Source organism: Ptychodera flava, chromosome 16 (genome assembly GCF_041260155.1).
Source record: "Ptychodera flava strain L36383 chromosome 16, AS_Pfla_20210202, whole genome shotgun sequence".
Taxonomy (NCBI): Eukaryota; Metazoa; Hemichordata; class Enteropneusta; family Ptychoderidae; genus Ptychodera; species Ptychodera flava.
The window spans coordinates 3,530,738-3,602,826 of record NC_091943.1 but is presented as its reverse complement, the minus strand read 5'-3'; the positions used below and the strand labels follow the sequence as shown (position 1 = coordinate 3,602,826).

Genomic DNA, 72,089 nt, shown 5'->3' with positions numbered 1-72,089 from the left:
GCAGCGATACAAATTCTACCGTTGGGGAACAGTTGTGTGGCCACTCTGTCAACACATTTTCAAAATCGCGTACCATTTTTAGTCTGCGTTTGACAACTACAAAACAGGTATCGTTTTAAAGCTCTGACATTGCTCTTCTTTCTTGCAAAATGTTATACGCGTACCTACACAAATACCCTTATAACAGTATTTCTAATAGAGATGACGAACATCCACAAAATGATTCTCGGTACTTGAGCGAAATCGATAAACTTGGGGTAGAAATGAATCGTCAATATTTCGAATATTTGTTCACTAATCGGACTCCTTGTTGGACATGACCTTCTGCGGAGAACATAGATTATGTTGACTGTCGAAATTCGTCGAAATTCACAAGACAGGGGCTTAATAAGCGGCCCAAAACTGCCGATCACACTTGGTGGGTAATTTGTGACCCAGCGTGACCTGTACTTTATTAATGATGTAATCTGGTCGATGATTGGCTGAATGTCGGAATACATTATCATAATGAGTCTCCAATTTTGGAGCTGACCCGGACTGTACAACGCGGGGTCGACAAAACACAGCTGGGCACATACATCGCTGAGTCAGACCATGGAGGTACCATGGTCAGATATGACGTCGGCAAGCGGTCACAGCTTCGTCACATACCATTGTGATACGCATGCGCGCAGTCAACGTTAGTTCATTGACCCAGCACACAGTACGTGAGCCACAATTCCCCTTGATTTGCGCACTCAAACATTGTTTACTAAAGGCTTCTTCAATTTTATCAGTTTCTAAACGATTTGAAACTTAGAATTCAATTTCAGGATTATTTTTTAAAACTATGTTCCAATGATTATTTGTAGAATAAGCGCGGGTTCCCAACCATCTTAGTATAGTGACCACCAGGACCGTGATTATAGGTGCCGTAGGCTGTGAGTTCGAGTCCTATCGAGAATTAAATGATTATCTAAATCACCGTCTTGAAACCGGTTTACGATAGGGTCAATATACCGTCATCATTACACGGGACTAGCCATATTAGCCGTAATACTATATTTATCTCAGTATGAGAGATATAATATGCTATCATTCCTCTAGTTAAGGTCTGATTCGTACTTGGATTCCGTTGCGCATTATGCCTGGGTACAGTACTGCAGTCTTAGATGAAGAGGACAGAGCTGAGAAATTCCTTTGCACCTCCTGCTCGATGGTCATGAAAGATCCACAACAAAGCTTTTGCGGCCATCGGTTTTGTCTTAGCTGTGTACATAGACTTTCCAGGTTGGTGTTCATTTCTCCTTGTAATTACTTCAACTTCCAAGTGTTTTGTTAAGAACTAAACACAAAGGATGGTCTGAACTTTTCTGTCTTGCGTTTCCAATCCGAACAATCACCATGCGATTGTTGAAAATAAGGTAAGTTTTGTACAATATGTCGTATGACATTATTACACCTTGCGCATCATTCTATTAACGTGATTGGCCTCAACTTAGTCACGTGGCATGTTGACAAAATAACAAAACGTGGTTTAGGAGACTCATAACAGCCTGGTGAGAACTTACGACACGTAATTCCAGTTTAATATTAGACGACAATACAGTAGAGTTATGGTATGAGCACATACGACGGGCACGAAAAATGCTGTGCCCGTTCTTAGAAATTGTTTGAAAAATTTTCGCCATTGCGATCGGAAAATGGGACCGTTCATGCCGGCGACTCTGCCTGTGACTACTTTCTGCGCTTTGTCAGAGCACTACTGCTGCGAAAAAGTTAGGAGACAAGAGTTTTGTTTTTGTGAAATAAAATTAATAACACGTGATAGAAAGGGCAAGATGACGATTTGTTATCTGCTACGAGCACCATCCCTCGTGCAGGTAACAAATTGTGACTGCCAGCATTGGTTACTATTTAAATCGCATGTGGCATGTGCAGAATCATTCTGTTACCGTTTACTCGTCCAAAGGCATAGAACAAACGTGCATTAAGGTCGTGTTTCACTTACGGTAGTATGTACCTCAAAGTGAAAGACTGAAACATTTGCTCAAACTTTCCTGAATGAAACTTTAAACCATTCTCTTACCATATCATCAGTACAAATTGGAAGTCACCATGCAAAGTTTGGAACTAGCGAAAAAAATTACCCAAAATCTTGCGATATTTGAAATTCAAAATGGTTGCTATCCCTGTGTTAACTCTATTGGGGGAAAAATACAACTTTTGAGTTTTGAAAATCTGAGCTGATGAAAGTTTTTCTTTCTCCAAGAGCTTTAAAATAAGCCCCCAAGTGGTAGATCAGAACAGAATTGTAGAAATTTGAGGATCCGACTATCTGTCCCCGAGGCGCGTTCTACCTTAAACATATCCTACTCATTTTTTTCAAAGCAATATTTCTTATTAAAGAATTGAAAATCCCCTCGTACCATATATTTTCAAAAACCAGAGAATGTAAATTTTGGTATGGTAGGCAATAGTCTTCTCTAAGGATGAAGAGAACATATATTGGGAGGTAGAAAACGTCATGTTGCTATTTATGATAACAATTACTTTGAGCCAATCTGACACAACCTCACGAACTTAAATATCTCAGTTGCAACTAAAGTTTGAGTAGAAAAGAAAGACAATTGTGTTTGGCATTTTATATTCTCATTCTTAAATGACAGGGGTTGAAAGACTGACATTCAAAAAGTGATTAAAATTATGATAAGAAATAATGAAATGATTCTTTTTCAAAATGTAAGAACTTTATTACTATAATAAATTGCCGGTTTTTGTATAGTTTTTCAAAAACACGTGAAAATTTCCCACTGATCCAGCGAGAGTGGACCTGTTATGAAATTATGAAATTGGAGAAAAAAGAAGGCAGAAAATCGGGTGATTTGCATTCATTTGCATAAATTAGGACTGCTTTCTCTTCCAACTTAAGACTGCTTGTCATACATTTACATTCTAATTCTAATTCTAAGAAAATGATGAAAATTGAATGAATCTTTGCAAAAAAAACGTGATTTTGAGCAAATACCCTTCTGAGCTTCTTTCGAAGCCGGCATAAAACGCTTAGGCTATGACATATTCGTTTCTCGGGTGATAGAATATGTATCAGTGTCGCTAGTACAACCCATTTGGTTGATGATCGTGTTTGAATTTTAAATATGTTGGTATTGTTGATAATATGGTAACCAACTAACCAACTAACCAACTAACTAACTAACTAAGTAACTCTCTCTCTCTCTCTCTCTCTCTCTCTCTCTCTCTCTCTCTCTCTCTCTCTCTCTCTCTCTCTGTTGAAAGGATAAACGATCAATATCAGTGTCCTGCGTGTTCTAGAGAAGACTCTTCTGAAGGCAGCATGTTTAACATCGATACGGTACGGTAACACTTTCTACAATTAATGCAATACGGAGTGATTTCTTTCACTACATTCAATCATCACATCGTGACCAATTTCACACAAAATATTCCCATTACAAACAATACTTACAAAGCATACACCTGTATCATAAAGACATTGCAAAGCCTGAATACCATTCACATCAAATATACCAAATGGTCTGACAGTCAATTATTAAATATGCCATTATCATGTAATTCATAAGTTTCTAATCAATGACCTTTCCCTGTTCATTTTAGCTTTTTCCTGACAGAGGAATTTATCGAGAGATGAAAGACTTAAGGACAAGATGCACGAACGTAGGATGCTGGTGGCAGGGAGTATTTCGGCAATATGAGGTGACTATGCCCTTTGCACTCATCGCTTATATTACTGCATGGTTTGACAGGTGAAATTGGTTTTAAACTCTTCGTCTACACATGCGTTCCATTCGTCAGGTCACCTTTCCTGATAGCACGAATAGAATTAATTTTGTTGACATCAAATTCCACTAACATTTGGTGTAAAGTAGACCGAAGTATCCGTCATGCGATTGATCTTCAATTCTCACTTCAAGAATATTAACCATAACATCGTTATGGTTAACTGAACTAACGGTGAAGTTCGCGGGGAAGGGGGAGGGGTAGAAACGAATGTAAAACAACTTCAACTACACCTTTCGGTGTGTACATGCAGGGGCTTCCTAGTATGAGCATATACTAAAACAATTCATTAGCCATACGAATATTGTCAAACGACCTTTACCATTGCCAAATGTTATTATACTGTGAATGTCTTCCGAGCCACCAAAGTCTAAAGCAGCTACCTTGCCATTGCCACGGTTTTTAAAAAGATATTTTCGTCAAAATATTATAGGAACTGCTGTTCCATTTGGCTCCACACTTGATTCTATGTGATATACTCTAATTAAAGTAGTCAGCATCATGTGTGCTCTGTACAATCTATTGAATAATGAAGGGCATTTGTCATTTTCATCAGTGTATTCAATATCGTTGTGAAGATAATCTGGCTATAGGTTGCCCTGTCATAGGATTTAAACTGAATAGGCCCCTCACGCCTTACATTCTGAACTACCAGGGAAATTCCCTTCTCATTTATTTGATGTTCTGCGCACTGATGAAATTTATTGTTCTATATGTATCTTGTTTTCGCAAAGTTCAAAAACAAAGATTGTGATTCACGCAACCTTTTTATCGATCCGCGCGGATAAACTCGGGGGACCTATGGTTTTGGTTATGTCCTTGACCCTATGCGTCAGATCATAAAATTTTCTTGAAATTCATGGACCAATTTCTTTCGAAGTCAGAACAAGGTCTTTGTCATACATACGAAAGTCACTTTTTACTCTCTTGTTTAATGAAGCCACCAGGCCAGACCAAGGACATAGACCTTTATAATGAATGTGTACATTATTTTATTTCGTTCTATAATCTAATATAGCTGCCAGGCGGCCGTTTTGTTACAAGATGCGTCTCTTCTCTTGCAATCTTTGTTTTCTTTGGCCATTTTATTAACGTTAATATCGCTAATTCGTAGTGGTTTGGTTGCAGATGTTGTATAACCACGATCATTTATATGCTCTTTTATTTTGGTCAAGATGTGACCTTAAACGATCAGCCATTTTGTTTTCATTGTTTCGTATCTTGATCACCGAGCTATTTGAGAACTAATTAATTTGTTTTATACTCAGTACAAGCACATAGCCCGATGCCATACCCAGGCATCTTGATTTCATTTTGCTTTCTTGCAATTATCTATGTCCAGTGCATAACACAGGATTGCCTGAACTGATACACTTTTATTTAAAATTGATGCAAGGACATTACAGTCTGGTATGACATACATAATGACCATTGATGACTTTTTCGTGATGATGAACTGAGTTTGTCATGCCAAGATTCCCCGGCACAAAACGCTGTAGGTTCGAAATCATTTCAATATGAAAAGATACCTTACTTGAGGTGTGAACTGACAGTCAATCGGTGATTGCTCTACAAATATCACGGGTGATGTCATATTCATAAACATTGTGATCTTTTGTTCTCTTGATCGGTAGTTTATTTACTCTCAGGGGAGTCATAAGCCGTTGATTCGGCAATGTGGAATTTTTCCGCACTCAGGGGATTAGTCTACCTACATGGTTTGTGCCGGCCAATTCCCTCATGGTTAGGAATAATGCACTGTACTGTAACTGCACATATTATATCCTAATCAGTAAATAATGTTGACTTTCATTCAGTTACATTTAGGCCAGTTGCACCATGATATGCCACGACTGGTCTTTGAAAATGATTTTTTATATCTTTTTGTTCGCGGGAATGAGCCTTTATGACCGAAGAGCTCAGCAATTCGAATTTGAGTCATTCAGTTCAGAAAGTAGGACGCTATTGTTTAATTGTTATACATTTTACTAACTACCGACCACAAGGAAAGGCAAATTGAAGGTTAAGAATCTACCAACGAGGTACGGATAGAAAGAGCTTAAGTTTGAGGTCCGAGGAGTAATGAATTCTTTATACTAAGGCATTACGAAATATTGTTTACAGTGTGGAACACGATACTTGAAGTCACCACAGGTCGGGTTAGGTCTCCATGGGTCACAAATTCCGGCATGTGAAACACGTAGTCACCAGTGTAAACTTATACTCTTGGGGTGCTATCTCTATGGTGATGCCTTTTAACCTTCATCCACATCCGACAACTTAAAAACGTGATATGTCAAAAGCTTATTTACTAAGGAGCAAGAGGTGAACAAAAGTCTGCTGCCTTGACTCACTTTCTTCTTCCCGGCGCACTTCACTGAGTGGTAGATGCAGATTTTGAGGTATTTCAAACGCTAGTCGAAGGTCGCGTTGATTTGCTCCTTTCGTTCCCCGACTTCCATCTTTGTTGGTTACAGTGTGGTGAATTGTTGTCTCCCCGTGCCTTTACACAATTATATTAAGTGAATATTGACACGAAAATCTACGGTGCCAGGCATTTTGCAGGATGAGTGGGCAGAATGTATAGTCACAACCAACAGGGCATCTATAGCTCAAGGGCTAACTAAAAACAACCAGTCAGATCTAGCAAAAAAAATTGGTCTCTTTAAAAATGCTCGACCTACGGTATAGTCCCACTACTGTGTCCGTTTACGAACAGCTGACATGCTATCATTTTCGTTTCCTTAAGGCTCACCATGAACGCTGCAAGCAGGAAGAAATTGAATGCACTTACTGTGGAAGTAAAGTCATCCGTGAAAAGGTGAGGGGCCATTTCAATCTTTTAGTGCAATCACAGTGATTTTTCGGTCAGTGAACACCTGGCACTTAGTTTGTTGTTTTTTGGTGGTTGGATTGAATTCGCAGGGGTAACCTGTGACAAGCTGAAAGTTTTGATAGAAGTCATAGGATGGTATTGTTAGCATCTTCTTATTAATTATAATTAGGAGTTCATCGTGGTGCAACTATGTAGATCCCGGGAATATTGTAAATTTAGAAGTTTTCTACTGATAATTAGCGTGCAAACATATGTTTAAACTTCAATGTATTGAATTTCTGCGATTGTGTGTATTAAATTACTATTTGCTATTAATGGGGCGAAAAATTTGATCAGGACCACGTATCGTATTCCAGAACTCGGCAACTTCAATATGGCAGTAAGTAGTAATACTGTAAACACTTCAGTTTAGAGAGCAGTTGATCGTTATTATGTTTTATTACTTTTCATTGCTCCTTCAGATGCAAGAACATACTGATTTGCTGAATGGTTACTGCCCAAAAAAAATGCAGCCATGTAAATTCTACGACATTGGTTGTAAGACTCCGGTAAGTGAAACTGCACAGTGAGACATAATACCACGGTTAGATAGAACTGCGTATCCCTTTTCTTGACTATTGTGTATAAAGAAATAATATTTACGCATACTTTTTGTTGTGAAATGACGTACTCAGAATTTGTGTGGTTTAAATATTGGTACACAGCTTAGCAGGGATTGAACGGTTTTCGTTTCTTTTTAGAGTGTGCCTTACCAGACAAAACATCGGAATACAGATGTCCCCGGTTATGCCTTGAGACAAAATAATGCCTCTTTAACTTCACTTCGGCTGTAGTTTGTAGACACATTAAAATAGAAACAGCTCACATTTATGGTATTTTAAGTTGCAATCAAACAAATCACAGGACCGATTGACCCAATACGCTTTACCAAAATATATTTCCATTTGAAAGGTTGTTATAAAACGCTGTACAAAGTTTGATTTATGTTACAAATTTCTTCCTCTCTGACTACGTCGCAACACTCTTGAAATATCTTCTCATCTTTACAGGATTTCATAAGAGGAGATAGCGTACGATGTTTGTAGAAATATGACACTTGGCATTAGAGAAGAGTCGTAAATATTAGCGGAATTGCAACATTGCCGTTATTATTGATCAATTAGTCTTACACGCAGCTCTACATCTCCGAAATTTATCATCAGTTTTCCACTTTTCAAATACATCATTATTTTCTTGAAATCTCCCTTCCCTCCCCCAGATCGAGATAGGAAAGGAAACCGAGCACAGCGCCCTCGCCGTCCATGATCACATGCGATTGCTGCTTCAGGAAGTGATTAAATTGAAGCAATTCAGAGAAACCCTGGAGGAAAGCGAAGAGGAACGTCGTCAACTTACTGTCACGGTTGAAGAACACGGTGGGAAATTAAACACCCTACAACTACATTTAGCCCGCATGGAGGATGACCTGAAAGATCTTCCTGATCGTGCAAGGTTACAGGTCACAGGAGGAGACATACAATCCCTGACACAGATGATGGATAGGCTCGGCAAAACGACCAGAGAGATTGAAAGTAAGAACGGTGTTCTTGAAACAAAAGTGTCAACTTACGAAGCGATTATCGCAGTCCTCAACGGGGAAGTCGAACGAAATGCAGACATGGTTCAGAAAGTGAAAAGTGATGAGAAGAAACTGAGGGACACTCTTGGCGCCATCGAGAAAAAGACAAAAGCCCAAGATCGCATCATCGCCCTGAAGGATGTCACATTAGCAGAGCAGGATTTACGTATTCAGTCATTGGAGATGGCAAGCTATGATGGGATCCTGACTTGGAAGATTTCAGAATTTTGGAGAAAGAGGCGCGACGCGGTTTCCGGTCGAACTCTGTCCTTATACTCACCATACTTCTTCTCAAGTCAATTTGGATACAAGATGTGCGCACGCATCTACCTTAATGGTGATGGCATGGGGAAAGGAAATCACGTGTCACTGTTCTTCGTCGTCATGAAAGGAGAGAATGACGCCATTTTAAGATGGCCGTTCCAGCAGAAAGTCACCTTCATGTGGATCGATCAGAACAACAGGGAGCACATGATCGACGCGTTCCGACCAGATCCAAACTCCTCATCTTTCAAGCGACCGACAGGTGACATGAACATTGCCAGTGGATGTCCTTTATTTATGCCATTGTCAATGTTGGACGATGGAAAGCACGCTTATGTCAAAGATGACACTGCATTTTTACGTATAACCATAGACACCAGTGATATATGACCTCTCTGCATCCTGGCTCCCCGTGCCGAGGTCGGACAATGTCTATATGGGCAGCGGAAAGGGTGCATTATTCGATCAAATGTAGTAAGTGAGAATGTTCGCGCATATATATATATATATATATATATATATATATATATATATATATATATATATATATATATATATATATATATATATATATATATATATATATATCAAAGTATACAGATGTCCTCGTGTCCTCGTGGGAAATTACAGTGCTCGATGCTAAAGCAGAGTGTTATCAATAATAACACAAATTGCTTCAAGTACAAAGTAATGATATCTGTTACTTAGGTTTCATGCATCCTGCAATCTTCAGACAGAAGAAGTGGAAGGAATCTTAGCTCAACTCTCTCATATATATGATCGGGAGGTACCATTCTATTTGTAGGTGGTGTTGAAGTTTGATAAATAATATTTGTTTGGGTGGCGACAAAGTAGAATTAGTAATTATTCGAATGATGCAATCATACACCTGATTCTTGCGTAAATGCCTGACAGGAGGTCAAGACACTAAAATTTGATCTTGAAGTAAATGTTTTATGAAGTCAATCAAACAAATACCTAACAAAAGAACAAACTTGTAGGCCTGCAAACTTTGAACATTGTCGCCTTCACACCCAATACGATTTTTAAGCTGAGATCGGATTTGTCATCTGTACATGAACATTAACTCAATATCGACACAAGCTCCGACCTATAGTTCGTATATCACCGATGAGACCGATTGACGACCTTTTCGGCTCTCAATATAATCATACATATCAGGTTCTATAAATAATCTGGGAACATTATACTCTTTCGGTTATATTTGAATGCATTACCTTACTTACAGTCGACGACATTCTGACCAAATGCAGAACTTGGATATTTTTTCTCCGTGAACCAAGCAATTATCATTACCATTGCGAGTTCACTTCACTAATAAAAAATAATAGAGAACTATGATATATAAGTTTATCCGCATCATTATTGATGGTCAATTTAAGGTAAACTGCGCCTCGAGGACAGATATTTAGACTCTCAAACCGTCTTTATTTGTGAAAATTGGAAAGTTATTTTTTTCCAAATTGAGTTACTATAGGGATGGTGGCCATTTTGAATTTCAAGTGAACGGAAATTTTATATTGTATTACTTATTTGTCTAATACCAAATTTTGCATAGAAACCCCTAATTTTCGTTTTTTATTTCAAAAGGGAATTTTAAAAGTTTCCCCACGGAAAGTTTGAGCAAAAGTTTAAGTCCTTCAATTTCGAGGCACATAATACTTTATTTTGTATTTTTTTCTAGTACAGTTGACGAAACAATATTTTAATAAAGTAGGACTTGTATAAGAATAAAGTCGGTTGCATTCGTCATTAGCTGTCAGTGCATTACTCATCAGCAGTGTTTTTGTCCTGCAAAACAAGGAAAAGTTTGAATGTACATAAAGCTAAATAGCAATATTAAGGCTTCACATGAACATTAGTCTTTTGTGACGTTGTAATCACATTTATAAGCCATGCTACAAGCAAATTACGCTGACCACGTTTCTTTGTAGGAAACAGGTACAAACAAACAAACTAGCTCTTTAAGACGGCTAGCACAAAATTATCCATGCTGCAATACTGTCCCTCACATCTGCTTTCTATTTGGTAGTAGGTATCACTAAATATTATGAATCATTAAAATTTTAAGAGACTGTTGCAGTTTTACACATATTGTTTCTTGAAGAGACGATCATTAGTATTTGTGGGAAATTTTCACGTTTTGTTTAACTAAACTCAGTCTTAGCAAACATTGACTCTGTAAAACATTGACTCTGTAGTAGTCTTAAAATTTGACTAGTGTCCTTGATTACCACTACAACTACTTTGAGTTATGTGCCAAAAGGGTTGCCTATATATATATATATATATATATATATATATATATATATATATATATATATATATATATATATATATATATATATATATATATATATATATATATATATATATATGTATATATATATATATATATATATATATAAGGAAATGTAACCAGTGGTGCTTTCACGTGGAAAATAAAATTAAAAAAGTTTTTTCGAACAAAACGATTGCATGGGTAAATAAAAGTCCTGGGCAAGTGCCGTTACGCGTGCAGCTAAGATTTAAAACTTCCCCGATAAAATTTTCCACCTGTAAACTCCTATTAGTTTTTTCTCATCCTCATGAAGACACCGCACTGTCCTCTCAACACCAAATAGTTTGTCCTATCCGTGCTCTTTGACCATCACCTCTTTTTCGGTCGTGCTTTTCTGGGTTTCAGTGTCGCTGGTGATATATTTTGCACTGTTAATTATTTTTTAGTATTTTAATGTGTTTTGAATTTCTGACCGTGTCTGTCTTTTTATGTTTAGCTACTGTCTTTGTGTATCATTCATTCATTGTTCAACTTTATGTACGATTTTATGAATCAGTCTTACATAAAGTAATTAATAAATAACAAAGAAATATTTCACGCCCCTGATAATCACAATGGTCAATCCCTTACCCGTACACTAGTGCAAAAAAGAAAGTGCATGCTAACCAAGAATTGTCTTGCACACCCCTTTCAACGAAGGGGGTGTCGAAAGAAACGGGGATCTGACTAAAATACCTCGTCTTGTTCTTTCAGTGAAGATTTCTATGACGTTCCTAAATAAAGACTTTCAGATATTAAAGAATCAAGCCAGTTGTTTACCAAGTATGACGATCCATGAGGCCAAATAAAAAGTACATGTTTCCGGTAACCCAACAGATCTTAGAAAACCCCGCCGACTCTAGACTTTGTTTTTCGATTTTATGAACAAGTCTCGAGTAGGTTCTCTAGATTTTATCGTACTTTATGGGTGTCAGCCAACAAAAAGAAAAACAAAAAAACTCCGACCTACCTAGCCTAATTTTCAGAGGCATGATATATAGGAAATGCATTTTTTATTTTGCCTAAAAATATGACCTGGAGCAACGTTATAGGGAAGGCTGAGTGTGAGTCAGCGATTATCTTCAGGTACTTACATTTAACAAAATATATCTTGTCAGTTCGGTTTATTCCGTTTCTCGAAATTTTGCAACCTGAAAGACGACAAGTGCAATCGCATTTTGATATAGGAATGGCCTATCAGTCATCTAATAGAAGAAAATAGCATTTTCTTCTATTTTCTTCTGGGAATGGTAGAAAAACCTTTGCATTTTGAATTAAGTCACTATGTATAGCAGAATAAGTTTATTGGTACTAGTTGAAGTCAAAGCAAGGGATAACAAATGGGTTTGATATCATGTGTTTTGAAAGGCAAATTAATAATGTCTTCACTACACAATGTTTGACTGTAAGATTTCTTTATTTTTCTTTCCTTTTTATCATTAAAATGGAGCCAGTGCTGTTGTTTTTCCGTTTTGTGATATTCATCAAGACTATATTAAAATAGGGGGAGTAAATTTTGTTTCCTGGATTGATAATTACGTATCCAAAACAGTGTTCTTACCCAGATCAGACACAGGACAGACTCTAAACAGACACAGTCCCTTTACACACTGTGGAGGGACTGTGGAACATATACAGCCCCTCTATGATCAGACAATTGCAACGCTCGCAAATGCGAGGCAAACAAAACAAACATTGAAAGATATGTGAAAAACCAGCCAATTACAGTGAGAGAACGATACTGAGTAGGAAAGGCGATGAAGACTTACTAGGCTAGTACTGAGTAAGCTTAGTAGACATTCTGTTGGCGATGCTTGACAAGCAATAATCATAGAAACGCAAAATGCTGTATGAAGCGTAATTATTTAGCTGATATATTGTTATGCAGAAACGAATAAAGTTACAAAGTCGATGCAAAACCCTGCTTCACAGGTGGCTTGCATTTACAACGTATTCGTGACTGATGATTTTCGAAATCAACTTGAACTACGAGGGCTATGATCTGGGCCCGTGTGAACTTTAAAGTAACTCGCTATTTCCATGTAACAATTTGATCATTCCGAGAAACATCTTGTCCGAGATTGCACGGCTTTGACCTCTACATGTACAAAATGGAGCGTATGGGAACGAGACTTTTCCGTACGAATGATGAACCACTGGCGAGTACAATGAGTTTGTTCGTGCCTACGAACAAATTGCTTTATCAGCAAGATCAGCTAAATTTATTTTCTGTACTCAAAAGCAGGCATACCTATGCTGTGCTTAGACAATTTAAGGTTACAAACAAGGCAGATTTAAAATGTTACAGAAAACCCGGTGCGGTGAATAAATATCGACCACGACGCATCATATTGACGATCAAATAAACTTACGTTTCTGAAATAGCAAATTAATAAAATATTATAGACTACGATATATCAATGAATTTTCTTCCACTTAAAACGTCGAGAACTTGGCAAGAAATAAGCACACACCGGTAAAGAAGGCGTAAATCATTGCGTCCTTCCTTGTTGTCTACTCGACGTAGTCCACTTGGTAGTGCCATTGCTGTCGAAGTTGTGACCGTTCCTTCCCATTGTTGCCTAAAAATTTTGTTAGTTGCAACCGCTATTTTCGCATCTCTTTTTATTCAAAGTTTCTTTCTTTGTCGATTTTGAGAGTTTTTTACAGGTTGGGCATACAAACTTGGACACCCGACACAATCAAGTGTTCATGATTTCCGCTATCATTTACAAGTCGACGTCTACCATCGAGTCATGAGGTTCAGGTGCATGCGTGCCCAATGACTTAGCATTGGCGTTGACACAGTTGGGTGAAGCGGGAGTGGCGATCAAATGATAAATCGCTCCAAATATTGGAAATTTTTATTCAATCTTGCTTGTAAAAGGAATTTTCACACCGCATTATCACGGGCAATGGCGCGTTACTTTGTTCATTTTCATGCGCCCACATCAAAGGGTTGACTTTCATTCAAAACACTGGCATGATTAGAGTTCAGTTCCGGCACTGAAATCCAAGGGACCGTCGTCAAGCTGAGTCTTATCCGAACGTCTTGATCAAGTTTCCCTTGGATACAAGCTATGTACAATACTTCATTTATTTATCACAAAATTACGTACCGCTTCTTCGCCTTGACGATACGAACGTTTAGAAAGGCAGTTCGTCTCTGTGTTGTCTGCATGCTCTGAGCTGTCAGCTCTGAGATTTGAGTTTGAACTAAAGTAACCGGTTTTTAGGAAGTCACATCACAAATCATTATTTACAAACGTAAGTGCCCAAGCCATTGCCATTAGATCTTACAAGAAGTTGTCCTGTAAATTAACCTGTATTGTATTTCACTTATTGTTGAATACTAGAATTGTCTTGCAAATGACACGAGTTTTTCGTATAACCGTGCAGGTTTACAGGTTGACTGTTTTATTACCTTTGTGGTTGATTTTACTACAATTGTGGTCAATATTACACTTATGGAGATTACTACATTTATGGAGGTTTAGGCCTTACTTCGACAACCAAAACATGTTATTGAAACAAGAACTCTGTTAGAAACAGCCTTTGTGTCATGATGAATACTGACAGGCCACGACCTTTAGCCTTTCACACTAGGGTGAAAACGTCAACAGCTGTGACAGCGAGGACAACAAGGACCTTGCCCTTAGGCCAACATTCACCACATGTAACGTATACTTCTAAATGTGGTAGGCAAGAACTATACAATAACACAATGGCTGCAGTGTGACAACCACATGGCAAATTTGCACCATGATAATAAAATGGTACAATTTAATGGTACTCTTACCTGCAGCTGTTTTTAATCAGCTGTTGAAAGCAGCGCTTGCAGTATCTATGGCCACAGGCCTAGGTGTGAATAGGGTCTTGCAGTATATACCACCGCACTCTATGCAAATAAATTTCAGATCAGTTTTGTGGGGTTCTAGAACACTCGATGGGTATCCCTTCAATGCAGCAGTCGCCTGCACTCCAGATCTCAAACACGACATATCTCTTGTATACAAATATATCCAATACGAAGTTACACGCAACACGATACCCTACGACACTTCGGTCGATGTATACATCATATGTGTGACTGGATAAACTTTGTTCCCTTTGTACAGTCAGCGTCCACTAGATGAATTTTTGAGAATTCCTCATGATAAGTTTTACAAGGATGTTTGCGAGAAATCCTCAGATTTTGATCCACTCGATCGACGCAGCGTTTGACTCTCAAGTGGTGCAACTTCTACCGAACAGAAAAATATAAACAATTTACAGGGTCACAGGTCAGTCGGCAGCTGCCCTCAGGGGTTACGGCACTGATATATAACGTTGTTTTGAACGAGTCAAGAGGAAGTGAACAGCAAGACATATGAAGCTACCTTTGCCAATAGAGGGCGTTCATCACTTCTTGAGGCGCACGTTGTTATCATTGCGTATTAAAGCTTTTCAATACTGATGAAATCTTTAACTGAAATGGTGAAATCGAAACAGAAATCACCGCATTTTACAGACAAAGGCAGATCAATTCAGTGTCAAGTATGACAAGCTTGGTGATACAACATTTAGCTAATTCGTACATTAGTAGACGCCTTTTACCTTTCAATTTAGCAAAACAAACACTACTGCCGGTAAAACACAGCTAACTGCATTAAAACATGTGCGTGAAACTGCTCTATTCACTTGCATACTGCTGGACTTTAATGTTTCACAACGCGCAAGGAAAAGTACAAACCGTTAGTGTAAGTACAGGCAAAAATAGATGAGTTCAAGGAAAACCGGCGATATCGTCAAACTGGTGGAGATCTGCAATTGCCGTAGTTTCTGCAATGCGATTATGGCAAAAAGCTAAATATATCAACTCTAGCACAACATTTACCGACGATTATTGCCTCAATTCTTCAGAAAGAACAGTCATACATTTTTAATTCAGATATCGTTACAGCCCAAGGGATAATCCGAATGCTGATTATGTTAATTTTGAGGTAAACTCATATACTATCCATTTGAAACACGCATATATCAGCACAATTTGTTGTGAGATTTCAAAGTATGTTTAAAAGGCATGCAAGGTTAAAGGGAAATAACAATGAAGATTTGAAAGGTCAACATAAGTACTTTTCAATGGATATACCAGGCAACACGCCAAAGTAATAGTCAATCTTTATCAATTTAATGGAACGGTTCGATTTCTCTCACAATCTTAAAATATCTTTCGAAAGAATGTGGCAGACTGAGTGCCTTCTATATGGTTTCTCATCAAAGTCCTTTCGCATTTTACAATCCCAATCGGTTTTAAGGAAGCTACGTGGTGAACTCGAAAATATTTCACAAAAGCCTTGTACTTTCCTTCGATGACGATGGGGTACAATTATTAGCCAGTATTTTGTGCAACATCTGTTACAAGTTGAAAGAAAAAAGTACGATGTCAGACATCCTTCCAATTGCTTTGGAAACCTCGGATTTGAGTTCAACGCGTAGTCGACGAGCTCGGGCTATCTCAAGATGCGTTCTCTCTGATGTTCTCTCTGTTTGGGGAGGTTCGCTTGGCTATCACGCGTTAGTCATGAAACTCCACAGCTCTGATCTTTAATACAACCCTTTGATCAGAGGTCAGCCATACGCCATCCATTATTGTGAACTCTCTCTGTGAAAACAAGAACATAAGTTTCGTTACGCGAAGGCGCCCTCCATGATCGCCTAAATCGCGACTTGTGGTTCGCCGCAACCATAAAAGAGCGCCTCATGCAATGAAACCTCAATCCAGCATGTCTGGTATTGTTAACATACACGTAGTCAGCTTGAATTTCTATATTTTAAGTTATTTAGCAGGAAACTTGAAGATGTTGTCCTTGGCCTTGTACGTTAGCTACACAGTTTAGTAAACTGAATACCACAATGATTCTTCTATCGACGTTTGAATGTACAACCAGTCAGCTTTTTTCCAGAACACGATTTGTGCGATTGTGGTAAGGTGGTGTAAAAAGTTCAGTATTTGATAGTTTTCTTTAAATAGCCTGCTCGATTTACACACATTTTGTTTTGAAAATAATTGAAAGTATAAATGTGTCACAAACTCAGGTATTGGGAGTTTATTAATGCATTTGCGGCAATCTGCAACTGACTTCTCCTATGACAGCGTATATTACTCTCCCTTGTTTCTAACAGGGTAGCGTTCTGATATATTTACTATTTTCTCTTGAAGTACGTCGAAATACAAAATATTAGCCCTGCCGACAGAATTTATTGTATACAGTGTATGTTTTTCTTGGCAAATAAATTCAACTCTGGACTGAAATAAGTTGCAGAGTCATCAATAAAATTCGGCTATGTTGACGAGTTGTACATCTGGCATTTGAATTGGAGTAGAACAAAAAACCCTGTATTTGAAAATATGACTGAAAATACATCAACAGTTGCTGGTATATATACGTAGCTCTAAACTAGGTAAAGCTTACAATGCAAAGAATGAAATATCATATATGCATATAGTCTGAGACTTCTTGACTGTCATTTACTGATATCATTGCATTGTGATTTTTGTAATAGACATGTCTGTACCCTCCCACTTTTGAGATTGGAAACTATTTTGATGACCTCAATAGCAACTTTGTTAAACAAAAGCATGAAGTAATTTACATAATGTGTTATCACCCATTCTCCTATTCCCTTATAAAAGCATTGAATTGATATCTGTAAAAAACGCTGTGTTTACTAAAGATTTTTCAAAAATATATACACCATTTGTTAAAGCCCCGGTAATGATAACTTTTGATGATAATTTCACATTTCATTTTGAATGTGTACCATAGTTCCTTATTCTTCTCCACAAAATGTTTATATACACAGCATCCAGCCTATCAACTCAGCCCCTATTGTTGTAAACTGCATTGTTATTAAAAGTGACTTCATGGTCCGGACTACAATTCAAATGTAAACAATAAAAATGCATTTAATTTACACATTTGAATGATAAGTTGACAAGCTAAACAACGGGCGTTACGACATTCTTTAGGGAGTATAATAAGAAGTTGCAATTGATTTATAAAATAAAAATAATAAAAAAAATCGAAAGTTAGCATTACTCAGGCTTTACGTAAATACTTTACATATACTATTTCTTTTCATTGTGAATGATCTAATGTTATTTGGCCGCATTAACTTCCTTTCCTTAGAGTTATGTATTATATCTATTTTTACCTTTCCGTCGAATCCGGGAATATCACTGCCGTAAATGTTTGTCTCCACTGAGAGAAAAAAAACCCGATTGTACACGGAGGTAATGGTCAGTGGAATTTTAAAGTCGATTACCTAGATGCTATGACCATGCAAATATCATAATAAGATCTTAGATTTGACCCTGGCATTAAAATACAGAAAACTACGACACAACTCTTGTTATGTTTTGAATGGACTCAATGAGTGCAAAATCGTAATTTGAATAACTCCCTCCAATGAGAGAAGTTAAAACATCAGAATTCTCATACAAGGTACTTAATCCCTCGTATGCAATGCAACACATCGTTTGCCTTTTAGGAATATTCTATGATTCTATACCTTCTATATAAAAATACTAAGCGATCAACATTAGAGAAAATCTTTCTTTTGTCATTGTTTGAAAGTGTTTTCATCATTTGAAAAGGTGGACATACTCGTAGAAAATGCTAATTTTTTTTCTTGTCCGTACAAGTCAGACATACAATGATGTTCACTGGATTCACAGATAACAAAATCCTTATTAATCACTGCAACATGTCGTTTCGTCAGAGTTCCCATTATTGCCTATATGTAGGTCGCCTTGCCTTGAAGTATATTTTGTTCAATCAAATTGACACGTACATATCTGTTGAATTGAGATGACCAATATTTTAATGTCTGTTGTGTCATAAGTTGTACCTTCTGCCAGTCGAAAAATGTAACACCACATCTCTATGTCGTCACTGTTTGATATTTCACAGATTTATCAACAGTATCAATCTGCAGGAGTCAGCACATGGCATACTTTCATAGTTATGTCCAATGACAGAGTTGAGAAAATACCGGTCCTCCAAGGTTATGTAGTGCATCTTCTCTCCTCCAGACCTTCCACTTACAGTTGGCGCCTGCTTCGGGAAACCTTATGACCCACTGCAGAAGCTGAGACAGGGTATGAATTCCTACCGACGACTTCATCCAGATTTCAGCCAACTTGATGAAATCATTAAAGTGCATGGTGAATGGAGAAGTTCGCATGATAGTTTTACACGTCATTTGTCATTTCAATTTTAAAATCTTCGCGTCTCAAACTAATGGCCACATTGGTTTTGTAAGCTTTTCGGGATGTCCTCAATCTAATGGATGAAATGACAAAATTCACTCCCTTGGACATTTGAAAAATAAAATTTACACTATGACCCTTGTTTTGACAAATATAATATTCCATATTCATTGCAATCATAATATTATTCTTTTGTCACCTTCTGTCATGCTTGGTTAGCTCTCTGGTACTGCGGAAGCTGTCTTATTCATGATTTCCACGCGACATGCTGTATTGTCTCACGCGACAGGTCAAATCGTTCGCAATCCTCCGATACCTTAGATGTGCAAAATCAGATTCGTGATGATCCGTTGGGTTACACAACAACCGGCCTCCGTCTGTAAATGCATTTGCGGTAGGTTTTGGTGCTTCTCTTTGTCGGGACATACTGTCTGCAAAACGACTGCGGTTGTAGTCGTCTATAGAACCAGCTACGGTCTCTTGGCAGGCAGTGGTCATCTAAATAAATAAATAAATAAATAAATAATAATAAATAAATAAATAAATAAATAAATAAATAAATAATGAATAAATAAATAAATAAATAAATAAATAAATAAAAAATAAATAAAGTGTACCTAAGTAGGGAAATTAAGGTAGGTAGGTTAGTATTAGGTAAGTACTTATTGTGTATATTATTTGTCATAGAGTAAACGTTATAAATTATAGTGAGTCTGATTTTGTAGCCAACAAGGCAACATATTTTGTCAGAGACTGATTGTTACGCTGTGTAGAATAAAAACCAACATTGGTGAGAACATCAACGAACAATATTGACAGAGTAATATCGCATTGCAACTTTGCGATGGCGAACCAACAGCGAAATAAGTAATAACTACTTTGCAGTTTTATCAGACTACAGTTTCGGGTAGGAAAGGAATGTGAACACTTAATATAAATGCTTTTCTGTTGTCTTTCAAAACACGCTTTTACATGTAATACCAGATAGCTTTCAACTCGCTTTCCTCATCACTCGACACCTTGCGGTATTCGTTGTGTGAGTGCGCCATCACCGGTCGGGTAGCGGTGTTCATTCTACAACTACATTTAGATCTGAACTAGTATACTAGTATGTAAGACTGAACTTCAACATTTCCTATTATTTCTATGTACAGGTGAAATCATTTATTAACTTTTTTTTCTGTGAACTTGTTCACGAAAGCTGGAAACTTTAAGCCAATTTTGATAGGATGGAGTTTTGCATATGTCTCAGCAAAACCGAGGAATAAATTGCTACCACGCCGGAGTGCAGTTACCTTATTGGAATCCATCTCAATTTTCGTGATGAAGTGTTGTGTTCCTAAACCAAACAATTTTTCCTGCTTCTCCTGAATGATTCATTCAATAAGACAAAGATATTGTCATCCCCCTATGAATGGCCATTGTGGAAGCAGCCTGGAACTTTGTAAGGGCAGGTCATACTGTCACTGACAATAATTTGATAAAAGTTTCTATGATGTCATATACTCAGACAAGAATTGACAACTTGCACGTGATCAGACCATTAGACAAGCCTGAATTATACCAACATAAATTGTCAAACATGCATAGAGAAGTACACAATAATCTTGAAAGCAGATTGCCAACAACAATTTGGATTTACCGCGTTCGGAGTCTTCAAACTTACCTGCCTTAAAATGAATTTTCAAAACATTATCTCACAACAGGTATAAACACAGAAACACAGGTTTAAAAATACCATATATCTGAGCGTAATTTAAAAAAATTTAAGTTTCAATAATAGTTTTCTGTTGACTCTATATAGCACCTACACTTTTGCTAGATTCGAATCTGACAACGGGAGAAATCATGGTCTCACTTGTAGGCCTATAGCGGGCTTGCAATTCCTTGTGATATGACCAAAGTCATGGTGCCAGGGCCAACGGCAGCCCTGGTAACGCTCATGGTGCCGTTGAATTAATTTCCGAAAGCGATGACTCTTTTGAATAAATGTGCTTTTTAAAACTACTTTGTCCATATCGCCTCACTCGTTTTCGTAATTTTCTGATTTAAATCGTAAAAGCGAAACGCAATTTAAATCGCTGTGCAGATATGAGTACTTATATTTTGAAATTATGTCAGTCAGCGTCATTTGCTCTCCATAGAATTGGTCGAATTAGAAATGTATTAGATCGCAAAAACACTGAAAGACTTGTGCACGCATTTGTAACATCGCGGCTCGATTACTGCAATAGTATACTCTTCGGTATCGATGATAAGCACCTCCATAAACTCCAGTTACTTCAAAATTCTGCTGCTCGTCTTGTCACACGTACAAAATTGCATGAGCACATCACACCTGTGAGGATGGTGCTATTACACTGAATGCCTATCCATGTAAGAATTGATTTCAAAGTTCTTAATAAAATTTTGCATAATCTTGCTCCAGCTTATCTTTCTGACCTGGTGACAGTTTGCGTTCCTAAACGGTTGACGCGCTCAGCGTCCGCACCCGTTTTGGAACCAGTAAACTGGGATCAGAAACTCTTTCTCGAAAGCATCTCCAATTCTGTGGAATGTCTTACCAAAAGATATTCGGTTGTTAACATCTGTTGCTTCTTTTAAAACATCTCTTAAAACATACCTTTTTAGAAAGCAGTGTGACTAAGTTCGCTGGTTTGTTGTTCTTGTCTATTTTTATTTTAATTTCTTTTAGAATGTAGTATTGTTGAGTGTGTCCTTTTATCAGTGCATTTTACATTTTATGATCATTGTATTTTTATGATCTTTGTATTTTATTGTAAAGCGGTTTGATATTTTATTGATGGAAATCGCTCTAGAAAACTGAATTACCATTATTACATTATTTAACAGCTCTACCACAACCGTCACGGTGCTAGCTTGTTGATAGAGTGACATAGCGTATTCACCAACCGGCAACACGAGATAAGGCAGAACAAAAAATGTGCTGTTCCGGTAAATCCGACCTACCTTATTTTTGACCTGCCGACCCTTAAATTGTTAGATCTACGTAAATACAGAAGTAAAATAAAGAAAGAAAAAACCCGTAAAATCACGCGTTCGTTACTTGGCATTTGATTTTTGCTTGAACGAGGAGTCTTTTATGTTTTTATTCCTTTCATATGTATGATACATTTTTCTGGAAATGTTGTGGCCAGTGTTTGACCGCCCTGAACCCCTGAAAAATGCACATTTAAAAAATAAAATTATTACATGCCTCGTATATCGAACGTCGCGCGCTCCATAGGATTCAATGGTAACTCGCCGATGACGTCGCGGGCCGCATAGTCATCACTGGACTGAAAGTGAACCGGAACTATTTTCAATTTGAAAACTTTTCGACATAAAGTCTTGAAATTGCATGTTTTGCACAGAAAATCCGGTTTTTGGAAAATTTCGCATAAAAATATTGATAAACCGCATAACAGTAGTTTAAATATATCAATGCGCCATTCGATGATGAAAATCGTTCTATTTTTAACCGTTTTTCGTCTAAAATGAAAATAAAGCATTTGACTATGATTTGCCAATAAACGTAAATATTTTTGGTGCAAACTGAGTAAGAGAGGCATGTAATAAAAATATTATAGCCCAAACAAGGGACTATGTACCCTCGGGCAGGAGACCATTTGCCCTCCTTACGTCGGGCAAATGGTCACCTACCCTCGGGCACATAGTCCCATGTTTGGGCTATAATATATAATATTTTGAAAAAAAAATTCCTGCCGACCCACCTACCCTATTCTTGAAAACCATGTTATCGGAACAGCGCAGTTTATTTTTTGGGCCTAAAAAGTCCGACAGCACTGCACAGACGTATGACATATCGTCGTTTCCTTTGGCAGCTGCTTTAACGCTGTGGCGGTCGACAGCCCTGCATGTATCAGTATTGTTGTGTCAGTACGGGCCTTTGCCGATGTGAAACGTGATGTCACCAGTATAAACCGAGTGTGGTAATAATGATACATACGCCCCCACAACACCGCCGCCGGAGATTGACTCTCACCGGCCCGGGATAGTTATCCGACCCTGATGTCACTCGGCGTCACAATTCGTATCTCTTAGTTCCAAAGTGGCCTTACCTGACTATGAATTCGTCAGCAGCTCTATTTGTCTGAATTGAGCACTTTCGACGAATATCAAACCACATTTTTTATTAGTTCAGCAATGTGTACTATAATTCCACAAACGTGATAATTTATTTACTTGAGCGCATAAAGGACGCCTTGCTCGTTCCCGGAGTGCGTAGAGGGTCACACATTTCCGAATTCCGGTAAATTTACAACAGCCAATATGACAATTTCTGTTCTAATTACCAAATTAAAAAGGCGATGCAGAATTTACAGAACCGGTAGACACAGTAAATTTGACAGGGTCGTTCAGGAGACAGTGAATTTGATTAGTTAGCTATGCATCCAAGTACGGGAATATGCTCATCATGCCCGCGGTTTGCGGTTGCTTGAGCCGGGTGACCTTTGCACCGTCTCGGTATACCCCACATTTTGCTTTTTATATTCAAACTTGCTTTACTTAATGGAAAACATCGCACATAGGATTAATTGATTTGTCTCATTTTGCTTTAGTCACCTACCACATTTCCTTTTTATACCCTATGTTAATGGCAGGAAAAGTGAAACAGCCCACGTCAATAAATGTTTGTAGGGAAAGTAATTTTGTAAATCGCCGTGAGACATGCGGCAACTGATGTAAATGGCCATGGTCACACAAAACTTCAATCCATATTACAATGTACAGGTTACGGTTGTATGTTGAATCTCATATATATCATACTTACAATTCAACGGATTCAACTATTGTAAAGAAGCATTGACGTTAATTTCTCACCTTGCAGATCATACGTTGTCGTCCTTAGCATTAGTCGCTAGAGTAGGCGCTGCTACAATTCGACTCTGCGGCTTTGTCTTGTGAACAGACCATTGACCGATGGCTTGTAACTGCATACGATGGATCAAAACTTTCTGTGAGTGCAAGGAAATTGTGTCAGGCTATACTTGTGTGCAACGAGCATTAAATTAGTGACGTCACCAAACGATTTACATGCCGCCGGAGACTAACTGCATAGATGCCGGCGGCCATCGTCTTAGTTTATCAATTTATGCAGGACTTGTGGAAACGATCGCCATCGTAGGTTTGACAGGGGTAGTTCAGGAGACCGTAAATTCGATTCTTAGCGATTCCGGGGACGGAATTCTAGAGCCTGGGGATTGTGGCGGACGGAGTCTGACGGCTGCATTTATACCCGGTACTGAGCACGGTTCAGACTATCTTCAAACTCGTCATACTTGTCTGGAAAACATCACACAGAGGCTTAATTGGTCCTGTTTCGCTGTATTTATCTGGCGCATTCTTGTATATTTTTGTTCATCTCGGTAAAAGTGAAACGGTGAAGCAGCCCATACAACAATCATTGTTCGCAGAGAAAGTGATTTGTAATTCGCCTTATTACTGAAATTAATCCTTGACCGTGGTAACTGATGTAAACGGTCATGCTTACACCACGGATCTCTGCTACCTCCATGCTTACACGAAGCATATTGCGGTTGAGATTCTTGGACCCCATAAGTTCATCATACCTGTCTTTTTCAAATTCAGCTATTACTCAGACGCATTGGAGTATTAAACTCCCTACATTGCTGATCATTGTGTTGTTGTCATCAGTGAGTGCGTACAAAACGCTAACCTGGTTCGATTGCATGCTGTTTGTACGCCTACTGAGCTACATCAAACCATTGATTCCGCATTCAGCATTCCTCACCAAACCGCGTTTGGCGAGGACTTCCCTCGTGCACACGTGAATAGGGTTAAAATAGTGCATATAAACTGTGTGACGTGATCCGGCGGCAATATAGAACTGTCCGTAAGCATCGTCATGCACAGTCCCCGCATGTTTTGCAGTCACAACGGCAAGCAGCCCTACTTTGTTTATTTTGTCAATTTTTGACAATTTTCCCGGGTGTATGTATTAGTCGCACAATACTAGTGTTGTGTTTCTCACTATACGCCGCGTCGCACGACTGACGACACTTTGCTCTTATATCATAGGGTCCTCGAGCTCCGATGATGATGATGATTAAACATTTAAAAATGAAGAAAAATAAAAATATATTTGGACTCAGTAAAGTTGTTGTTGTTGTTGTTATTGTTGTTGTTGTTGTAGTTGATAGTATTTGCAGAAAAGGACAAATTATGCGCTGCAAAATTCAATACAGCCTCACTGTACACATGGAGGTAAGCTACCTCCATGCTATACACATGCGCTGCAAAATTCAATACAGCGATATTGATGATGATGATGATAATTAAATATTTGAAAATGGAGAAGAAAAAAATATATTGGACTCTGTAAATTTGTTGTTGTTGTTTTTATTATTGTTGTTGTTGTTGTTGATAGTATTTGCAGAAAAGAACAAAGTATGCGCTGCGAAATTCAATACAGCTTTACTACACTATGATACTATGCGCTGCAAAATTCAATACAGCCTAATTATACATATCCCCACATGTGCGTTGCAGCCTATAACTATACTATGCGTTGGAAATTCAATACAGCCTAACTATACATGTGCGTTGTCACAGTGGCCTAACTATACATGTGCGTTGCAAATTCAATTAGGCTGTATTGAATTTTGCAGCGCATGTGTATAGTATACTGTAAAGGCTGTATTGATTTTTGCAGTGCATGTGTATAGTTTAGCTGTATTGAATTTGCAACCCACACTTTGTTCTTTTCATCAAATACTATCAACAACAACAATAACAACAACAACAACTTTACTGACTTCGATTATATTTTTATTTCCTTCATTTTTATGTTTAATCATCATCATCGTCACCATCTGATCATCATCATCGGAGCCTGAATTCCCTATGCTTATATGCGACACACCGTGCGTTACATGGTCCGACCATGTACCGCCCTATCGCTGCACATCTCGGACCATCCGCACATCTGGGACGATCTTCGCCTTTGCCATGACTCGCTATTAATTATAATACAATACACTATTTTATCTTTTGACAGGACTTTCCGTTCAAACTCACAACCTTGTGATATCACATAATGCATCAATGAAGGAGTAGTCAAAGCAATGGTAAGTATTACACCCCCCCCCCCTCGTCAATCGACAAATATACTGAGTAATAACAATGTCGAGTGCGATTTCTTCATATCGACCGAGACTGAATAAGTGTAGGTGTCATTTACGCTGTCATTCAGGGGTGTCTCCTCCCCATGTCACAATACAGACACCGCCACGTCCGAAGGTCCGTTCCTGTCGAGCCTGCTCTAAAGGTTGTATCTATTGCAGAGGTCATGACACAGTCACCCCTCACGTAAGGATTATCTTTCTGTACATCGCTCTTTTTTGAATGAACTGCGATGGGTGATACAGATAACGTCACAGAGGAAAACACATAAAATTTGATCTATTTAGACAGCGGATGACATCTCACACGTGAACGGATCTTTATTTTAAGTATAGGGGTAGTCCAATAATGCCCGTGTTACCTTGGAAACATTTTTCGACTGGAGTGTCAACTTGCAGGAATATACATTATGTTATAAACTATATGCACCATTTCGCTCTATCCATGGATTTGCAGTCCTTTGATGATATGATACGTGAAAACCAAAAGTTCATATATGTATATATACTGTGTAATTGTTGTATCTTGGTAAAGGAGGCATCTTTGCATGTTCGTAAAGAAAAACGAGAGATGAGATTACTAACACCGCAATAGTACCAGCGGAATAACCATACCTGCAGAGCTAGTATATCAGTTGTGATTACAGCATGGCAGTGGCATAAACGCCACACGTCACAGTATTAATTATCTACACCGCCGCCACCGCCGGAGACTCCGGCCTGCTTGCGCATTCATAGTTTACCTGCAGTTACAAGTGACGTCAGTGACACCGTTTGTTCCAACCCTTCCGCATTTTGCATGCTGTTATTTTCAGTAGTAAACTCCACTCTTCGCTGAAGCAGTCTTTTCAAACTCACTATTCGGTCTGCAAAAACATTTTTACCTTAAAAAATATTTTTATTGAAAACCAAGTCCCTTCTATGAAATTTGAATAATTTTCACAATCAAAGTCAGATTTATTTCTATCGTGCTTGAACTCGCAAGCTATGATATCAATCATCTGCAAAGACGACGTCCTACCACCTCTGTCACAGTTCTTCTACCTCACAACAGGTGGTCTTATAAGCGAGTTGCTAAGGAATCGGGACTACCAAAGTACCCAAAGCAAGGCGAATAGTGGATTTGAAATGGTAATAAATCTATGCTTCTGCGTTCTTTTACACAGTAGACATGGCCATACTTTGACCCTACATGATGATCGCTGTATACATTTGGTAGGATCTTGATGCATTAGATTTAATTCAAGTAAAACGTTCGAATTCGATCCTTTAACTGTTTAATGATTTGTCAAATCTCCGGGCGGAACACTCTAAACACACATTCCGCACACTGAGCTGAGTTAATGAATGATCTTATTTCTGTATGTAAGCTGTGAATGCGGAACTTGTCGCTTGCAGGCTCGTATTGGAAATGGAGTCGCCTCAACAGGAAACACTTACGCAGACGAAAGGAGGGGGGGGGGGAGTGAATAACGGCATATCGGAAGCAATGTCCGCGGAACGGCGGTAACAGTGCGGTTCTACTGTTAACATGGTTAACGGTTCAAACAGATATGAAACTCCCTTTTTGCCCGCATAGGCTGAATCTCAAAGAAAAGAACATCACTTCATCGGCAGGCAAACATTTCGCATGGGGTCGCCTTTCCTGCATTTTCTAACAGTTACATAGAGCTCGTAATGGTACAATTTCGATAACACGCTAGTAAACTGATCGGCTGTGTGAGCAGATAATGATATGTCTGTTCCTTTTCATAGCTTTCTTTAGACCTGAGGGACAACTTTTGTCGAAATAATATGCGTCCTCGACAGCTCTGTTCGACCTCACATGATTATTCGGCGAATTCGGCGAATTTGTCCATATTACCTTCTAGGTGTACGGTCCCACTCTCGGCAAAGGTTGATACTAAATGGATTAAAACAAGGCACACAATACTTCAGGTTTTGCAACACGGAAAAGACGATCCCGTTTTATAGAGCGCCATCTCTCGATCGACATCAAAGTACTTTGTTTGCAAGAATACTGGTGTTATCTGTTTTCTTTACACTGCTCTTAGTCGGGCGCAGATGACGAGACCGGATACTGTTGACAAGCAGAATAGCAAGCTTAGGCTGTTAAGATTTCATTTTGTGCAAAATGATAGCCAATCTCACCACTTTTTAATTTTGAAAAGTATGTAGTATATTATGGATATCTGTACCAACTGTCTGTTTATCAGTGACATGTTGCACACCATTATGTATTAATTTGAGAACCACTAAGGCCTATTTTATGGAGTATCCGGCCTCGCTGTTACCCCTATGTCACACAGTCGCGATCATGAATCGCTGTTGACTTATGCTCCCTTTTATGAGCTGCCATACGATTTAAGATGGCTAATATTCGACACGTGAAGCGAGGGATTGAGATCTAATATTATATCACACTCTTGTCGATCAGATTACCTATACATTGATTCCATTATATGTATTAATAAATGAAAGTTGTACTGTTCCTGTAAATTACTGATTGCGAATAAGAACTATATTCATCATCATGGATATCAGAGTCAAGTGTAGAATGCCAGTCAAAAGAAACCATAAAAAGATCAAGACAATGTTACTGTTCAAATAAATGCCTGGATTCTCCACCACTTGCTTCCATAGCCCTGAGGTGTTCCAAGAGACGAAGCGATGTGTCTCTAGCTCTGCATCCTTTCCTTGAATGTTTGGAAGAGTGAAATGAGATTTCAAAAGTATGGGAAGTTCAACCAGCTTTATTTCGTTAAGGTACATCCCACAGATGCCATGGCTGGGATTCAGTTCTCAACGTCAAACACATGAATATCCACAATCAAGAATGTTTCAGAAAAACGTTAGTGTTTGATAGCTCTGACGAAGTTATGGATTCAATAAATGAAACAAAGATTAATATATATGTTTCCATCACATTATTCTCAGAATACATTTAAACTCCATTGGCCGTAGGTTTGAATTATCATTATTTCATTATATAGCTGTTATAGCATCAAACGACTGATATTCTCCGCATGCATTAAGACGAATTTGATGGAGTTGAAGGAGGAAAACAGTTGATTCTCACAAGTATTGCCGTGTCATTACTAACAGTGTTCAAAATAATGGGTGTATTAACTCAATGCGTGGTATACAAGGGTACTTTTTGAAAATGACTGTACAAGTTTATCTTCAAGTGAAGGCGTTTTGACTTGAGTTCAACTTTCGATAAGGCCAGAGAGAATGAATGCATCGCTACTTGCCATCGCCACTCTGCATTTGCTAAAGTTTTGTTCTAATTTCCGCCCTGAAATGCTGCAAAATCTGTTGTGATACTTCCAAAGTGCAACTTTCTAAGCGCTTAGTCAATGATTGTATTCTTACTCTTTCGCTACATTTATTGGCAATTGGCAACAATATTCTGTCTTGTTCCATGATATGTATGTATTGTTTGTTTTAGTGATGCTGAAAATGTTGCTTGTCAGTATTTTCGTCTTCCTAAGAAAATGAAATGACGATCAACGATCTGGAATAAGAAATACGACAAATAGCATGTCTTTAATCTTCCAAGCAAATTTCCTGAAGCACGGACACAAAGTTGAATGTTGCAACCATAATCAACAGAGACACTTTGCAATTCAATGTCATGTCATGGTAACTTTCTCGGCTTGGTATATGCTTGGAATTGCATGTGATTATTTAGACGGCATTACGTGTTTGCTAACATTTCTTTATTTGTAAATCATAGATTAAAATATATTGGTTTGTTTACTTTTTATAATGACAAGCACCCATGAATTTTACGAGAAATAACTTATGCACATCTCATTTTCTCTTATCATGATTTTAATCACCTTTGAATGTTAGTCTCTAAACCCCTCTCATTTAAGAATAAGATAGAAATGAAAAACAAAGTTGGCGTTTTATACTCCATTTTCAAATGAGATATTAAATGTCATAAAGTAGTGTCAAGTTTTTTACTTGAATCAATTGTTATCATTAATACCATTGCTACGTCGAATGTATACCCCTACATCCTTCGAATAAACTATTGCTACTAAACTTTAGATTCGCTGCTTTTTGAAAATATACAGTATGAAGGGGTTTCATGTCTTCATGGATAAGATATATTACTTTGATAAAAGTGTGTTGGTATAGTGCAACGCCGTCTTCATTTTAAATCGAATTTGAATAGTGATACCCTCGGTAGATATCTAAATGTTTGTCTGTATAATGAACAAAATATAAAAATGATATCATACAATGAAAAATAGTCCGAATTTTTATTCTTTTGGTGATGATGAGCTTCATGGATATATATACAAATAAGGCAACGTTGTTAAGAATTGAAAATGATCTATACAAAATCATCAACACCTCTTTATCAATAAAAATTTGCATATTTTCTCTGTGTCTCTCAGTGTCGAAATCTTGACTGGCACTAAAATATTCTCTTCTGTTAATAATATTATACTGCAACGTCTTTCTGAATAAAGTTTCTCCCATCTTCTGCCTCCCTATAAGAAAACATGCCTTACAAATTTCACAATAATAATCTTGATCAAATTCAAGACGTACAACAATTTTGAATTCACATCATTCATACTCTAGCCATACAAGGACAATCAATATAATTCTTCTTATTGTTCAAGGAATATATTAACTATATTGGACAATGCTATCAATCTTAATCCTCAGTGAATTATTCTTTAACATGCTACCTTAAAATCTCATACAATACACACGTATGCATATTTACGATTAAGTGGGAATTCACTTGTCAACATAAATTTTGTTTTTAAGTCTTCGTACATTGGCAATTTCCGAAGAATGACTGTCAAAACCTCTGATAATCTAAAAGTACATTACACAATAAAAGTTAAACAATTCTTTCAGGCTTAACGGAAAACAAAGTTTTCCGTTTATTTAGCTATCTTTGAGGTACTTCGTGTAAGTTAGTTTTAACCTTGCATGAGAAATTACTTGTCTAGAATTAATAGTCCATTTTATTTGTTTATCACATGAACTGGCCCGAATTCCCAGCTGTGTGGTATTTTCTCTGCTTTACGTCATCGTATACGGGTGTTTTTTCGCGGAGCCGTACAACTTCGAGCCGATACGATGACGTCAAACAGAAAATAAATACCATGGGGCTATATATAAATAAGGCTATTCCAAAAATAATTAAAGAGTAGTACTTCTCTTTCTATCTTGCTAAACTAGATCTAATGTCAATTTCATACTGCATAAATCCATCTGCCGTACCGCATAAAGTTATAAAAACCACCAGCCTGTACAGGGTAGTATCTCGAGTAAAGACCTAATTCAGTTTTTTACACTATATCATCAATGAAAAGACAAAAGAAACATAAGATAAATTTACAATAAGTTTTGTTATCACAGAATAAATCAACTAAATAAAAGCTTTTATTAGATTTAAAATATTGCAAGTTCGCACATAAAGATTTCGGCAAGATGTCTAAGGTTTGGTTTTGTGAAAACGAATGTCCAAATTGCATATTGTACGGCGTCTTCTGGGATACCGATACACACTTGGTGACTTCGTCCACATAAACTATGATGAGATATACTCTGAGACTACCAGTTCAGGTTTATCAAAAAAAAAAAAAAAAAAAAAAAAAACAACTCGAAAACCGCTTCTGAACAGCCTTCACAGTTCATTTGTAGGTGTCTCTGAATGATCTAATTAAAGTTTCACTTACTCTTAATATTTTTTTTGAAGTGCGATTAATAGCCATTCATTTCGCTCCAGTTCCAGTGTTCTTCCCAAAGATTCATCGCCATTCTTTTAAATTAGAATGTGCCAATTCCATGCTTAACAGAAGGTTTGTAATTACTGCATACACCAAATCGTTTACTACCAAAACATGCCTTATATAGTGTTCGGCTTTACGACGTGGCAGATGAAAGTAAAAGTATTGTTTGCTTTTACCGAGATACAAAGAAGTATAGGCACTATATCTTGCAAGGAAGTGAAAATAGATCAACTGAATCATATTCCTTGTTGCCAAGATGACAAGAAGGGAGATCATGATGAGAGTGTAAAGTAGATGTAGAGGTGCGTACTTTGTGAAAATTAAGAGCTTACAACTAAATTCATCCTGTCACTTGGTAGTTCTACCCGTTGTATCGCTTATTTTGTGCTGCTATTGTACATTTCAGTTAACTTCCATCATAATCATCTAGTCGTCTTCTTTTCCTCGGTGGACTCCCCAGTAGCAGCTCTTCCCCATTCCTAGTTTGGACGTGTGACGGGGCAATTTCGAAATTATCCGATGGACTGCATAAAAAACGACCTTTCTCTGTAAAGTTTTGTTCATTTGAGGCAAGTGTTGGTACCCTTCCCTGAATATAAAAAGATAAAACATGATGATTTTACAAATAAGATATATTTGGTTATCAATTAATTTATCACATTGATAAACTCTTCTACATACTATTAATAAAGTATTTCTTAAGGTAGTACGCTACCATTCTATATAGGAGAGCGCCCTCTTTTGTCCAGAAGATGTACATGTTCCTTTTAGACTACCTAACCTGGTGAGCGTGAATAACAGGACAAAATGGGAAAACAATCATGCTAGTGACCTCATAATATTTTTTTCAGAAGTTTTTATGAATCAAAACAACCGAAATTATATTTTTGCACTGAAAAATCGACAGTTATTTTTATTTTGAAAGATCAGTAGAGAATAATTAACAATTGTCGCTATGACATAATATCAGTAAGCTAGAGGGTCAAATCTCAGGTCTAACAAAATTCACCTTTTTTCGTCACTTTTTGCTGTTTAGTAAGAAAATTTGCGTGGTGACCCCAACTTTTTTTGCTTCTAAATCAAAGAACACTGTCTGTTTGTTAGATATTGCTGTACTTTTTAACATTTTGAAAATTATTTTGTGAATTTATATGAAGTTTATATTTTTAAAAATGACTAATTTTACAGTAAAATGATAAATTTAGGGTCTAATACTTAATTTTTAAGACAAAACATCACAAATTTAAGTTGATTGTTCTAATTCATCTGTCCTGGCAATGCAAAAATGTGGTATGCACACTGGGATCTGTTAATCGTTTGCGATAAAATAAAGATTCTGCTGGTAAGTGCAAATTTCGCAAATGGGAGCTTTAGTGGTTTTTCTGTCAATTTTGGCATGCGTTTTTTCAAAAAATTTGCATGGGTACCCCATATTTTTTTCATATCTTTGCTATGTACACATAAAGATTATTTCAGAAAAGTCAACTTCAAGAATGTCCCAACATTTTTTGGAATGGTAGCGTACCTCCTTAAGCGATGACAGAGTTTTCAATGCTGTAACTTGCCTGTGAGGGAATTCGGCCACTCCTCGTGATATTTTGACGGTGTCTGCTCTCTGTAGTAAAATGGCTGACGTTGAAGTGAAGCCTGGTACCGATTCGACTCTCTTGACAAATAGTTGACATCTAAAATGAATAAATAACGAAAAAAAAAAATTTATTGAAAACAACAACAACAACAACAACAACAAATGATAATAATAACAATAATAATAATAATAATAATAATAATAATAATAATAATAATAATAATAATAATAATAATACATGTAGTAATAATAATAATTTGAAGAATCAGACGTCAGTATGTAATGAGATAGAGTGACACTTTTCACTCTCTACACGAATTCTGCTTCCTCAAACAACTAAAAAAATTACAAAATATATTCATCACTTGTCTGTAGCCTCATTCACAGGAGTTTTTCGCTGCAACTCGAAGGACTCCGTAGATCGTTCGTCTACATTGGACTCACTGTAAAAGGTTTTGCCACTTATGGCTGACTCTGAAGAACCAATGTTACCATTTCGTCGATGCAGCTAGATCATAACACGTGGATCTCCACTATACAGAGAGAGGGTGATTCCAGCGTGCACTGCCCTTACTGTCTGCACATGTTAATATACATGCATGGTTGTGATGTTGACACAGCATAAACACATCCCCGTATGTTCGGCGGCATGATCCGGCGGCAAACAATAATGAACGGTAATAGTGTGGTGCGTGCATGTGGGCTAAGTTTCAAAGGTGTTGCATTAGCACTCCTGCAAGCAGCTTCGTGTTATCCAAGGTGTTCGGTTTCGAAAAACATAGGGCATAACGTTGTGATGAGTGCTTTGTACCGGAATTTATTAGACATTGCTGAATCTAAAGAAGTGCCGTATATCATTATTATTATTGGTCGGCTGATACCGCGTCCATACTGAATGCTCAATAGAAAGCGCAGTAGTCACGTTGATATCATAACGAGTCCGATGGCATAGATTGGTATTGCTGAAGCGACAGCTAGCACCATATTACCGCATCTATTATTATCATCATTCCGGCGGTATGCGCCTATTACATGGCGGTATCACGGTTATAGTATTGTTGTGCATACACGCCTCCGTGGATAAAGAACACAGTACCAGTCATTACTTCAATGATCTTCCCCCTCACTATGCTTCAATGCATGTATGCATTTATGATTTCATACCGTTAGACCAGTCGTGGCAACTTTACTTGTTATTTCACTACCGACAGAGCAGTCTGCAATATCACTTTTGTACGGGTTTTCGAATGAAAAAAGTGACACAATGAAGATTATTTTAGAGTCTCCGCGCTAATCCATGACGTAAAATATTCGACTTGAAGATAATTTGCAATATTGTAATTCCGAAGAGAGAAATATCACGTACTCAATCGACCATCTCTGGTCTATGTAGTAGTTCAACACACAATTGAATACTATATAGGCACAGACACAGTTTACAAATTCAACATTTAATCCTTCTTCGTGTACAGTTTTGTACTAATTGTCAGTAACTAACCTAGCTCGAGTGTTATTCGTTAATCGAAATGAGTTGCTTATCGAGGTTGAGCAAAGTCATGCCCTGATACTGTGTTATGATTCACGACGAGTGTGCACAACATAGAATCCCTCTATACCGAGAGTACTACCGTGCTTTCTATTGAGCGTTTAATGTCGTGGGCGTGATACCATCGGAATAACTATATTGATGCATTGGGCAATACGATTTTCGTCGTTGTTTTAGCAATGCCAATCTGTTTCCTGGGACTCGTTATGATATCAGGTACAAAGAGTGATGTGTAGTTTCGTCCATTTCATTTTATTCTCAGCATTTCTCTCGATATCTTTCAGGCTCAGCGGCGACCTTGAGCGACTCTACACCATCGAACAACAGGGCGTAAAAATCCGGTAAGCGGCAAGCCCGACCGGTCGCCAGGCAGCCCCGACAACCCTGTAAGAAACTACTGTCTGCGTTTCTATACATTTTCTGATGTAAATATTAATCAAAAGTTAAAGCTGATATTGACTCTATGGTATGTCCTTCGGTGACAAAAGAGCACCACGATTTTAAAACAAGAAAATTCACTGAAGCGTAGAAGTGCAATTTATGTGAGTGATAACGACTGTTACAACCGTAGTACTGCATGTATACACATTTCGAGTTATACAGGCACACGTAGGTGACTTTCATTGCACTTGCAAATCGTCAAACTGGGATTCCTATTCGGGATAAAAATGGGCAAATATACGCATTGCTTTCCTTACCTTTCCGGACATAATTTAGGAATACAGTCACAGTTTCACATGTAACGCTGACAAACACCGAAGCGGTCTGATGATTTACCATGCATAAACTCGCAGGTACACAGTTTAGAAAGCGTCGGTACAGTGAGACCATAGTCTGTACATCTCCACAATACAGAAAGAGTGTGAGTCCAGCGTGCACCGTGACAGCCACTGTACCAGTGCTCAAAGGCTGCTTTTATATACAATGGAAATTACCGTCTGAATGCTATTCGACCTATTCAAGAAAAGCACTCCAGCTCCGATGATCCGGCGGCAAATGTACACGGTTTCGTATAGCGTGTTGTGATGTTTCCTGCACCCGTACCCGGCTTAAGGTTGAATGTGAAGCCACGCCTTCGGGCTTTTTATTGAGATGTGAAAACTCGAATATGGTTATGATATCGCTTGAGCAATAATTAAGAGTAATGCATATGTGATACGTTGCTAGCTGTAGTTTCAAATTTAGTAATGTCAATCTGTGTCCTCGGACTTGCTATGATATCAAGAACAAACAGTCTAGAAGCAAAAATGAAGCGGTTACATCTGTAAGTTCGTTCGCCTCTTCAGAAAGTAGTGGCTTAGTTCTGTCAGAGGTGCACCTGCGATCTTGAGCGATTCTGCACCAAAAAGCCTGGTAGGGGCAACGTCTTGGGCAAGAGGTAAGCCCGGCCGGTCGCCGGACCACCCTGACAACCCGGCTTAAAAAAATCATCTGTTTGTATTTCCTTACACAGTTCAACACACAGTTTACAAATGCCTCATTTTTCAACATTTAATTCTTCTTCGCGTACAGTTTTGTATGAATCGCCAGCAACTTCGCTCGAGTTTCATTCATTAATAGAAATGGGTTGCTCCAGGTTAAGTGATGCCATGCCCTGTTACTATGTTCTACATCCAAGGCGCGTGTGTGCACAACCTAGGATACCTATACACCGTACCGTGACCATCGCCATGCTTTCTATCGAGCGTTCAATATCGTGGGCGTGATACCGATGGAATAATAAAATGAATACATAGGGCAAGACGATTCACGCTGTCGTTTCAGCAAGCTCAATCTGTGTCTTCGGACTCGTTATGATATCAGGTACAAAGAGTAGAGTGGAAAAATGATGCAGTTTAAAGTGTAGGTTCGTCCGTTCTTTGCATTCTCGACGTTTCCTACGATATCCTTCTGGTTTAACTGTGATCCTCGGTTTAACAACGGCTAGCTCGGCCGGTCGCCGGATAGAGCGACAACCCGGTAAGAAACTAATATCTGTGTTTCTATAAATTTCTGATGTAAATATTAATCAAAAGTTAAAGCTGATATTGAATCTATGTCTTTCGGTGACAAAAGAGCACCACGATTTACAATTGTAGCACTGCACGCCTACACTTTTCAAGTTATTAGGCACCAGACTTTCATCATATTTGCGAACAGTAGAGCTGAGATTCCAATACAGGGCAAAATAACGGCGCACATATGCATTACTTTCCTTCCCTGTCCGGACACAATTTATAGGCGTACAGTCAGTTTCACATGTAACGCTGACGAGAACAAAAGCGGTGAGAGGATTTACCATAAACTAGCATGTAGACGGTTCAGGAACCAATGCTAACGTTGCGTCGATGCAGCTAGATCATCATATGTAGATCTCCACTATACTAAGAGAGGGTGAGTCCAGCGTGCATTCCTACTGCTTGCACATGTACTGATTTTATGTAGATTGGAAGCATTGTTGTGATGTTGAGACAGCATAAACATATCCCCGATTGTTCCGAGTCGGCGGCATGATCAGGCGGCAAGCAATGATGAATGGTTATAGGGTACGTGTGCAAGGTGTTGCGTTGGCACTCCTCCAAGCAGCTTCGTGTTATCCAAAGTGTTCGGTTTCGAAAAAAAATCGGGCATAACGTTGTGATGAGTTCTTCGCACCGGAATTTCAGATAGGCATAGCTGAATCTAAAGCAGTGCCGTATACGCATTATTATCATTGTCCCACTGATACCGCGTCCATGCTGAATGCTCAATGGAAAGCACAGTAGTCACGTTGATATCATAACGAGTCCGATGGCACAGATTGGTATTGCTGAAGCGACAGCTAGCACCATATTACCGCATCTACTATTATCATCATTCCGGCGGTATTGGCGCCTATTAACATGGCGGTATCACGGGTTATAGGTATTGTTGTGCATACACGCCTCCGTGGATAAAGAACACAGTACCAGTCATTACTTCAATGATCTTCCCCCTCACTATGCTTCAATGCATGTTTGCATTTATGATTTCATACCATTTAACCAGTCATGACAACTTTACTTGTGATTTCACTATAAGCAGAGCAGTATGCAAAATCATTTTTGTACGGGTTTTCGAATGAAAAACACAATGCAGGTTATGTACAGTCTCCGAGCTAACCGTGACGTAAAATATTCGACACGAAGATAACTTGTAACATTATAGTAATTCGGAAGAAGAGAAATATCACGGACTAAATCGACCATATCTGTGTCTACGTAGTCATTCAACACAGTTTACAAATGCCTCATATTTCAACAGTTAATGCTTCTTCGTCATTTGTACACTTTTGTACTAATTGTCAGTAACCTATCTCGAGTTTCATTCGTTAATCGAAATGAGTTGCTCAAGGTTAGTGAAGTCATGCCCTGATTCTGTGTTATGATCCACGACGCGTGTGTGCACAACATAAAATTCCTCTATACTTTCTATTGAGCGTTCAATGTCGTGGGCGGATACTGCCGGGATATAACAATTCATGGGCAATACGATTTTCGCTGTCAGTCGTTTCCGCAATACCAATCTGTGTCCTCTGACTCGTTATGATATCAGTTACAAGATTAGAGTAGAAAAATGAAGCAGTTGTAGTTGTTGGTTCGTTCGTTTTTTTATTCTCGACATTTCTCCCAATCTCTTTCAGGTTCGCCAGCGATTCTGAGCGAATCTACGCCGTCGGACTCAAAGCCGGCGTGGGGCAGAGAATAGCAAATGCAAGCGACTAGCCCGGCCGGTCGCTTGGAAGCCCCGACAACCGGTACGCAACCCATATCTGTGTTTCTGTATTTTTCTGATGAAAAAATTAATCAAAAGTTAAAGCTGATATAACCCTTGATGTGTCTTTTCGGTGACAAAAGAGCACCACGATTTCAAATGAGAAAAATTCACTTAAGAGCATATATACTGAGTGATAACGATTGTTACAACCGTATAGCACTGCACGTATATAGTAGCACACGCAAGTGCCAGTCTTTCATTGTACGTTTGCAAACCGTAGAGTCTAGATTCCAATACAGAACATATAAAGGCGCATGTACATGCATAAGCTTAACTTCCTTACCTTTCCGGACATAATTGATAGGAGTACAATCACAGTTTCACATGTAACGCTGACAAACACAGAAGTGGTGTAAGGATTTAACATAAACTAGCATGTATAGACAGTTCAGGAATCAATGTCACTGTAATAACTTGTAGATCCTGTGGCTGAGAGAGGGTGATCCAGGGTGCACTGCTCCTACCGCTTGCATATGTACTGGTTTTATACACCGTTTTCTATTTGTATTACACAATATGACTGAGTATGTAATTTCAAAATTAAAACTAACCGCTCTCCGATGGTCCGGCGGAATGATCCGGCGGTAAAGTCGATGGGTATAGTGTGCGCGTGTCACGGTGTATGATTATGCCAGTCATTCCAAGGACTTGGCCGAAAACTTGGGCAAGCAGCCACTTTTTGTCAAGGTGTTCAGTTTCGTGATAATGTTTTAATGAGTGTTTTGTACCAGAATTCAGATTCGCATTGCTGAATCTAAAGCCAGTACCGTATCACCGTATGCATTAATATCATTGTTCCGGTTATATTTTACCCACATTGAATGTTAAATAGAAAGCACAGTACTGTAGTTGCGTTGATATCATAACGAGTCCGATGAAACAGACTAGTAATGCTAAAACTACAGCTAGCACCATATTACCGCATCCGTTATGATTCCGGCGGTATCGCGCCCATTTTGAACGCTCTATAAATGCACAGTGGTTGTCCACGGCGTAAAGAGGTATTCTATGTTGTGCACACACCCGTCGTGGATATGACTTCGCCAACTTGAGCATCTCATTTCGGTTAACGAATGAAACTTGACGTATGCTGAAAAGTCATGCAAAACTGTACTCGAAAACGGATTAAATATTGAAAATGAGGCATTTTGTAAACTGTATGTGAGTTGCACTACCATATAGACACAGAGATGATCAATTGAGTCTATGATATTCCCATTTTCGGAATTACAATTTCACAAGTTGTCGTTGTGTCAAATATTTCACAAGCGAGTTCAGTAACATATGTGCTTGAAAACAATGACATAACCCTTAAGGACCGTTTGTAAATCATGACAGTTTCATTGTTGAGTTTACCAATCCGGCTTGAGTTTTCCTCGAATGAAGCATGAAACAGAAGTGGCATATTGGAGGGATGACAATAGCGAAACCTGCTGTTGCTCCTTCCTTGGCGTGACAAAGTGATGTGTCAGTAGTTATGTTTGACACCTGCGCTTTTTGTGGAGGGACCGTGAGTGACCGTGCTTTGAGTAATGACAGACTCGATTGTATTGCAACGTATATTCTGATTATCGGCCAGTCACTCGGCGGACCTCCTGCTTTTTAGCCATCGTATACCATAAGTTTGTAGAGATGCATTTTTCTGAAACTCCGACGCAAGACTGTGGTTTGAAGATATGAATGGGTATTCCTTGACCTACTTTCACCGACACTTGATCTATTGTAGTGGCTACGGTAATCACCGATGTTTCTAAAGTAAGTCCGGGTAGTGTCAGGGACTGTGGTTGGAGTTTCAAAAATGTTTTCAGCATATCTAAACACAATGGTAAAGGATTGGATAATTAGTTTTTTCTGAAGGGTACTTTTGTTCTGAATTAGTATTATGTCAGTTTTCTCAGTTTTAAGGAAATGGAAAGGTCTAGCATTTTCGATACATTAAACATCGACAACAGATACCTGTTCATCGGACCATTTGATGTAACCTGCAAGTGGATGGGTGTACAGAGCATCAGCAAGTTATTGACTCTTCATAGCAGAGATACTAACCACGGAGTACGTGAGTGCATTTGACAAGGCTATACACAGAGTCTGACCAACCGAGCTTTCCATAGAATGCGGCGATGATGGTGAAATGCTTTCACTAATATATCAAGTAGAACAAAGCCTTGCAAAGGAGTTTTGTGAGTTCTCTGTGCGCTGGATGTAAAACACGCTGCAGACGTACTACGAATATACATTCTCGAAGTTCTTACTTGAGTCAGACACGAAGAACATTAAAATGGGACAATATCGCAAAGTCAGGGCATTTGCCACACATTACCTGCATGTCCACGCAAAAAGAAAAACATCTTCATAATGACAATACCTCTCTTTAGAAATACTTACCATATCCATGTTTCAGGTATTAAAAGTTGAACAATCTCAATACCAGTGTCAGTGTGTCAGTCCGTAATGCAATATATAACGTAAAGATGATAAATACCTTGAAATGACTACGGAGCTGAAGCTCGAGTACCTCGAAGTTTAGCGTGGCCACAGCGTGTTTGCAGCGGATCCCGCACGAGCCAGTTGGTTTTGCGCAGTGTGTATTTATGGCACAAACGCCGTACGTTTAAACAAATTATTACCCTTTTAATTTCGAGCGTGTTTGTGGGCGAAGTTTGCAACCACAGTGCGGAAAGAAATGTCAGTACAAAGTGCAAAGGCGCGCATTGTTGTCAAGTCACTGTTATAGATATGCTCAGAAGCAAACGACACAAACTGAAGTGCATTAAAGTCAGTAGCTAGCTACACGGTACAGCACAGTGAGTGCAGCCACCTGTGAACCCGATAATACGTACGCCTTTTTAAGTAACTATGTATATATAGTTGTTATAAAATATATTGAGTCTCGTCCCACAAAGACGAACGAAAAATAAGATACAAAGCGACCCCTCGCCTTGTAGAGGTATCGTGGCCAACCTAAAAAGTTTCCCTGAAATTAATCGTTTACTTTTGATAAAAATACAGCTGTCGTGAACGTTTAATGGTTTTTCTAGGTTTACTAAGTTAAGTGAAGAGACAAGTTTGCTGTCTAGAAAACATGGCATACTTGCATTAAAGGAAAAAGTTGCCCATTTTCATGAATTTTGTATGATGCAAGATACTATTTATTTTGTTTGACATGTTGAAAGATACAGATAACCATGCATATATTCGACCCGGTTTCAGACAAATGAAATCATCGCGAGAATGATTTACTGGTCATGACCATTAATAGCGTTGATCGCGATTTCAGGTTTGTTACTAAATATAGCTGCACGCGCGCGACTTTCGGACAAATATGCCTGAAATTCGGACAAATTTTGTCGTTGCATGCGCGGCTGTTGTTGCATCTTGTAGTCTGAGCCATCAATTCATACGAATAAGTGTAACTTTTAGTTGCCATTGTAACACTAGCAGGTTTTATTTTCGTCGTTTATGCGGGAAATGTGGACAAATATTTATTTATGCATATTAAGAATGAGAGTAAAACATGACGTCATGTGCGATCTGTGCTATTCATTCTCGTGTTGGCTTTGTGTATCGTGTATCTAAGTCCCTCAGTGTACGACATAACGACTGTACATAAGTGCAAAAATGTCCAAAATTTCAAACAGATGACTTTGTTTGTGACATCTAGACAATTAATAGATTTTTCCTATTCCGACTTGCTGTCCTTTGACCAATAAACATTGCCATAATATAATGGAAAGCTCAACAAGAACAACAAGAACTCAATTTCACAGGGAATTCCCTTATGCGTACACATGCGCACTGTGATTAACCCATTGATGTAACAACATTGAGCGTGGGCGCATGTCCACGCACGTTAATGCCTCTCTCTCCCGCACGAGAGAGAGAGAGAGAGAGAGAGAGAGAGAGAGAGAGAGAGAGAGAGAGAGAGAGAGAGAGAGAGAGAGAGAGAGAGAGAGTTTGTGAGGGTGTGTGTGTTTGCATGTATTAGCTGCAGCTACTACAGCACGCAGTTTGGATAGAAGGAAGATCTTCCAAAATCCCCTATAGGGTACATCAGTTACTACTCAATGAAAATACTTGTTCATTGATTGCCTTGACTTTGGATGTAGCTAGGGTTGGCAGCACTCTTGTATTATAGAAAGTTGAGGAAAAAGTTTCACGGTTCGCAGATGTGCATCAAAATATCGCATTGTTGTGCCTGCACACTGTTCTAATCGACTAGGTGGGCGGGGAAACCATCATAGGCTATAAATAACATGATGGATCGGGAGGGGGCAGTTGCTGCAGTGCATGACTCAGCCATACTCATTGAAAAAAATCAGACACAGTCACCTAATACAGTCTGGTCATTTGAATCGTGTCTCTGAGCAGAAAGACTAAAGACTTGACCCCACCAGAAATAAACTGAAAAAGGACTTTGCTCAAATAATAGAAAGATTGGCGCGTCCTAGATTGTGTGACCATACTGAATACTCGTAACACTCATTCATAATATCTCAGAGAATTACCACATACAATATTATGGAATAGCTGCATTAATTATATTTGAGTCCAATGTAAACTGGCAAATCTCTGGACTGTCTATTCAGAGAAGCTTCAGCGATCATTCGAACTACCAGTCCCATGAAAATGACATTCTATTTGGACAACGATATGAATAATGGCATGAAGTCACACAAGTCAGGAGTCGATTTTATGTTCAATCCAAGATACAGAAATTTAAAATGGAGACAATAATGAATTGAGTTCAAGATATTTATTTTCTTTGTATTTTTTAGACAGTGTCCAATCCTTGCTCTTAAAATCCTACGGGCCATTTCCCAGAATAATATTTACAGCTGTAGCCTGTCAGTATGAATAATTCATAAGAAGTAGAATCATTTGGCTCTTGCAAAGATGTTATTAGCCACAGTATATGGCAATAACTCATGAGGTGGTGACTTCTGAGTAAGTCTGAAAATTATAATGATGACTATTATGAACATGAACTGAACACAAATTGACATATATCTGGATTCCCTATATCTTTATAAAGCGACTAATTACAATGCTTAACAATTGCCATCTCATTACTTGTAGACAAAGACACGCCCTACGAAATCGGTATAACAAAAAACGTTGCAGGTATATAGACGCGACAAACACCCCCGCTGTTGCTTTTTGTACTCGAAGTTCGAGATAAAGTTGTGTTCCTGATTCTCAAAGTGTTTTACTGCATCTGTGTTAAGGTTTATCACGAACCATACACAAAACCTTTTTGTGGATCCAGAACCGGCCTCGTTACCGTGAATCTTCAACCAACACTTTCAGATATACAGTGTCGTTTTTCACATACATACTATCGGCATCCGCCAAGAGTTGCAGCGGCATGAAAAGAGGGCATCCACTTGCAACATTCATATCTTGCTTTGGTCTCACGAACGAGGCAGAAAACTGATCTGGTCGAAACGTATGACTTATGTCATCTCGGTTGCCCTGGCTGAGCCACAGGAATGTCACTTTTTGTCTGAATGGCCATTGTAAGATAGCGTCGAATTCTCCTTTCATGATGACGAAGAATAGGGACACGTGGGTTCCTTTACCGATCCCATCACCATTGAGGTAAACGCGTGCGCACATCTTGTATCCAAAACGACTAGTAAAGAAGAACTGGGAGTAAATAGACGGCGTTTGGCCAGTGACTGCTTCATGTATTTTCTTTGCAAAGCCTGAAATCTTCCACACTAGAATTCCGTTATAACTTGTCGATTCCAACGACTGTATGCGTAAGGACTGACAGACAAGGACTGCATCTTGCCGAGCGAGAATCTCAGTTTGCTTCTCAATACGTTTCAGTAGTGCACGTACTTGTTCTTCGATATACACATTATCACCACGTGATTCATCACTCTATAAGAAACACAAAAGTACATTCAATACGCAGGGTTACCATTCGGCTCGGATATAAATCAATGACAAATATCAGATGTATTTCCCTAGGGTCTTTTAAAACCATAATTCAAAATCTCAGTATTATATGAAGAGACAAAACTGTGAGTATAACTTGTGAGGAAAACAGACGTCTGTAATGATCTGTTGATTTAGCTGAGCGATTTTGACTGCTTATGTCTTCGCCAGGTGAACAGGTGTGTGTGTGTGTTGTGAGTTCGAATGCGATCGAGAAATACTGACTTGAAAAGTTCGTAAAGTGGATATCTAATCTTTTCGCAGTCATTTGCTTGTGTTTATATGAAAAAATATCGATTGCGCACTAGACTAATATAGTTAAGAGGTCAACAACAACAGCAGCAGCAACAACAACAGCAACGAAAATACCGACTGTCAATGACAATAATATGGCCAACTTTTTATTTTGATTCTTCGCTGTTAATAATAAAACCTACCGTTAATGCTTTCTGTTGTTTGTGGTCGTTACAATTCTTTTGGCACTGCTGAATATGAATCTGTAATACAATTTATAAAAATAGAGAAATGAGGCATACTTAATGACGTATTTAACAGTTTTCAGGTACTATCGAACAGAACGTAATCACTGACACCATCCATTTTCATGTCCGTAAAGAGTTTGGCCAGAAAGAGATATTACAAAATAGGACTCAATACGCGCTAACCTCGAAGTCCTGAAATCTTCCTACCCAGTTACACCAGTCATTCATACAGAGAACTCTGACTGGCCACATGTCCCTCCTGGCTCCCATATCTGGAAATGTCTAAATGCAATATATCAAAACATTAATCACGTGAAGATTTTAGAGAATGCTATCAAGGATAGTCGAACGAAATTGGGACGCATATACGTGAAGAATGGCAATGGGGATACAAACTGAATATTGAGACTGTAAGAACGACCTATCAGTATCAAAAGTGGCTTAAAAGATGACAAATACAAAATGATATAAAATGCGAGTTTTAATTACCTTATCGCGAGATAGTTCCATCTTGCAGTCATCATCGCCTGTGCATCCATAAAAGTATGGTTTCTGGAAGGCTAAAAACAAAAGATTTTATTCCAATTACTGAAAGAATAAACCTAAACCTTATTCACCCAAAATTGTTTAGTAATGGTATCTCGACCGATTCAAACACTTTAATAATAATCTCCTTGATTATCACTCTCATGAATCGGAACGTTTGTGTCGAATGTAATGTGATCACAAAATGTACAATGCATACATTTAGTTCACCTTACAGTATTGTATAGTAGTCATGCGAAATTCATGTAATTTTTAGGAAACAATTTCTTTAAGCGACGTCGATTCTTATACCTCGTTATACCCTTCGGCCATTTTCTTTGATACTGTTATCTATTCACAGAAACCTTATCGAGGCGTCAAACAATAAGTGGAATGAGACTTCAGCGTTTTGTTCCTGTCGAAAAATCATAGCAAGTACTCCTTGTAGTAATGCAAAATCTACGAAGTATTCTGGTATCAGAGATGTTTGCTTATTCAATATAAGCTTACTTTACGAGGTTGCTTGTCGTGATAGAGAGACCGTGTCTACATTCACAGAAAACATGATCAAGAAAATATGAAAAATACTGCATATAATTACGACTGCGTGTAGAAAGCAATGTCGTTTGCCGATCCGAACGTCTGCGCTGCGCGTACAAAGACGCTACGAGTACTCGGATTGAATTACATACGTGACCGTGTTACTAAACGTCTCTAATCTGGCGCATGTACTATATACTCATACACATATAATGAGAGAATCGTAACCAGCTTCTGGTTGTATCAGACAAATAAGATAAATGTAGCCCATACTATCTTACTTGTATATGTCCTCTAGGCATGTTTTGCAGTACCGATGGCCGCAGTAGGTCTGGTAAGGGTCCTTCAGAACAAGACGACACTTGGAACACCAGTATCTTGGAGATAAGTGCTGTATAATTTCAACCCAATAGCCAGCCATCGTTTGTCGAATGGTTTCGTATCTTTCTGTGCGAGATATAAACTGGTTACCACGGGGGAAGAGAAAAAAATTCTATCAGCAGTCAATATCGACACACAATGTGCAAATAATAGAATTTTAGTGTCGTTTGTCAAATTTCTGTCTTTGGTGCCTTCGTATCGATGAGAAAGCATATCAATTTACGCAATGCCGCGTTCCACCTCGGTTCTTTGTGAACGCTGTGCACTCGGTATGACGTCTGGTCATGCTCCGTGATCGACTGTAGTGGAGAAAGGCGCGCTTGGTATGATAGCAGTTTTAAAGTTGGTCTTGTTATTCTTGGCTCAAATAATTTTCATGAAAAGAATATGCATATATACACACTATTCATATGCAAATGAAATGAGAAGGAAGTGTAGTCAGATGCGAATATGAAGGCAGACGTCGGGAAATTGACGTCGGGGATTTCCCGCTAGCATGCGCACTTACAAAATACAACCAGAGACTCTTCCCACGGGCACTCTGCATTAACAAAGAATAGCATTATGTGGCTGACATTCTGTTTTGAATGTACCACAATTTTTGAAATTTCTCACTTATTCAATAAAAATGACAATGTGGTCATGTGTTTTTAGACTCACAATATGTGTTCTTTGATGTCATCGCATCAAAATGACGAACCACGTGACAACTACACGTGTGACGGCGCAATGTTCTCCCGGATCGCTGGTGTATTCATGTAGTCCTACCGCTCTTTTGCAGTGGTTTCATCTCCCCTTTCTGCTGAATATTTTGAAGGAGCTTACCTGAATAGGTGTCTTTTAACACCAACTGATCCAAGATTAAAGAAATTTGCTGCAAGCGCAAGCTCTGTTCAAGAACGACACAACCTTCGGCAAATGTCAGAAATTCTACATACCCCCGACACACCTCCAGTCTTGACCAATCATGTTTGCGTATTTGAGGGTGTGTCCCGATTACCCAATCAGCTCGCGTTATATTCTATTCTTATAGGCCTTATAGGCTATGAGGCCACACGAGGGTGATGTATGTGACGCTAGAAACTATATATTGTTCACCCACCAAGAATTCCAAATGTCAAATTATGGGTTGAAATGTTTTCTCTTGCTCTTACACGCATATCTGAAATGTTGAAGTATCATTCCAAGATACTCGGGCGAGCGTTTTCCAGCAGCAGTAGTTCCAGACAATCTCCAAAATGTTGCTAGTAAGCTATGATGGCACGAAGTAATTTTTTTCAAGATACACAACTTATCGAACCAGAGATCGATCATTGTGGGCCCCAATGTTCGCAGGCAATACAATGAAGTCACGTGCAACTGAGCAGCTACAACGGGCCGTATACAAAAAATGCTAACCTTTTACTTCTTTGTACCACACTACGTTTCACGCTATGTCCAAAAATAGACTCTCGACAGGAAAAGACATTTCAAAACACACCTGCTTGGCTTATTTTATTTTGTGGCAAATTCGTCGATACTTAATTTCCAAATAAATTTTCTTGACGTCACTGGGAACTGCTACACGGCTCACTTTATCACGAATGTCAATTGCATCTTTCATGACGTAAACAAACGGATGCAAAGCTAAAACATTTTAAAATTTGCACTTGTTAGAAGAAAGTCTTCCCAAATGCAAGTCCTGAAATATTGTAATTGTGGATGGACAATCCCTGTCATATTAAAATATTTTTTATTGTGATTGTTTTATGTACACTAAAGACTTGCCTCGAGTCTGCGGGCATATTTATATCAAATATTTATAACAAAGACTAAATTGGAGCAATACACGTTTGCAGTTTGTCGCGTAGTTCGCAATGGCCTAATTGCAATGGCCTAATCCACCTATTGGTGGAGTTTGTTCAGGAACGGACGACAAAGCACAGTCCTCAATTCTTGCATAATGGCGAATCATGGCTTGGTCGACCGAGCACAAACAATTGTGCGGATTCCTTCGTGAAAGAGTCTGAGATATTTTGAACTGTAACAATTGCAAATGAATGGCCGCTATACAAATCCGGTACACTTAAGGTCAGTGCAGTGGCGTCTCTGAATAGCATACAGACTGCAGAATGTTTGCTAAACCTACCCAACTTCGGTTGATAACATGGGCGGTGACTTCAGTGGAATCCTCTACTTTTGGTGACATGCAGATGAAGTAATCCAGATCAATACAAAACATCGTTCAATGGAACAAAAGACATGATGACATAGTGGTAACCTCATAGTCCCATATTTTCCTACTCGATCACACCTGTCGTTCGTATAGCGAAGTCTGATATGATACGACTCTCGCTTGGTTCTCCAGTCAGGGAACATCTCAACAGAATCACTAGCAAAAATTAATCCTGATGTACATGCATAACCTGTAAAAACACAGGCAGTGTCTCAAACGCACATAACTTCCAATGCGAGTGATCAATCACAGAGTTGTTTGTTTAGGAACAATGTAATGAGAGATCACAATTAGGCCAAAATATCCATATTGTAAGTGATAAAACCTCATGCCCCGATTGTCTGAATCTTTGAAAAGATTGTAAGGAAAATGACATCAATCTACGTCCACTGTTCATGTTCTCGGCATCAGAGCAGTAAGAGTAGTCCGGATTTAAAGTTTGGCGAGACAATTAAGATTTACAATTAATTTTTTTTTTTTTTGCATACAGATGCATTTTAACGACCATTCATTAAACAGACGCGTGCAAATCGATGCAGACCTTCATCCCAGTCGAACAATACAGAACATTTACAAGACATGCAACAAGTGGTAAAAAACTATTTCTATTTGACTAAGGCACGCGAGAACAGACTGATTTATTTGTTTTCAAATTGTGTAAGTGGTATGCCTACGGGTTCAACGCACCCGATGACTGATAACCTGTATTGTCAAGGTTTCTCGTCCTTTGTTGGCGAGGTTGCTTTGAATTTTCCAGCGATACAACCCCGTCCGCTATTTTTTCACTTTTATTTTGATGATACCTCGAGGCGCTTGAAAACGACACAGCTATTTTGATCAAAAACACTTGTCTTGACATTCTACCACTCAGTTATAAAAGGTCCATTACGGAGCGTTTTGGGGCGATTCTGCAGCAAAGATCCTTAACGCGCAAAGTGACTTTTATTACAAGGTTCAGCCGTAGGCATTTAAATAATTCGGTCGTGGGATTCTAGTTGTCATTTGGCCTGTCGCTCAAAGTAGAAAGAGCATAGGCTAAACCCCATCACAAACAATGAACTCATTCAAGACGAATATTTTTCAAAGAATTGTAAGACTTAAGATTAAACAAGTGAGGTGACCGTTGATTAACACGTCCTACAATAACAAGCGCGTCCTATATATTGCTACCACGTAGAATACTTAACCAATTTATAGCGCCTCAGACAACTTGACATCACATAATTACACTGGTCTACACAAAATATCTTTTCTGAAAAAGTTTCAAAGTGTCATAATGTAGAAAAGCTTTATATAAGGACGCCACTTGGAATATGTCAAGAAGTCGAGCAGTTATTTTCAGTGTTTGATCCCATCTGCAGAATTCAAAACCAAGGTACTAATGTATAGGTACAACACCTATTTTCTATAAGGCTTTTTTTTGAAAACAAAGAAAGAAATATGACATCCCCTCTGATTTCTTTTCTATTTGAAAGTCAAGATGTTTGAGATTCTCAAAATGTTTCATCAATCAAGTCAATAAAGGGCGATAAGCCTCCGTATTGGTGATCCGTAGAACACAGTAATGAGAGGATTAGAGAGCCTTTGGTAATTCACAGACATGAACTGTTTCCTTTGAAATTCTATACAGAGATAACTAGGGAAAAGGGGTAGACAAACACACTACACAGGTATGGCTTGTATAATAAAAGGAGTGAAACATTACATTATTAATCATAACTTCCAGGTGAATAATGTTTGCAGTACACTGTGCCTTGCCTTGCAATATCCTTTACCGTTTTATGATATCAAAAGGCCTGTCGCCACGTTTGTTACCACTACATCATAACATTCCAGGCGCAGAAAATGAAATGATACAGAACTTGTCATCAAAAAAACATGAAACAAGGAACACTGTGAGAATGCATAAGATGAAAATATTGTGTGAGTTCTGTTACAAAGAGAATACGGGTGTTGTAGATAAACTTTTTATGGAAGATCACTTAAGGTGGCTGTGTCTGTATTTGCACAATTTCAAAAGAATTGGTATAAGTAAGAGAACAATAAAGCAAATGTTCGGATATCTCTCAAGCTTTATCAATATCATCTCTGGAGTGACTTGGTTCAAGTCTGTGATTTGTGAATGTTAATTGTGTTCTCTGGTATCTTTCCATATGAAACGTGTGAGTGATATGATGAGTGGTTGAACGCGATACGATTTGGGTGAACGCCTTACTGGGAGTTTCACCAGGAACTGTTGTAAATCATTTTATTTTTAAAAATTCACCAAATTGAACCAAGTCTATATCATCTGATATAGCTCAATAACCTTATCGTTGCATAAAATGGTTTACAAGTAATGACTATTCAAGATGATATGTTGACGTCGTCGCTACTATTTGTGCGCTGTCGACACTGTCAATAAATTTTCATGGAATTTTCTGTCAAAATAAGCACATTTTTGTAAGCAGAATAAATTTATAGCTAGTTATGTGTCATCATTTAGGTTTCATTTCTTTGATGCATTTCAGTTTTCCCTCGGCTAGACATATTGAATCTTTCAATTCTAACAAATAGTTTAACTCAAAATAACGTTTCACCAGGTTACTTTTAGGTAATATCGTCCCTAATTTTGCAGTACTACCAGGATTTGACTGAAATGATTTATCACGTGCTTTCGAGTTTGACGTCATCTGAACTTTCGATCGTCCTTTGGTTTCATTTCCTTCTTAGTCAACATGTCAAATGCGCATGCGTTTAATTCTGACAGGGGTATTTCCCTGTTTTCCCGCCTAAATTGTAACGAGTGCGCATGCGTATCTTCAATCAGCACCATCAAGTATTGACCCTTCATGCCTAAAGTATTTCCCCGCTGCCGGTCCCGCCGTTTTTATAGATAGTATGAAAGGAGATTGAAGCATAGTCAACCATTTTATGACACGGGGTAACATATCAATTGGCTTGTACTGACTGAAAGCAAATGTTTTTATTGGATGTATGTAAAGTCGAATGAACTTCAATGGACCAGGAACACACGATACCGGAGAACTGCAATGAAAAGCTTCCTTGTAGTTGCGGTACGTACAAAATTTATCGTAAACTCACGGTTACTCTAACCCACTACCTCACGTGGGGCAGAATAACCGTGGTAAACTATATTAACTGATGCAACTTTCGCATGTTGACATTAACATTGTATTATATTTTGCAATGTCGAGTAAAAGTAATGGCTTTAAGACAGTCGCTGCTCATCCTTATACAGTGCAGCGTAGCTACAAATCTCACATCAAAGAACCCTTGACCCTTTATACCCAGGTAGTGCAGACAGTAAGCAAATCGTCAGCCTGTACAAGGATATGTTAACACTGATAACAAAGAACAGGTCAGTGTTCTCCAGAACACGCACTCCATACTATCAGAACAGACACGATGGCCCAATTCGAATGATAATCACATGCCAAATGTTTCGTCGGATTTCGGAATATACCTTATTTCATATTTTAAGAATGCTTTTCGAATGAATGCTTTGGTTACATTTGGAACTCAAGCTTTATCGTGACGTTGCTGTACAATGCAAATGAATTCGTCATATCACTTAAATAGCTCACACATCTCAAAAAGTGGATAACAGATTTAAAAATTGACTGTCCATAAGAAGGATTTTACTTTTTTCACAGAGGTATATAGGACTCTGACTTTTCTTAACATAGCGAAAATATATAATACATATTCTTAAGCCGCTGCAGTCATTGTTAAGTTATCAAAGTCGTCTTTTTAAAAATTAAAAATTACTTCAAAACAATTGTGTCTCAGAGAACTTCAAGGGATATGACGAATCTTGGATCATGCAAACAGTACAGTCTGAGTAACTATTCCGTTTTTCGTCGCCACTTTTTCATTAGCTTTGACGCTGAGGGGACGTCCAGCGGTAATACCATCATTGTTGTGTTTTCATCATAAGGACGGTGTAATGACCGTTGAATTCAAAAGTAGATAGGTAGACAAGCTCGGGCTCTATCGCAGAGTATGAAATAATGCAGGTACAAAGATTTAATCGGAATGAGGTAGCATAACCTAGCGGAAGAAATTTACGCCTTTTCACAGTTGAGGTGCCAGGGCGTGTACATCGAATAAGCAAATTACCTAGAAGTTTACATAGCCATACTGGGAATAATCTTTGGGATATGCGAGTCTCTTTGTTAACTCGATAGAAATTACCTTTTTGCTTTCAGTTATCTGCAGGCAGACAAGTCTTGCGTGATTGGGATCCGGGAGGGAGGCATGTTGCCATAAGGTTAATCAGGGTGCGAATAATTCAGTGTAGGGGTATTCGCTTGCTTTATAGATATATAGAATTACTTAAACTTTATGTCATAAGTAGTTTGTCATTTCTGCTCAATGTGCGTTTCATGGCCTCCTGACCATATGCAAATGAGGTTTAATGTAATATGACGGTACACGTTAACACTGTGCTAAAATAGACACCGTAACATGAAAACTACGGACTCGAAATTGTAAACAGAATACACCACTTAATAACTTTTGATACATTTCTCATTTTTACGATAATAACACACAAGTGACGGCCTCTGTAGTGACTTCTTCCCGTAAAATATTCTTTTCTCAAATTTTTGTGTCAACACAGGGAAGTGTATTCATATCATTAATTAACTTTCAATGTAATTGGATCATTTGCAAAGCTACGGCATAAACTGACAATTGATTATATTGCAATAAACTCAAGTGGCCAATTTTATGAAGACGTAAATGTCTAATAAGGGAACGAAGAAATTATATTGAAATGCGACTGGCATTTCAGATTTAGATATAATTACTAATAAGCTTTGCAATCGCGTTCTGTTTAGCTAATACTCAAAACACTTTAACCATGTCTAACTATGACTACCAAGTGTTCAGCATACAACAATTTTACACACATATTCACAACATATATTTCAGCAAATTGTAAGTACCCTGGTATGTTAAAATAATGCGGATCAGTCAGAGCATTTACAATAAATTTTTAGCTCGTTCTTACCAATAGTACACACACTTGTGTACACTCACAACTTGGGTCTTCAACGAATTTACATGTATTTTTCGAACACTTCCTAGCATATCATCTATGCATGCGCTTCGTCCACGTGTGTTTACTGCAGTCTATTTCAGATCGTACGGATTCGATATCTAATGTTAGTAATTTCTTTAAGAAACCGAAAGAAGTTGTCTTATAGAAATGTACACACACGTATCAAATAAGAACAATCATGAGGAAAGATAAGAGACCCTATAACCCAACGAAACAGCCAATAGATTTTAGAAAACCACGCGTACGCAAATATAGCATCGAGCACATTCTTCTTATACAGCGGTGATGTACGTGAATACTTGCCACAAGTTCTGTCTCCTCGTTGGACATTTATTGTACATGATTGATTGAAGCTCGCGTTGTTATCTTACGGGATGTTTTTCCACTTATCAATTCTACCCTGTCCCTAGATTGACTCTAGGCAGCAGTTAAACGCTCTATAGTGTCTTGATACAGTATCTTGATAAAACACTCCAAAATTTCCCAACTAGGGCAATACCATCGTGCATCGTTTATCTTGTAATCCATCAAAGATATCAGTTTACATATAATGTTGACGTTCCTTAGTGTTTGAAAAAAAACACTAGGATAGGGTGTCATTCAGTATTGACGAATAACAAGCTCTTTCACTTTGAAGGGAAACGTACGTAGCCAGGGTAAAATAAGAATGAACACGAGCATTTTACCATAATTGAGAATAATACAAAAATTTCGTAAGCGTTGACAACCAGAGGGACTATATAAGTACGGCAAGTAATTTTTTTTTATTCTTTATTTGGCTTTATTTAATGAGGGTAGCCTGGTAAACTCTAGAGAGAGTTTATCTTCCCCAGGGCCCTCGACATTACAACAAATATATACAAAACCACAAAAACAATTTTCAAGAGTGAAAATACAAATAACCACATATAACAACTGCCACATTTAACAGGAAAAGCAAGAAAAAATTAAAATTCTGCCCAATATTGTTTTAAATAATTTCTTTTAAAAGAGACAAGTGTCTCAGAAGATTTGACTTCTGTTTTCAACTTATTCCATTCCATAGCTCCCTGTACTGACCATGTGTTTTTAAAAACATTCAATTTGGCTCTAGGGATATCAAGCTTATTTTGGGAGCTAGCTCAGGTCACACGGCTATGACACTGACTGACATATTGAACATTTCCGTCATATACAATGGGGCTATACCTTTCAATGATTTAAAAACTAAACACATATTTTTGTACAAAATTCTATCAGGTAAAGGCATAATATGTAATGATCTAAAAAGTCCATTGGTCGGATAATTATACTTAGTGCCCATCATAACACGCACAGCGCGTTTCTGTAATTTGAATAACTTGTTTATATTTGCACTAGTTCCCCATGCACTACAACAATAGTCCAAATGGGAAGTATATATGCATTATATGTTCGTCTAGTACTTAATGGTAATAACCGTATTATACGTCTAAGTGGAGCTATATGTGAATTGACCTTTTCATAAATTGAATTAGTATTTGACTTCCAGTTCAAGTGTTGATCTACCACTATACCCAGGAGTCTTTTCTTCATTTACGCTAACTTTATGCGCGCATGGTCTAATAAAAACTATTTAATACATGTGCTCTCCTTTTATTTTAATGTAGCCTTTAGGCAAGAACCTCACAAATAAATTCAAATCTATGATGATATGCAGTGATGATGACAACGATAATGACACAGAACGCCTATCATTCTTTTGTTCAGAAGTTGTTTGAGGAAATGAAATGAAAATAGCAAATGCAGTTGGTAAGACGTCGTACGTTTATCAAGCGTACCAATCTACAATGAATTCGTTGCAGGCTCACAACTACGATTAGATATGTCGCAACCTTTGATTTATAGCTAGCAAAGCGTATGTGGCGACCTGACCTACGTGAACTTTGTTCACCGATATCAGCGGCAAACATGATTGACCAATGACGTGCAGTCTATGTGTAGAATGTTAATGATTCACAGCCGAATCCAGGGTAGCTATTATTCCAACCGCCATTGCGTCTTCAAAATGTGTCCCAACCGCGACACTGTTTAGGATTAGGTGAATTTGTGTGGTGTATCACTGTCAGGTAGGAGAATTCATGGATTTTATTGGAAGGGTTCGAGATCATTATGTAGTTCTAGAATCGACCAAATGCACGCCAGGGCATAACATGTCTACGGATTGCGATGTAACAGCGGACAGTTATTTTCTTGTCGTTGGTGACGCCCACATTTTGAATACCTGAAGTGAAGCAACTTAAGAATAGTTTTTGTCCAAATTTTAATGGCATTTGTCCATGAGCACTGTAATGACTTTTGATTATTATGAGGAGTTGAGTTTACATACTGGCACTTTGCGTGAAGTGTACATGACTATAATTTACATCAAAGATTTTTGAGTGAAAGGCATGTGACGTCTGAGAGATTTCTTATGCAGCATTGAATATAATATGTATAGTACAATAACTTTTATTCCCCTGAATTGTGAGCCTTGAGCTGCCATCTCTTTCATTTCAAAAGGTTCTTTTACCCTGGAGCACAGCCTACTTTGTTGACACAGCATTGCAAATCCTACTTGTGAGGACCTAACAATCGGTATTAATAATGGGACTGGATTAACTTAAGTAAACCAGTGACCTATCGATCGACACAAACATCGTTATTGGCAACACTTTTATCTGAATTCCATAAATCACTTAAACCAGAGGGGCCGTTTACTATGCAGTACTTGGTCAGATCAAAGCAGCTATCCCATTAGTCTGTTTATTTACATGGTGAGATTGGCATTCTACAAGAACCAAACGCATGATGTCTTTGTAACGCTTGCATATTATGTGTATACGTGACAATCATAACAACTCGAGTAAATAATACCGTCACACTTGAGACACATGGGGACAAGAATCGCACTGGCCTGGACAGTATGTTATGTAGAATTTCTTCCAAGACGTGCCTATTCAAGTGCGTCTACAGTATGAACGTTTATTAGACGGGCAATCTGGAAAAGACGAGGAAAATCGTGCCGCATTGTGTCAAGAAATTATTGTAATTTATTACCTAGAAACAGACTGGTCATGCGTTAATTGGCTTCATCGTGACCCATGCACAGTATCAGAGGAGCAACTGCGACGTTTACTTTTAACCTTTTACTGCTTACAAGTACACCAGTGCAGTCACCCTTGACTTTTATCAGCTGGCGCAGCACTGTCACCAACCACCAACCATAAAGAGCCGCGCTTTCAGCTTTAAACCAATCTGACTACGGTGTCGGCATAGGGTTTTATAAGAGATGTACCTCAACCGTCTTAGTTCCAAAGTTTTATTAAAGTCTACTTGCAGGGTTGGCTCAAAAACTCAACACCCAGCCCAAAAAATAAACTTCTTCTATTGATAAACCCTGTTTGAAAGACGCCATACTAGGTGCCGACAGCCGGCAAGGTATTTATAGAGTCAAACAGTAAGTGTCACAGCGCTGTGATGTAACTGAACAGACTATTCTAAATGAAACACATTTTGTATACAGCGATAGAATTTTAAGTGTTAAGCTTTTTCAGCCTCCAGCTGACAATCCTACTGTTACTTCTTTTTTAAGGAAAAGCGCAAAGGAAAAACCCCGGCATAGATAAGCGGCTGGCTTTGGCATCAATGCCTTCAACCAGAACTGACAAGAGAAAGCGGGCTCTTGGTTCGTTGATTCTATAATGTTGTAATATAACGACAAGCAATGAAGTTTCTTTTATACATTTATCAGCAATATTAAAGATATATTACAGTGCGGAGATGGGTTCTCTGTCGTGGGGAGTTCGTCGAGGACCTCGGACATTTTGCCGGGCAAACCTCCCTGCTCTCAAACATATAGCAACCCTCTACCAGTAAACATTGACAAAATCATAACATTTTCATTCAATGTAAACAGAGAGGCAATATGTATGCGTTTAAATAAAAAAATGTAAAGGTGCCCTGCAGTACAGAAATCCCAACTTAAACTTTGACATATATTTCCTTTGATTGTTATTCACAATTCCAATTATTTACAAATATCACTTACTTGAAATATGATTTAACTTCAATAAAAAGTAAATAATGTTAATGGAAATCCGACTATATATATCCACTGCAGGCACAGTTTGATGATCTCCAGTACTGTACTCTATCGTGTTTGTATCAGGCTACCCTATGATTATCTTACCTGATTATGCGTGAATGCTCGTTGAAACTTTCTTTACAGAAAAAATTACAATGTAAACTTGAAAATAACTCACATGAATTGGTTGCGAGCTCTCATGTTTCAGACAATCATCATGGCCCTATTTGTGAGTAGGGCTCAAAGAAATTTACAATTGTAAGCCATCTGCAGCAACCACCACTTTAAAATAGGCCGTGTCTTCTTTGAAATACCTGCTACTGTTCCAGTCATTGGGGATGGTAAATTCAAGGCAACCAAGTGCTGGATTGACTTCGGTCATTGGGCGATTGGAAGGCAGCAAACTCAGTCGTGGTTCCACTGTCTTCATTAAATTGTTGGCCCCTTCCTGGTCTAATAGCAGCATATTTACCTGCAAAATTTATTTGCAATAGCTCATTGAACGATTGTTGTGAATACATGTTTTGTCACGTGTGGTACAATAATAATTTTACTACTGAAAGTGAAATTGAATCGCCTCAACTCAAAATGTAACCTCTCGAGATATACCTAAGTGTACCTTAAGGGGGCGCTGCACCCAACACAGCATATTTCGCTCAAAAATCACGTTTTTGCAAATATTCACTCAATTTCATTAATTTGTTAGCCCAAGATTGAAATATTGGTTGGGTTTACTTTTTAAGTTGTCAAACAAACGTAATTTGCATGATAAAGAAGTTTTGATTTATGCAAATGCATGCAAATCATCCGATTTCCTGGCTTCTTTTTCCTCCCAATTTCAAAATTTCAAAAGAATTTTACTCCACTTTGGCGTTATGTTATTCAAATGCTCTATAAAAGAAGACTATTTTGTTTTGCTATGAAGTTCTTACATTTTGAATAAAAGACATTTGAATTTTGCTAATCATGATTTTAATCACTTTTTTGAGTGTCAGTCTTCCATATTTGAATGAGGACAGATAAAGCAAAATAAAAGTCGTTATTTTCTACATATACTGTTCTTTCAAGATCAATAAATTTTCAGAAAATAGTTTGGAGTTTTTTACTTCATTTTTTTTCACACTTACCAGAATTTAGGTTTTTTACGTCAAATATACACCCACTTGATCATTCGAGTAAACTACTGCAACCATACTAAACTTTAGTCTCTGCTTTTCGAAAATATATAGTATAAGGGGGTTTCCTGTCATCTTTGATATCATCATTTTTCCGACTGTCGGTCGATTTGATAGATATGTAAATCAAAAATGGACGTAATTTTGCGAAAGTCGTGACTAAATTACCAAATGAGATTATCTTAAGTGATTCCCTAAATACTGAAGAAATAAACGATAATCATCGGTCGAACTTTTCATTTCGTTTACCTGGTGAAGGAAGGGCCATTCTAGGATAGCATCAAAATCTCCCCTCATTATATGGACGTGGAATTTTCCAGAACGATTGTCTGTCAGGAGCAGGGAAGCACACATTTTGTAACCAGACCGGCCTACGTAAAAATTCGGAGAAAGCAACGGCGTTGTTCTTCCACCAGTCAAAAAAACTTGATTTAATAAGTTGCTGAACTTTGTAATTTTCCAGATGAATTTGCCATCATAAGAGGTCGTTTCCAATTCTTGAATTCTTCTTTTATTCTCAGCCAATCTCTCGTCTTGAATAGTTGATTTCTTTGAATTCAATGCAATCTTTGCCGAAAGCAGCAGAATTCTCCTATTACTGACGGAATTTGCGTCTGATGAACAGTATTCACTGGTCTCAGGGCCTTGTGAAGATGTCAAGCTCATTGTATAGCTATTGTTGCGGGTATTGGAGTTTTTTGCATCTTTTAATAGTTTTGACATCTTTGGTTCAAGGCAGTTTTCCTGGAGTTAAAAAGGAGGAATAAAAGTCGATCGACCTTGAAATCACACATAATTGTTGCCGGGTGGGTATAATACCTGCTTGCTAAAAGAAATACATTACGGACACAATACTGATCTTCTATATTAAAACCGCAATCGGCCTTACAGTACAGGCCTATACCTATGGCGATTGTATATTTAACATTTTTTTAAAGCAATATTTCTCATCAAAGATGACAACGAAATCCCCTGAATCTATATATTTTCAAAAATCAGAGACTCTAAAGTTAAGTATGGTAGCAGTAGTTTACTCGAACGATGGAGTGGGTGAATATTCTGGGTAAAAACTTTAATTTCGATTTTAATCATAAAAAATTGATTTAAGTCACAAACTTGACGCAATCTTCTGAAATGGTAAGGATTGAAAGACTGACACTCAAAAAACTGATCACAATCATGATAAATTGGGAGATAAAAGAAGGAGCAAGGAATCGGGTGATTTGCATACATGTGCATAAATTAACAGTCTTTATCACGCAAATTATGACTGCTTGACAAGGTAAAAGATGAACCCAACCAATATCTTAATCTTGGGTTAACAGATTAATTAAAATTGAATGAGTATTTGAAAAAAAGTGATTTTTGAGCAACGTACGCTATGCTGGGTGCAAAGCCCCTTAAACTAACCCCTAGTTTCAATACGACCCTCAGAAAGGGATAACCTGTTTATTTGAAAAAAAAAACCCAAAAAAAGCATGTCAACAAGAATCAAGTAACAAATTTGGGGCTTTCTCGAAAAGAAACACAATTGCGTAATTTTGACGCATTCGAGTGAGTCTATTTCATCATCATAAAACTCGTCGATAATAACATTTAAAATTAGAAAAGAGCTTAACGCTCGCGACTTCCTCAATGTTCTGAAAAACTTAGAAATAGTTTCAGCATACCTACCTGGAAGCTCTGAACATTGGCCACTTCAGAGTTGTGCGGTCGTATGGTACACGTCTTCACGTGTAGCTGTTTTTGTGTCAAGGAAAGTGAGAATGTAAACAAACCACGAAACTTAGGTTGTGTTGGAATATACTTTAATCTTATGTGAGGCATTTAACCCACCAAATGAAAGGTTGTGTTCATGAAATATACTAAGTATTCGCACAAAAAGAAAAAAATGGGATATTCACCAGCAAGCAACAAAACACATTGTAAGTTAATTTATTGAATTATTTATCCATTTATGTATTTATCTATGTATTCACTTATACGTATAATCAATTCATTCGTTGAGTTGGCAAGTCAGTTATATGATCAATCATTAAGTCAGTAGTTTATTTTGGCCTTCCTCCATGACTAATCCTATCGTATACCTTGAGCCAAGTTCCTGTGTAACGCTATCGGGAAAAAGCACAGTTGCATGTGTGTAATAATTTGCCCAATCATGCCAAGGTACACCTTGTCCAAATATTGGCAAGCGCGTGCATTTTAGAGCTATATTGCTTCATTCTACAATTGCGAGTTTGAAAAGAGCGCACTTTTGGTCTTTACTTGGAGGAGGCCATTTTGACTACTTTGTCACGGATTGCATGAAATGAAGGATGTCTTCAGCAAAATTACCTACTCGATAAAAGATTTTGCTGACACCGGAATCTCTCTGTTCCAAGGACAGGAGGAACTTTATTTCAAAATGATTATCTGAGATCGCTTTTAAAAGTCACGTTCCGTCAACGCTATGCACCGCCATTTTGAAACCAGCCTACTTTCGAGAGAATAATAATGTAGGTGGATTATGAATGGCTAACTCACGCGGCCGGGGAATTCAAAATCAAGCTCCCGAGCGCCACCGACGGCAATATAAATTATTTGTTTTGCATTAGGCGTCCTCGGTTCCCTGCCCCTCTTACTACTCTTAGCTGACCTACAAATCGAATTTGCCAGTTTTAATCGATTTTCGTTGATCAACTTCATTGCTTGGCATTTTCAACTTAAATTGCTCGAATTTATGGCTATTTTTGACAATAAATTACAGTCCTTGCTACCTCGGTTGCAAAAACATGCAACGAACATGGTGATTAGCATGGTAACTATGCACAATGGTGGGAGTAATAACATCAATATCACTTCCTAATAACTCTGCGCTCGCTCTCAGGTCAGACCTGTTACATATTATATCACAGGGAAGCAAGGATACACAGACAAATTAACACACAAAAAACAAAACAAAACAAAAAGTCAACGAAACAAACAACTAAACAAAGCAAAGCAAACAAGGGCTTTCTATTTCAAGGTCCATCTAATCCTTTAGAAAAATACTAAAAATGTGTATGTTTGTCAATTATATTTTCTTCATTATTATCTTAGCATACAAACCTCATCATATTCTGTAAAAATCCCATTCCATCCACATTCCTTACATTTCACCCGAAGGTGGGCCATGTCCCGTTTAGTACCTCTGTCTTCAAATACCTTAATAAAGCAATGAAAGTTCGTCAGTTTCTTTTTTGATTAAACAGCGTTTTGTTTTGAAGATTGCGCGAAGCATCCATTTTGGCCACTACTACATATTATTTGTTTCATTATTCCCCTCCATTTATATTCTTTGGTCTAAGGAATTTTAGATAATGTTGAATCGAGTCAGTTTTGCCTATCAGTGAACATATATTCAGGGAGATGACTTACTTCATCCATTGATATTGGAATATAAATTTCTTCGATTTGGCCTGTCTCATCTCTACAAGCTTGGCAAAGTCTAGTTTCCAGTCTTGTCGAGAAGCTGTGAAAAGTGTCAGGAAAGATTAATGTAATTTTTAATCAGAAACATACTGAGATTGCCATTTCGTTATAGTAATACTTGGTACGTATGCCAATGTTAACATTCATCCTACTATTTAAAGATTGAGTCCCTTTTCCTTCAAGCTTGTTGATATCAGTCGCATGCTTTTATTTATCCATACAGTGGCATTGTCACTATATAGGTTAGTATCTGATTGTGATTCGCATCACTCTCTAGGGGCACTAATTTCATACTGGTTTCAACGGAATATAAATGACAGTAGGAACTTCTACATTTCCTTTATGAAATAAAATGACCGTGCTGTATTAGCATAGTAATTGCCTGCATGACAGGTTCCAAATCGAAAAACCTGTGATAAGAAATTATTGATGTTTAAATCAATGTCAAAGCGATTTGCGTCTCAATGTTGTTTAGATGTCTCGATATTTGTGCTTATTTTGAATGAATTTACCAAAAAATTCTAGAAACACCATTCTATTGAGTTGGAGCTTTATAAAAGATGACCACCTTCTCCATTGACCCACGGAGCTAAGAGCAAAATTTCAAGTTGTCGTCGTCACATTAATCTTCCTCACAAGGGGTAGACAAAATTATTTACGCAAACATGACATTGTCAACCCAAAGTTACCATATCAAATGGTCAGTCGAAATAGTGAATATTCGTAAAAATCTACGTGTTGGCTTGTTTCATTGTCACTTTGAGATAACATGACTCGTCAAGATTGCTACCTGATAATGACGTCGATGCATTCTCTACAGTAACGATGGCCACATGTCTTCTTCTGCCAAGGATCTTTCAGCGCCAACTGACAGAATTTACACAGGTATTGGCTTTCCAGCCTCGTTTTGAAGATATCTGTTTGATAGCCGGGCATATTGTTGAAAATCAGGACCTCCTTCACTTGATCTGTAAGAAAAACAGAAAGGTTTGACTTGCCTATCATCGGATATCATGTTAGGCCTATACTCTGCAGTTCATACTCTAGAGATGTGTCTGTTGTAACCTTCTTCGCTTTTAATTCTCATTGTTGGATGTTTTCACGTGTCAGTATAAAAGCAACAGCAGGAAAAATATAGCACACCTTCAAATGGCATTATGGACTCCGGAGATATGTTTCGCTCATTCGACCAAGCATGCTACGAATTGTACTTTCAAAACAGGCGAATGCTTGCTGTTATTTGCTTACCACCTTACCCATGAATGTTGATGCTTGACCTTTGACAGTGCGATAACTATCGACAGGTGACAAAATAATATATTAGTCTTTCGGCATGCCTCATCCTGCCTGCGCCCTCCACTTTGTATTTAAATTTTTACTAACTGTCTCAGCGGGAGCAGGAACCCAAAGTTTCGGTGTTAATCCTTCCTTCACAATCGTTAGTAGCTTTAGGCCTTTTACACTTACTTTGTCATTTGCTCTGTTTTCGGTAACGGCCATCTTTCCTATACTCTTTACGCATTATTCAACAAACGATATGCGTAAAATATTCCCACTTTCGGTGATATTTGGCAGAGTCATCATTGTTTTCCTAGTTTTTTTACGAATAGGAGGTAAGTTATATTTAGTAACCTAGAAACATGATGAATGAGAGACGGACGTAACACGCCTTCTACTCCCCTTGCAGACAGACTACTAAATAGCACCAATTTGACGTATCTAAACGAGATATACGGGGTATATTGACAACTCGCTGGTGTCACTTACAGTAAAATGAGCATCTTTGTGTATTCTCAAAAGCACGAGCGTTGAAATCACGAAAAGGGGTATTTTCTAAAAATATGGGCCACGAAAGATTGGAATATTTATCAAATACATTTGATTTACAAAATGCATTTTAAGTCTCCTAGTTTCAGAACTGGTTCTAACAGTCTTCTAATATATATCAGTGTCTCATCAAAGTTGGTTTCTTCTGTCGGATGTTTAATCGTAATGCGGTATCTACAAAATGCAGAACGAGCAACGAGCATTTACACGAATTCGAAGTCGCCATGTTGTTGCTACAGCCTTCTTGTATGCAGCTCAAGTGCCACGTACCCTCATATCAGTATCAAAAGCGTCGAGTGACCGTGACCGTGACCGTAGGCGAACTCTTAAACTACTTTCGCTGCAACGGAATAACATTAATGACATTAAGTTTATCTCACTGTGACATAAGAAGAAAAACTAAAAATAAACGAGACTTACATTTAAATGTGTAGAGTTCATTCATATTCAAGAGTGCTTCCACAAGGTGTTGGGAGATCTCATGTATATCGCCAATAAGCACCTTAATACTCAACAAGCGATCACCCCACGCTGTACAAAATATCCTATGATTATACTGTCAAACTGTGACAGAATATGTACTAAACCCCAGTGCGGGAGTGAAGCAATTGTTGTTTATCTGCGTAACAAATTAGTCCTGGCCTAAGCCGGGCATCTCGGTAAGTCTGGAGTCACATACTTCGTCACAATCAAATTGTTCTAGATGATAAATATTAAGGTCGATTGAAGTGTGTGTGCTTTGTCCGTACGTTGGTGAACTCAAAATGATTAATTCGGGCGCGGAAGAATATTCCCTTGTAATGAAAACAGGCTTCACAATTCTAAATATAGCAAAGTGCAAGGGGAGATAGCGTCCATCGTTGGTGAAGTTAAACGTTTAAACAAATTTTTGTTGTACGCGATTAACATAATTTGTACTAACATGCATGTTTCGTGTATCGTGTATTTTAGAAAGCTATTAAGCTTTTTCAAATATTTCACTTATTCGTTAAATATTGTACCGAGTCCTTTGGGGGAGGGCCGGGGTGATCATCTTTCTTTTTTTATTGGTCGGTGACATTACATGCTACAGTAATTGATCATCAGATTACATGAAGCAAAAGTAAAAAAAAGTTCATACATCCTATTAGACTGTTACTTGGCCATGTCGCTTTCATAGAATCAATTCACAGTGCTTGTGAAAGTATTAATAATCCTTGTTGTCGAAGAATGCCAGCTGGTAAACAAGTAATGCCCAAGCGTTTGTTTGACTTTACATCTGTATCAAACAGACATTAACCCAATTCTAATGTATTGAACCATTGCGCAAATGTTTAAGTTATTAGAATCGTAAACAACACTACTTGCTGTTGCTGTGAGTTTACGATTTCACAATCAAAAGGTGGGTTTACACGTGTATTTTTTTAAACCTGAGGGAATCTGATTAGTCGTTCTGTAAATATTCCTTATCAGCGATCTAAGCGATCTCACGTTTACACGTCATATACAAGGTATGAATTTAGTTCGGGTCAAGCGCCCTCAGCAATATCTGGGCTAGAGAACAATCGCTTGCTTGCAATGGCGGACCCACACATCATGTAGCTGCTGTCTACGCTCTTTTTGTGCTTCTGTCAACCAATCGAGACGCCTTCGGCGAAGAAATTTACTAGGAGAGAATATTGTTGGCCTCGCCCCGTCTGATGTCGGTATCTATTTCATGTTAAGATGAAACACCTAGACAGACACCTACAATACAGACTCTTATACGGAAAATTGAGACAATCAAAGTTCCGGCCAATGCGACACTAGTAACACTGGATTTCCATGAACACGAATACACCACATTATGAGGCAATTGAATCAGTTGGCAGAGCATTAAATCAGGAAAGATCATCAAACAATTACATAATCAGTAACCAACAACGAAATACATGATAGCTCTGCTAGAAATAATCTTAATAAACAACACATTTGAATTCAACGATGAATTCTACCGGCAAATATGGGATGCTCTTATACGGAAATAATCTCGATGGGTTGTTCGCCAGAAATAGCAGATATTAGGCCTTCATTTCACGAGACAGAAATGAGAATAATACTGAAACGCAAACAACAAATACCGACCTGGCTGAGGTTCAGGGACGATGTTTTTCTGATTTTCATCGGAACACAACACGAACTCAATGAATTCATATCAAACATCAACAAAATGCGTCCTACTTTCAAATTTTCGTTTGAAAGCTCCTCTCAAGAAATCACATATTTAGACCTGACTATCTACAAAGGTCGTCGGTACAACAAAGAGAATATTCTCGACATCAAGACACACACAAAACCAACAGATATTTTCCAGTTCTTACAAAGAAACTCATGCCATCTGGCAGCAACATTCAACGGTCTGATCAAAGGTGAAACATTACCATACATCAGAACACGTAACAACGAAACCGATTTTACACAGAAAGTCACACAATTTAGTGAAAAAAAATTAGTGAAAAATTACAAGATCGACAATATAAAAAAAATGAAATAGAACGCATTATCAGAGAGACATCATAAAAGCAGGATAAGACTGCTTGAACAACAAAAAGAAACCAATAACGCCACCAACAATACAATAGTCTTCATAACAACGTATAGCCCGTACATCGACACGACAAAAATCAAGAAGGCCCTGACATAAAACTGGAGTGAACTTGAAAAAGACGAAACACTAAAAAAACTGTTCCAAAACCAACCAATAATCGCATATAGATGGAACAGAAATATAGGCGACACACTTATAAGCGCCAGACTTCATCGGATACTTTCTGTAACCATACTACCGTATACAGGCGACATACGGTTTCTATTCCCACTATATCGTACCCGCCATGGCTAAGCGACATTGTACATAAAACAGCCAAACATGATGTACACTTATATTATACACAATATCATACACAAAACGCAAACAACCCAAATATGAACGATGTGTGGAGTTGCTTTCCCTTTACTATCAGTTGCTCTCCCTTTACTAACAACTCATCGTAAAATGGCATCGTTTTTCTAGCTCTGCCACTATGACGGTTGTTGTCGGACACGGACTTGAACTGAGCTCGCAACCGTTTGATTTTGTTGTGGCATTGTTCCGCTGTCCTCTCGAGTCCCTTCTCCCTGGCCTTGGCAGCGACGTCTTCATACACTTGCCGATCCCTCGACGTGCCGTCCATCATACGGATGACGTTTTCGTCTCTCCAGATTGAAATTAGTAGCCTGATCTCTTCCTGTGACCAATTGTTGCCGCGATCGCGAGAGCTTCTTACTTGAACACCGTCCATTGTGGTAATGACCGAACCGAAGACAGGATATAGTTCGGCGTTTAGTTCGGTGTTCTGGTCACACGTGTAAATAGGCCATTGTTTAGTACGGAGCACCGAACCTGGACCAGCCCTCTGACACCGAATTAATTTAGTTCTTTGTTAGTTCGGTGTTGTCTGTTCACACGTCCAACTGACACAGGCTTATATTTATTCCGGTGTCTACTCCGGACTTAACTCCCACGTGTAAACCCCCCTAAATTTAGCGATACCCACTTGTGAGCTTTGTTCAGGTAATTCAGATTCTCTATATCACAGGGGATATTGATGTCCTTCCCCGGAGATGGGGGTGGGGTAGCGGTGTCTTGCTCTCGGCACAAATTTTATTTTGATATTTTTATTTAATTTTATATGTTTAACTACGATAGCCAATGAAGATTTATCAACCTTTGGTGTCTTGGTCTTATCTTAGCACTTGTTTTGTAAAGATTTCTTCATGTTTCTCTGATAAGCCAACGACTGGCAAGTGTTTAACAATCCCACCCGAATTTTGCCAACAACAAACGTTTGTTATTGGCAAACATTTGGCGGGATTGTTAAACACTTGCCTAGTCGTTGGCTCGGCTTATGTCATGTATTCGCCCTTTGAAAATCTCATTACCGGATTATCTTGGACAAAGTAAACAACAAACGCAGCAGCAAGGGTATACAATGTATCATTGCTGATGCGTTAATCCGGTAATAATCTGGTGACAGCGTCCACAGATTAGTAACTTGCTTGTTTTTGTACATTAGGCCACAGACAGACGTATCAGATGATAGACACAACACAGTGAGAAAACTTCGCGTAAGATTTTTAAACGACAAATACACGACACAGTCATGTATTTAAAGGAGAGTAAAACTGACGATATGTATATAGTTGCTGCTGAATTTAAAAAGCATTAAAAAGCTCTGGTACTTCAGTGAAGGAGAAAAAGAAATCTTTACGAAACCAGTGCTAGATAAAGCCAAGACTCTAAAGGTTGGCGATATAAACATTTATGTTCAATGTATGTCACAGTCAAACGTATTACAAGAAACCTATGCTGAGACCAAGGCACCTCTACCTCCTCCTCCATCCCTGAGGACAGACATTGATAACCAATGGAAAGTCTGAACTACGTGCACACTGCTCACAAGAGGGCATCGCTGAATTGGAGTGTTTTAAGAGCTGCTATGCTGGATTGTTTTTTGTCATTGGTGAACACCTGAACTGTTGTGTTGAGATGAGTAATTTCATATTTCTTCCCGCTGGAGTACCAGAGCTTTTTAATGCAACTCAATTCAGCAGCAGGTACATATCGTCACCGCGACATCCTGTTTCTTTTTTCTGGTGCGGGACATGTCTGCTGACGGAAAGATCAAAATTTAAAGGCCTGTATTGGCACCAGATTGTCTCATCAAAAAAATTACCCATCAGATTACAATTTCAATGGAAAACAAAAGGCTATCACACCTCCATAATCGTCTTACAGACTAGAACAAAGGCGATCCCAGGTATCGTGAACAGTGCCTTTAACAAGCTGGAGAGATGGGCTGCATTGCGGCTAAAACAGACGCACACCCGGGACATTAATAGAGCTTGCTGAACCATTATATTAAAAGTTTATGAACATTTTTCATGATTACGAAGTAGCAGTGCACGCTCTTTCAGTGCGAGCTCAAAGTATCTTCCTTTCCGGCGTCGTGTAAAGAAACCCACAGTGGATAAAAAAACTTCAACGAGTTTCTGTACTGTCCGCAATCATATTGATGGCGTATGCTAACCAGGGCGACAAGAAGAGATTATGACCCGTCTGACATATTTATGGCGATCAAAACAGCCTGTACACCGGCTAAAATACATTCTCGTAGCCTGTGAGGTCGTGATTATTTCTTTGCTTTGCTTGGGTTTGCTTTGTGTTTCACTGAAAAGTTTACCGAATATGACTGGTTGTCTCTTAAATGAGATTTCACACATTCCTAGTGCAATCAAGATGCGAAATCATACATTTCTTATACTATATAAAGTATCCATGTATTTCAATACACTGTATATAATGTCCTGATATATATGAGCCGATCTGTCAAGTATCTGACATAACGTGATGATTGGCCAGCCACAGCCGTAACGTTACATTCACGGTTAAATGAAAAAAAACCACTCGCCACAAAGTCAAATGAAAACATAAATATTAGTCTGAGAATAAGATTACAACAGTTGGTTACAAGGTCAGTTACCTTGGGAATCAAAGTATGAGTATGAGGACTCTAAGTAGAGTTAGCATATTCTTTTCAATGGAATGAGGATCTTAAAATGTTTTTTTTTTTATGTAGTGTACAATACGAACTGAACAATGTACAATGTCGTCTCTGATCAGCCCCGTTTGCCCCCCAACGGATATGAGCGGATCAGATTTGCACAAGACATATTGTACGTATCGAAAACAGCTTTTTCATCCACAAAACAATTATTTCCCACAAAGTGAAATGTAAATCAGCCGTAAGATTGCAAGTCATTTACCATTCAATGGTGTTGAACTACATGGAAAACCCTTACCTGTATGTTCAACAGACACGCGAGGTTCAACTGCGATAACTTTGCTAGAATCGCATCAGGAAGTGCTCGTTGCTTCGAGGCAGCACTATTGGGTAGCGCCTGTGTCGAACTAGACTGGCCCAAGTCGCCTGACTTTTCTCGACAAGAGTTCACTGGCTGGCCAAGTTGCCCGCCCTTAATGCATAGTAAGTTACAAGCCTGACGTCATTATGAATTATTATAGCAACCCAAACCCTGCAAGGTTCACAAGTCTGCGTACCAAGGCGTTCACCCCACGGTCTCAACGCTAGCCTTCCACCGAGCGTGACACTCTGCTGAAGTTTATTCCTTCAATTTATTGTGTTTCGATATTTATATGCCCACAGACTTGAAACAAGTCTAGTGTCGAACGGAATGCTTGCATTCGATTTTGCGCAATTGCATTTGTCACACGTTTTCTTCTCCTTCGTTTTGTTTTTTTATAACACAGACAAATAAAATTTTTTGTCTGTGTTCACACTGAACAAACTCTTTACTCTGGCATGGGAAAAACAACGTGAATAGCGGCGGCGGCATCAAGGGGTAAATTATTGAAATTCTTACAATTTAGAGCAGCAGATAGTTTGACAGTGTTGCTCTTCACGAGTACATGCACTTACAGTAAGCGGCAAATGACGAGTCAGCTTTTCATCTTCAGTGATCAAGGGCAAGATTGTCGTACGTGAGCTTGACTGGAGTTTTTCAGGTGCTGCCTTCAGTTTTCTTCGACGACCGGGTCACCTTCTTCAATCATGAGGAGATGATAGCTGATTCCTATAGTATGCTTTGAATAAGGATCCGCTCCAAGATTTGTCACTATGGCAAACGGAATTTTAAATTGTTTGTTATTATTAAAATTCAACATGCTGAGACTTTATGTGTATATAAAATATTTAGGACTCAAAGTTGCATGTTTTCCGACATTACATATCTAAAGCCTCCACTTATTGTTATTACCTCCATGCCTCTCCCAGGCGAAAAAAGCCAGCAAGTGGGTAAATGCATCGGTCTTGTTGACAAAAACCGATTCGAACTCATTTCGATAAGCCTACTAAAATATATCTTTGTAAAACTTCTAGAATGGACAAATCCATCAATTTAAATACATGTGAGATCACGCACCTTTTTACTGAAATTATGGCCCTCCGCGGCTTCAAAGGTTAAAGGATAAGTTACAAACAGCACAAAAGCTTTACAAAGCGGATACTCAAGGTGTAGCGCAACCATTGAATTATGAGGGGGTGCAGCCTCTAAGGCATCTTCATTTGATATTCGGCAGCGGCATACATGTAACTCACACAAAGTTGGGTGCCGCCTGGCACGCTTAATTTTTAGTATACGTGTACATGAACTATACAATACTTGACTTGTTTTAGCACTGTAAGATTGTTATTTTGTAATCAAGGATAGACTATTGAGGCACCTGAGTAATTTACTTTCTGGGATAATTGGGAAAAAATACTTGGGTGAGATGGAAAGTAAATAGTTTAGATGTTGATTAAAAGGTAATTCGTTACATGAGTAATAAATTAGTTTAACTGTCAGCCTCATTCAACACGAATGCACAGA

General features: G+C 38.3%; 2 protein-coding genes and 1 long non-coding RNA gene across 5 annotated transcripts in view; 1 reads left to right on the top strand and 2 right to left on the bottom strand.

Annotated features, from left to right (window-relative positions):
- LOC139152546 (uncharacterized) overlaps positions 1 to 7,182 on the top strand; it is a 15,020-nt gene extending 7,838 nt beyond the window's left edge. The window contains exons 3-7 of the long non-coding RNA XR_011556647.1: positions 1,087 to 1,269; positions 3,277 to 3,352; positions 3,616 to 3,714; positions 6,548 to 6,619; positions 7,096 to 7,182. This is a non-coding gene — a long non-coding RNA (uncharacterized lncRNA). The remainder of the gene's footprint in view (positions 1 to 1,086; positions 1,270 to 3,276; positions 3,353 to 3,615; positions 3,715 to 6,547; positions 6,620 to 7,095) is intronic.
- Positions 7,183 to 43,688: 36,506 nt separating this feature from the next.
- LOC139152544 (TNF receptor-associated factor 2-like) lies at positions 43,689 to 49,138 on the bottom strand. Of its 2 annotated transcripts, XM_070725758.1 has the most exons (5): positions 46,725 to 49,138; positions 45,868 to 45,938; positions 45,562 to 45,660; positions 45,334 to 45,393; positions 43,689 to 44,839 (listed from the first exon to the last, which is right to left on the bottom strand). In XM_070725758.1, exons 2-5 carry the CDS (start codon positions 45,886 to 45,888, stop codon positions 44,231 to 44,233), a joined length of 789 nt encoding a protein of 262 aa, XP_070581859.1. In that variant the 5' UTR covers positions 45,889 to 45,938; positions 46,725 to 49,138; the 3' UTR covers positions 43,689 to 44,230. The 2 variants fall into 2 exon arrangements, with proteins under 2 accessions (XP_070581859.1, XP_070581860.1); XM_070725759.1 differs by lacking the exon at positions 45,562 to 45,660 and having other exon boundaries at positions 43,694 to 44,839.
- A 5,777-nt stretch (positions 49,139 to 54,915) lies between these two features.
- LOC139152541 (TNF receptor-associated factor 2-like) lies at positions 54,916 to 71,366 on the bottom strand. Of its 2 annotated transcripts, none has more exons than XM_070725753.1 (7): positions 71,141 to 71,366; positions 63,607 to 63,784; positions 62,763 to 62,856; positions 62,454 to 62,549; positions 61,041 to 61,106; positions 59,616 to 60,110; positions 54,916 to 58,663 (listed from the first exon to the last, which is right to left on the bottom strand). In XM_070725753.1, exons 2-7 carry the CDS (start codon positions 63,750 to 63,752, stop codon positions 58,442 to 58,444), a joined length of 1,119 nt encoding a protein of 372 aa, XP_070581854.1. In that variant the 5' UTR covers positions 63,753 to 63,784; positions 71,141 to 71,366; the 3' UTR covers positions 54,916 to 58,441. The 2 variants fall into 2 exon arrangements, with proteins under 2 accessions (XP_070581854.1, XP_070581856.1); XM_070725755.1 differs by lacking the exon at positions 71,141 to 71,366 and adding an exon at positions 64,284 to 64,604.
- Positions 71,367 to 72,089: the final 723 nt, after the last annotated feature.

Bases quoted from the DNA above. Each gene is read 5' to 3' on its own strand.
- LOC139152544 (XM_070725758.1), bottom strand. From the start codon at position 45,888: ATGGAACTATCTCGCGATAAG. The intron at 45,661-45,867 runs GTAATTAAAACT...TATTGCATTTAG, and splicing joins TGGAACTATCTCGCGATAAG to ACATTTCCAGATATGGGAGC. The intron at 44,840-45,333 runs GTAGGTTTTATT...TGTTTCTTATAG, and splicing joins AACAACAGAAAGCATTAACG to AGTGATGAATCACGTGGTGA.
- LOC139152541 (XM_070725753.1), bottom strand. From the start codon at position 63,752: ATGCCCGGCTATCAAACAGATATCTTCAAAACGAGGCTGGAAAGCCAA. The intron at 62,857-63,606 runs GTAGCAATCTTG...CACTTTTCACAG, and splicing joins TGCATCGACGTCATTATCAG to CTTCTCGACAAGACTGGAAA. The intron at 58,664-59,615 runs GTAAACGAAATG...TAAATTTTGCAG, and splicing joins AATGGCCCTTCCTTCACCAG to GTAAATATGCTGCTATTAGA.